Source organism: Bufo bufo, chromosome 6 (assembly GCF_905171765.1).
Source record: "Bufo bufo chromosome 6, aBufBuf1.1, whole genome shotgun sequence".
Taxonomy (NCBI): domain Eukaryota; kingdom Metazoa; phylum Chordata; class Amphibia; order Anura; family Bufonidae; genus Bufo; species Bufo bufo.
The window spans coordinates 309,472,864-309,543,948 of NC_053394.1; the positions used below are offsets into that span (position 1 = coordinate 309,472,864).

General features: G+C 45.4%; 1 protein-coding gene across 1 annotated transcript; it reads left to right on the forward strand.

The window, feature by feature from the left end:
• The first annotated feature begins 641 nt into the window (after window positions 1-641).
• On the forward strand, window positions 642-37,873 carry YWHAB (tyrosine 3-monooxygenase/tryptophan 5-monooxygenase activation protein beta). Its single transcript, XM_040438851.1, has 6 exons — window positions 642-799; window positions 18,995-19,296; window positions 26,531-26,654; window positions 31,401-31,564; window positions 32,061-32,156; window positions 35,619-37,873. The coding sequence occupies exons 2-6, from the start codon at window positions 19,003-19,005 to the stop codon at window positions 35,673-35,675; spliced, it is 735 nt and encodes a 244-aa protein (XP_040294785.1). The 5' UTR covers window positions 642-799; window positions 18,995-19,002; the 3' UTR covers window positions 35,676-37,873.
• Window positions 37,874-71,085: the final 33,212 nt, after the last annotated feature.

The window sequence follows — 71,085 nt, forward strand, 5'->3', positions numbered from 1 at the left end:
CGGACCCGCAAATTGCAGATCGCACATTGCAGGTGTCCGTGTTTTGCGGATCCGCAAAACACTTACGGACGTGTGAATGGACCCTAAGGGTATGTTCACATTATGTTGTTGTGATGGCAGCGACACCCTTCTAGGCGTGGCTCCCAGGTGACATTGCAGCCAGCGAGCTACATGGGGCCCACTGCATGTGAAAGGTCAGCCATAGGTTTCTGCGGCAGACACTCTGGCACGTTTTTCTGCCAAAAACAAATCCAGTGTGAACACATCACTATGCATTGCGTTATCCCTAATTAAAATGTGCCCCCAATACCTGGGCCATAGACTCTCCCTGCAAACCTGAAGGACACATGAGGGGCTCTGCCTTCAGAATACACTGGTGGCTGCCATTACTGACGTGAGAAATGACGCCAGTGCACACAGCAGCCGCAGTGACTTCTCCTCATGACCCTGTCATTGACACCAGGGCGCCATTATCCGGCACTCACTGACATCCTTTAGCGCTGACGCTTCTCCCCTTCCCGCCCAGACTCACTTCCTCCCCTCACCCGCACTGCTGCACCCGATGACGTCACTGGGGTTGCTAAGGCGACAATGAGCTCACCCCCTTCCCCCCTCCTTCTCCCGGCAGCCGCTGGTCCCGCGCTGAGAGACGGGTGATGAGAGGGGAGGGGCTTGTAGGAAGCGGAAGTGGCGGCTAGAACGGAAGTAGAACGGCGTTGAGTCTGCAGAAGGGACAGCGAGGAAGCAGAGCTCGCTCGGGTTAATATCAGCACGTTATCACCGGACAGCAGGTTCTCAGGTGCGGGGAGAGCTCAATGATAGGAGGGGGGATGGGCGGGGCGCGGGCTTCCGGTGAGCTCAGTCAGGGCTCTCGGGGAGTCGCTGCCTACAAGGGCGGGGATGCTAGCGGCCTGCTCCTGGTAGTCTCACCCCCTGTCACCTCCAGTCGTCTGTCGTGTCATTGTCGCGTCCACCATGGACGGGTGACACATATGGTTTCTGTCATATGTCTGCACATTTATGTGGGGAATGGCCCTCATTATTGTTACCACCCCCCAGAATGTAAAGGGTTAATTCAGTAGGAAAATGGGGCTTTGTGAAGATTTCCATTGATCCATTAGGGCGCGTTCTCACACGCAGCAGATTTTTCATTGTCCCCTCCATTCACCTGAAGGGGACTTGCAGCAATCCATGTGCTTGTTGCCAAAGCATCCCCATCCAGGTGAATGGAGCTGATCTTCAGTCGCAGTGGATTCTGCCATGTGTGAATGCGCCCTTATTGCAGGGTTCTCTGCGGTCGGAGGCATTGAGCCTCCGGTTTGCGGTTTTCTCTGTGTAGTCACGCGTGGCACGCTGATCTCTGGCGCATTAGTCCTGGGTAGCGTTATGGCCGGGAGTTGGAACCCCACAAATCCTGAGGATAGGAATCCGCCACCAGCGACCGCCCTATCCAGACACATAGCTGTGGTTCTCCTAATTAAAACACTTGATCCAATGCCATGTTACCGAGATATGTAAATTAGGCCTTTGGTGCAATAAGGGTGTTGCCATTGCTCTTGTTAGACCAAGGAGCCCCTCCTTTTTGTGGTTGACCACTCCCTCGCTGCTTTGATTGACAGGGCCAGGCATTGGCAAAGTAAAGGATGGGCTTTGGTGTAACTAGAGCAATAGTTATGTACTCCTTGCACCAAAGGCCTAATTTCCATGTAAAGAAAAGGTATATCTCGGTAACGAGGCTTTTGGTCAACAAAAGAAATAATGTTTTTCAATCAGACCCGCAGCTACGCAAGCGGTTGGATAGGGAGGTCGCTGGTGACAGATTCCCATTAGGTAAGTCTCAGGATATAGAAGCAGCCAGAGCCCAGAACGGTTGCAGAAAAGGATCCGTATGCCATAGGCTACATGTCCCGTGGCCATAGATTGCAGTATTGCAATGTGAAGTGTCCACAACACACACGTTGCCATAAATCCAGCAGCTTTGGGTCCCCCCCCCCCCCATTTCATGGCTGCAGCAGCTTGCATTCACTTTAATTAAGTTGCAATTCATTTCAGTGGGGACTGTAATGCTGCTTCTCGCCTGTGGTGGCACTGTAGGGGAATTGAATACTTTTTATAAGATTCCTCCACAGATTCCATCCAATTGCTGGGCGTCCCAGCTCCATGACGCTCTTTCATCAGTTTAGGGCCTCATTCACACGACCACGTCTGTATTTCAGTCCACAAACCACTGATTCGCAAATTATGGATACCTTCTGTGTGCACTCCACTTTCACACTTGCGGCGACGGAACTGCCTGCCGGATCCGGCAATCCGGACGCAGACTGATGGCATTTGTCAGATGGATCCGGGTGCAAATCCGTCTGACAAATGCATTGAAATACCAGATCCGTCTCTCCGGTGTCGTCTGGAAAAATTGATCCGGTATAATTTTTTTTTTTGCATTTTTTAAAGGGAGTCTGTCAGCACATTTACCCCTTTTTAACAGTTCCCATAGCACTGTAGCCGCAACACAGATGATTAAAACGGTACCTTTATATGCTTCAGTGGACTTGTAAAACTGCCAAAAATGAACTTTGATGCATATGTAAATGAGGGCTTGCAAGTGCCCAGGGGCGGCGTCCATCGCGTTGGTGCCCAGGCAGCTCTGCCTCTTTGGCTCTTATTCCCGCCCAGCCTCTTCCTGTGCCCGCCCACCTGTTTTCTCTCCCCCATCAGTGAGATCCTGCGCGCTTACTTTTTTGGCCGGGGCATGCGCACTGCGATGCCCATTGCTGGCACGGCATCGCAGTAGCTTATGCGCACTTGCGAGCCCTCATTTACATATGCATCAAAGTTAGTTTTTGGCAGTTTTACAAGTCCACTGAAGCATATAAAGGTACCGTTTTAATCATCTGTGTTGCGGCTACAGCGCTATGGGAACTGTTAAAAAGGGGTAAATGTGCTGACAGACTCCCTTTAATGCCAGATCTAATACTCTTCAATGTAAATTAAAGGGGTTCTGCACTTTGTTTTAACTGATGATCTATCCTCTGGATAGATTATCAGCTTCTGATCAACGGGGGTCCGACACCCGGGACCCCTGCCGATCAGCTGTTTGAGAAGGCAGCGGTGCTCTAGCAGCGCCACGGCCTTCTCACTGTTTACCGCCGGCTTACTGACGTCACGACTAGTATCAACTAGCGTGGGTGCGGCTAAGGTCTGTTCACTTGAATGGAGCTTAGCCCCGCCCACGCTAGTTGATACTAGTCGTGACGTCAGTAAGCCGGCGGTAAACAGTGAGAAGGCCGCGGTGCTGCTAGAGCACCGCTGCCTTCTCAAACAGCTGATCGGCGGGGGTCCCGGGTGTCGGACCCCTGCCGATCAGAAGCTAATGATCTATCCAGAGGATAGATCATCAGTTAAAACAAAGTGCAGAACCCCTTTAATGCCGGATCCGGAATTCCGGCAAGTGATCAGTATTTGTGGAAGGAGAGAAAACTGCAGCAGGCTGCAATATTTTCTGCGGCCAAAAAACGTAAGAGGGGCTGAACTGAAGACATCCTGATGCATCCTGAACGGATTGCTCTCCATTCAGAATGCATTCCGGAACTCAATACCGGAAAACAAAAACGCTAATGTGAAAGTACCCTAAGTTTTCAAATGGACATACGGATGTGACGGCATCCTTAAGGTGATCACCCATGCTTTAAAATGACATCTGTCAGCAAATTTGTACATATAAAACTGTCTGACCCGTAGTAAGTGCACTTGGCAGCTGAAGACATCAGTTTTGGTCCCATGTTCATATGTGCCCGCCATGCTGAGAAAAATGTATGTTTTAATATGCAAATCAGCCTCTAGGAGCAATGGGGGCGTTGCCGTTACACCTAGAGGCTCTGCTCTCTCTGCACTTTGATTGACAGGGCCAGGCAGAGTAAACATCACCAGGTCTGGCCCTGACTTCTAAAGTCAATGGAAGTGCAGGGGGCACAGCAGTTGCAGAGAAAGCAGAGCCTCTAGGTGTAACAGCAACGCCCCCGTTGCTCCTATAGGCTGATTTGCATATATTAAAACATAATTTTTCTCAGCAATGCGAATACATATGAACATGGGACCAACACAGATGTCTTCAGTGAGTTTCATAGGTACAGATCTGCTGACAGATGCCCTTTAAAGGGGTTGTCCTCTTTTTAATACTGATGACCTATCCTCAGGAGTGTCTCCATCTCCGAAGGTCTACATATAATATGGCCGCCCATTGACTTCAGTGAGTGCTGTAAAAATACTACATTTCCTATGCTTGTTGAGTCACTGCCAGCTTCCTTCCCCTCAGTATCGGCTGTTCTTAAAGCAGCTTTACTTTGGGGGTGCTGTCACAAGAAGAGTTCTACTTTAACCCCTTCCGGCTGCATGTAATTGGCACATCATAAAAGGAATCTGTCACCACGTACCTGCATATCAATCCAAACAAGTTGTCAGATGTGCATTGGTCTCCTGAGTAGGGATCGACCGATATTGATTTTTTAGGGCCGATACCGATACCGATAATTTGTGAACTTTCAGGCCGATAGCCGATAATTTATACCGATATTCTGGGAATTTTCATTTTTGAGAAAAAAAAAAAATTCATACACAAATCTGCTGAAAATTAATATGTTTATTGTTAATGTGTATTTTGGTTTATTGTTAATGTGTATTTTTTTTTTTTATAAATCTTTTTCATTTATACTTAATATTTTTGTATTTATTTTTTTTTTACTAACTTTTAGCCCCCTTAGGGACTAGAACCCTTGTCCTATTCCCCCTGATAGATCTCTATCAGAGTGAATAGGAGCTCACACTGTCCCTGCTGCTCTGTGCTTTGTGCACACAGCAGCATGGAGCTGAACATGGCAGCCAGGGTTTCAGTAGCATCCTGGCTGCCATGGTAACCGATCGTAGCCCCAGGCTTACACTGCTGGGGCTCCGATCGGAGGAGCAGGGGAGAGGGGATCCTGTGGCCACTGCCACCAATGAGTAATACTGGGTGGGGGGGAGGGGCGCACTGCGCCACCAATGTTTTTACTATTGGCCGGCATTGGGGTGGGGGGCGCACTGCGCCACCAATGATTAATACTGGGGGGCTCGGGGGGGGGGGGGCGCACTGCGCCACCAATGAAGAGGAGTCTTTCATTCATTCATTCATATACAGGAGGCGGGAGCTGGCTGCAGAATCACATAGCCGGCTCCCGACCTCTATGAGCGGTGGCTGCGATCCGCGGCACCTGAGGAGTTAACTACCGCGGATCGCAGCTGCCGTTCATAGAGGTCGGGAGCCGGCTATGTGATTCTGCAGCCAGCTCCCGCCTCCTGTATATGAATGAATGAAAGGCTTATCTTCATTGGTGGCGCAGCGGCCACAGCCCCTCCCCTCCTCTTGTCTCCTCTCCTGCTATTGGCGGCAGCAGCAGCATCACAGGGGGGAGGAGACACTGCTTCCTTCTCCCCTGTGCTGCGGAGGGAACACAGAACGCGCTGAGAGCAGCGCGTTCTGTGTTCCCCATACGTTATCGGTATATCGGCAAAATAGATGCCGATACCGATAACGGTCAAAATCCTCAATATCGGCCGATAATATCGGCCAAACCGATAATCGGTCGATCCCTACTCCTGAGTAAAACGCTCTTTTTCCCATCCAGATTGGTGCCTGCATTCCGGAGAAATTCTTGTTTTTATTATAAATTAATAGGGTTATCCAAGAGGTAATCAGACCTCCAGACGGCGCAGACCCTCAGTCGATGATACTCACCTGTGATTGGCTGAGGCGGTCATGTGTCCCACTGTCAATGCATGTTGATGCCGGCACAGAGGAGAGTGGAACTATCACACTTCCCCTCCATAAAGTAAACGGGACAGATCCGTTTTGCAGCCCATAGACTTCTGTTATGACGGAATGCCTCTAAAGGCATTCCGTGATATATTTGCGTTATGGTGCATGGTAACAGAATCCATAACGCAATTCACCTTTTACCAGTGAACAAATTTCTAAATCTGAAATTCGCTCATCTCTACTTATTACCCATACTGCTTACTTTGCTGGCTGGATTTATTTTTCCATCACGTTATGCACTGCTCGTTTCTATGGTTACAGACCACCCTGCAATCCATCAGTGGTGGTCGTTCTTGCACACTGTAGGAAAAAAGTCAGCCTCTCTGGTGGCCGGGACCTTGGCAGCTCACGTAGACTAGTGCTTTTTCCTAAATTGTGCAAACACGACCACCACTGATGGATTGCAGGGTGGTCTGTAACCATGGAAATGAGCAGTGCATAAAGTGATGGAAAAATGAATCCAGCCAGCAAAGGAAGCAATATGGACAATCACAATACATTAGTAAGTGGCACTTTTCCCCCGACTCCTCCCCCAACGGCACTGACAGGATGGTATTCCCCGTCCCCAGGACAGGAAACAACACGGAAGCTCACACTTTAAAAGGGCCTCCTCTCCTTACCTAATCAGTGTTGTTTCCTGTCCCGGATAGCGTGGAAGCTCCTCCTGTGTTTCTGAGTAGGTTCACTGTGAAGATGGCGCACAGCCTGGTCTCTTTCCCCACTAGTTGGGGGGGCCGTTGCAGTGGTCAGGGGCTCCGGGGACATGCAACCTCCCTTCCCTGTACCTTTGGCATGAGTCCTCATGGAATGCAGCCCAGTGCTTTATTCTGCTCGCTCCGTTTGGGGAGCGCAGCAGTTTCCTTGCGGTATCTGGTGGGTGCAGACTCCCTGGAGGGAGTCTCGTTCTGGGCAGCAGTTGCGTGTGTCGTGACATCATTCCACTGCAATGCATGTATGTATGAACGTCATGACATCACGGACGTCTCTCAGGAGGCCAGGAGATTTAAATGGAGGCCAAATTCAGGGAGCAGCGACAAGTGCTGTTCTTTTCCCTGCAATGTCGGCGCCTACTGACCCAGATACCGCCCGCAAGCCTCTGGATGTGACCGCAAGCACCATCAGCCCGGTAAGCCTCCTTTCCTGACTTGGGTAGATATGGGTGATGTTACGCCTATCCACCTTGGGTGCCTGGTGCTGGTGTCTATTCCTGAGGGAGTTCTGAACCCTATTTATTTTTGTAGTGTAGAGACACCTCCACCTCCAAGGCACCTGGGTCTGATTCTAGTCTCAAAAAATGCACCATCTGCAGGAAGTCATTTATATCTAAAGCCAAGAAATAACTTTGCCCGAAATGTGCTGAAAAAATGGTGGCTGGAGAATCTCCTTCCTCCTTAGACTCCATGCGGAGTATGATTCGTGAAGAGGTTAATGCTGCAGTGGAGTCTAGGTTACTTCTCTCTTCACCGCAATCCTCTGTCTCAAATATCCCAGAATTCCCAGTTATTCGGGTTGGATTTGGATGAAGTGAAAATTGCTTTCGACGTAGACTCTGATTCATCTGACGACGGGCAGGGGAGACCATTGTTTCTCCTTGAAGATACAGACAGTCGCTTAAAAACTATAAGCGCTACTATTCACCTGGAGGAGTCTAAAGAAAAGTCGCTCCATCCAGGATCAAATATTTCAGGGTCTAGGAGAGAGAAAAAGATGTGTGATTTTGATTCATAAAAATGTCAAGGCTTTAATTTCGAGGGAGTGGAAGGATCCCGAAAAGAGAACTCCGATTACACTTTCAAAAGAAAGTATCTGTTTTCGGACTCTGACTCCAAAGATTGATGCTCCAGTGGCACAGATATCCAAAAAAATCCTCCCTCCCGTTTGAGGACATGGGATTACGTTGTGATCTGATGGAAAAGAAGTGTGAGAACTTACTAAAAAAGGCTTGGGAAGTTAATACAGCCATGTTCAGACTAAGCATTACACCCACCTGTACTGCCAGATCCCTATCAGTATGGCTCAATCAGCTAGAGGATCATCTTGCAGCAGGAACCCCAAGGGAAGAGATTTTGGCCTCACTGCCCATGCTTAAACAGGCCTCAAATTTCCTGGCCGACGCCTCGACAGATTTGGTCAGGTTGTCAGCAAGACTGCTATTTCTAATGCCACCCGCAGGGCCGTATGGCTCCGTTATTGGTCGTGAGATGCTGGTTCAAAAAAACGGTTATGTTCCATCCCATGTGAGGGGATAGGCTTTTTGGGTAAGTGTTGAATGATGTTTTAGAGCAGACTTCCGATAAGAAAAAAGGTTTTCCCACTGACTCAAAACATTTTCATCAGAGACACTCCTTTCATAGTAAAAGGAAGCCTAAACCAGAACAAAAGAGCGAATACTCAGGAAGATGGCAATAGTCAAGAGGAAGAAACAAGGGATTCTTCTTCAATCCTGATAACCACTCAATGACGCCAGAGACCAGGTGGGAGCAAAATTAAAAAAATTAGTTCCACAATGGAGAGATATAGGATATGGATACTAGCTGACATTCAAAGGGGTTTCATGCTAGAATTCAGTACTTGCCCACCAAACCACTTTATCGTCAACAAACATTTGGCCAAGAAAAAGTAACAGTCATCCCTAGAGACAGAGATAACCAACTTGATTCAGAAAGAGGTCCTGCTTCCAGTTCCAGAAAGCCAGCAACAGCGAGGATTTTATTCCACAGTTTTTCTCATAAAAAAGCCAGGGGGATCCTTCAGGCTTATTATTATAAGTCTAAGGAGTCTGAACAAGTGCCTATCTTACAAAAAGTTCAAGATGGAGACCATCAAATCAACAATACATCTGCTTCCTCAACATTGTTACGTGGGGACAATAGATTTGCAGGACGCATACTACCATGTACCCATTTTCAAAGATCATCAAAAATTTCTCAGGGTGGCAGTATTTATGAGAGGTCGCCTCTGTCACTTTCAATTTCAAGCGCTCCCCTTTGACCTGTCATCAGCTCCTAGAATTTTAACGAAAGTAGTGGCAGAAATAACCAGTTATCTTCATCTACAGGGCGTTCTTATTGTGCCGTATTTAGACTTCCTATTAACAGAATCAGAAAATCGGCTTCTGGTACATCTAGACCTTGTTCAAAAGACCTTGACGGATTAGAGATGGATCATAAATGTCAAAAAATCCAGCCTCATTCCGGCTCAGCAAAAAGTCTTTTATGGGGTTCTTCTCGACTATTGCTTACTGATGTCCTTCCTCCCAGATGAGAAGCAGTCGCTCCTTCAACTAAAGGTAAATCAGTTTTGCAGTCTAAGATCTGCTACTATCAGAAACGTCATGACAATCCTGGGAATTCTGTCATCCTCAATCCCTGCTGTCAGATGGGCACAAAGCCACACCAGAATTCTGCAAGCCTTTCTTCTAGCATCTTGGGATGGCAACAGAAACTCTCTGGACAAAAAAGTTTCAATTCAAACGTTCGTAAAACGTTCCCTGGCTTAGTGGAGGATAAAAAGAAATCTGCAGAGAGGTGACTTCTGGCGTCAAGAAAATCTTCTAGTGGTGTCTACAGATGCCAGCAGACGAGGCTGGGGAGTAGGGTTGTTTCGGGTATCGAACTTTCGATACCCAATCGTTACTTTTAGCCCGGTATCGATACGATACCGGGATTTGTCTTTTATCGATACTAGGCTGTGCCACTGCACAGTCCACTATCGGAGAATATGGATCGCGCTGCTCTCAGCAGCACAGGGAAGAAGGAAGCAGTCTCTCTCCCTGACCCCCCCCGTGCTGCCGCTGCCTCCAATGAGAGCGCGGAGGAGGGGAGGGAGTGTGGCCACTGCACCAATAATAACTAATGTTTAATACATTACAAAGGCGGGCGGTGGCAGAAACACATTGCCGGCACCCTGCCTCTGACAGGGCGCTGTGATCCGCGGCACCTGAGGGGCTAACTGCTGCTGATCGCAGCGCCCTGTCAGAGGTCGGGTGCCGGCAATGTGTTTCTGCCGCCGGCTGTATTTGCATATTAAACGTTAATTATCATTGGTGGTGCAGTGCCGCTCATTGGTGGCAGTGGCCACAGAGTCCCCTCACCTCCTAATTGGTGACAGTGGCAGCTTCTGATCGGAGCCCTAGCAGTGTAATTGTGGGTCTCCGATCGGTTACCATGGCAGCCAGGACGCTACTGAAGCCCTGGCTGCCATGGTAATCTCCCTGCTGCTGTGTGTACCATGCACAGCGCAGCAGTGAAAGTAAAGTCCTATTCACCCTAGGAGAGCTCTATTAGGGTGAATAGACAATCCCAGGTTCTAGCCCCTAAGGGGGTGGGGGGGGGATAGTTAAATAAACAAATAAAAAAAATAAAAATCAACACACCAATATATATATATTAAGTATAAATCACAACTTCCCAATTTTATATATAAACAATAAATAAATATTACATATCGCCACGTCCAAAAAGTCCAAACTATTAAAATTATGGGTTAAACCGAAATTCCGGCAGCCGAAAATGTACCTAATCCATTTCGGCCGATATTGTTACATACCGGCCGAAAATATGGGGTGTGGGATTTGTCACCCACCATCTGCGGGCGGGCGCCGGGCGGGCGGTTTACTGCATCTTTATTTTACCTTACAATCGTGACGCTCCAGTAAGAACTCTGCAGGCAGAGCGGAGGACGGCGTAACGTCACGTGACGCGCCTGCTCCGCCTCCTTCATTCATAAAGTGGGCGGAGCAGGTGCGTCACGTGAGTAAGTGACGTTACGCCGCCCTCCGCTCTGCCTGCAGAGTTGTTACTGGAGCGTCACGATTGTAAGGTAAAATAAAGATGCAGTGATTAGTCTGCTGTGAGCAGCAGGGCCGGGGCTGTTATGGGTAGGGGGATCGGTCTATGGCACTGCTATGGGGAGGGGGGATCTGTGCACTGTTATGGAGAGGGGGATCTGTGGGTGGCTCTGTTATGGGGAAAGGGATCTGTGGGTGGCTCTGTTATGGGGAAAGGGATCTGTGGGTGGCTCTGTTATGGGGAAAGGGATCTGTGGGTGGCTCTGTTATGGGGAAAGGGATCTGTGGGTGGCTCTGTTATGGGGAAAGGGATCTGTGGGTGGCTCTGTTATGGGGAAAGGGATCTGTGGGTGGCTCTGTTATGGGGAAAGGGATCTGTGGGTGGCTCTGTTATGGGGAAAGGGATCTGTGGGTGGCTCTGTTATGGGGAAAGGGATCTGTGGGTGGCTCTGTTATGGGGAAAGGGATCTGTGGGTGGCTCTGTTATGGGGAAAGGGATCTGTGGGTGGCTCTGTTATGGGGAAAGGGATCTGTGGGTGGCTCTGTTATGGGGAAAGGGATCTGTGGGTGGCTCTGTTATGGGGAAAGGGATCTGTGGGTGGCTCTGTTATGGGGAAAGGGATCTGTGGGTGGCTCTGTTATGGGGAAAGGGATCTGTGGGTGGCTCTGTTATGGGGAAAGGGATCTGTGGGTGGCTCTGTTATGGGGAAAGGGATCTGTGGGTGGCTCTGTTATGGGGAAAGGGATCTGTGGGTGGCTCTGTTATGGGGAAAGGGATCTGTGGGTGGCTCTGTTATGGGGAAAGGGATCTGTGGGTGGCTCTGTTATGGGGAAAGGGATCTGTGCACTGTTATGGCCATAACAGTGCACATATCCCCCCCCCCCCTCCATAACAGCGCCACCCACAGATCCCCCTCTCCATAACGGCGCCACCCACAGATCCCCCTCTCCATAACAGCGCCACCCACAGATCCCCCTCTCCATAACAGCGCCACCCACAGATCCCCCTCTCCATAACAGCGCCACCCACAGATCCCCCTCTCCATAACAGAGCCATCCACAGATCCCCCTCTCCATAACAGCGCCAATCATTAAAAAAAAAAGTATTTTAAAAGTATTTGGGCAAAAAGGCAGTTTCGGTCAAGGGCATCCTGAATTTTCGGTTTCGGACCAGAATTTTCATTTCGGTGCACCCCTAATTAAAATATTTGAAAAAATCTCCTATGCGGTGAACCCCGTAAAAGAAGAAAAATTAAATAACCTGGTCTCCCCAAAAATAGGATCGGACTGTTCGATTATGGGCCAGACGTTCTATAAAACGCAGAACGCACTCTGCTTTTTTTTTTTTTTTTTTACGTAGTATCGAATGGTGTAGAGTATCGCAATACTTTTTTTTATGGTATCAAAACCGAATCAAAATTTTGGTATCGAAACAACCCTACTGGGGAGGCCATGCAGTTGGGGACCTTATGGTTCAAGGAGTCTGACGATTCCGTGTTAAATGCATCATCACACCTAAGAGAGCTCAGAGCAGTCTACGAACTTCTTCTAGCCCTTCACTCAAGAACCTTCCTCGATCATATCAAAATCTTGTCGGACAATTATTTAAACAGGCAAGCAGGTACCTGAAGCAGATCTCTGGCAGCAACATCAAGGGATATCTATCTTTTTGCAGAGAAACACCTATCCTCCCCAACAGCCGTGCATTTAAAAGGAAGCAGCAATATGGTGGCCGACCTCCTCAGCCACCAAATGCTAAAAGAGGGAGAATAGACTTTACATGCCAATGTCTTTCTTCAAATTACCAATTTTTCTTCTGGATTTATTCGCAGACCGGATGAACACAAAAGTAGAAAGATTTTGTTCCCTGTCCCCCCCCCCCCCCAAGACGGTCCGGAGATACTGGACGGCCTATCTCGCCCTTGGCCAAGGTGTCTACTTTATGCATCTCCCCCCCCCCCCCCCCCCCCCCCCCTATTCAGCTTGATTCCGAGAACCCTGATAAAGGTGGTGGAAGAAGGGTGCACAGGTCATGATGATTGCTCCATGTTGGCCAAAAAGGGCCTGGTTTCCCCTCTTACTCAGGCTATCGCAAGAAATAGCCTGGACCCTACCAGTGTTACCAGGCCGCCTTCAACAAGAGCCAGTACACCATCCAAGGGTCCCTCAGCTGAAGTTGACTGCATGGAGATTGAATGCAAAAATCTGAAAAAGAAGGGTCCTCTCTGACCCTTTAATCTCTACCTTACTAAAGAGTAGGAAAATCATAACCTCCAAGATCTATCTCAGAAGGTGGAAGGCTTTCCTTTTGTTTTCTAGTAACAGGATGCAGCAAAGTCCCTTACTCAACATACCTGTAATTTTAAGCCGTCCACCCTTAAAGTTCAGATCTCCACTTTAGCAGTTTTTCTAGACACAAATTTATCAGACCATCCTCTAATCAGGTGATTCATCAAGGAAACAATCAGAGATTCCTACATATTACACTCTACCATCCCACCTTGGGACTTGAACTTAGTCTTTACGGCGCTGATGGACTCCATTTGAGCCTATTGAAGACATTTCTCTCAAACTCCTGACCTTAATGACTACCTTTCTCCTGGCCATAAAAATGACAAGAAGGGTGGGGGAAATACAGGCCTTCTCTTGCTGTCCTCCTTATCTTAGGATCCTAGATGATAGGATAATCTTAAAGGGAGTCTTTCACCTAATCTGAGCGTTTTAGACCGCTCAGATCAGGTTATAGACTCTTTGACCCTCATTGCAATGGTACCTTTCTTTTCTGTGTCCCTAGTCCAGATCATGAAAAAAAAGAAAAAGAAAGTTTTTAAACGTATGCAAATGAGCTTCTGAAGGTGCCCAGGGGCGGCGTTACTGGGCCGTTTCAGCCCGCCCTTCTGTCCTATTACCTCCTCCAGCCGGAGGATGTCACGAGCGGCAAGAGAAGTCGTCAGGCTGGGAACTGGCCCGCACCTGCACACTGCTCTGCCCATTATGGGCAGAGGAACAGCTTTCCATATTGCGCATGCGCCGGCCAACTAAAGACAGCCGGCCCGCCGTCCTCTGGTGCCGCTCGTGACTTTCGCCGCTTGGGGGCGGAGGAGGTAATAGGACAGAAGGGCGGGCCAGAGGGCTGAAAGAGGTGTGTGGGTTTTATTTTTTTTCTGGGCACATCACCCAGTAACGCCGCCCCTGGGCACCTTCAGAAGCTCATTTGCATACGTTTAAAAACTTTCTTTTTTTTTTTTTCATGATCTGGACGAGGGACACAGAAAAGAAAGGTACCATTGTAATGTGGGTCAAAGTGTCTATAACTTGATCTGAGCAGTCTAAAATGCTCCGATTAGGTGAAAGACTCCCTTTAAGACATTGTCCATCCTTTCTCCTGAAAATAGTATCCAGATTTTACTGTAATCAGGAAATTATTTTACCATCATTCTGTCCATCACCTTGAACAGACCTGGAGAGGCGCTTTCATAACCTAGATGTGAGACGTTGTGTGCTTGCCTACTTAGGCTACTTTCACACTCGCGTTTGCGGATCCGTCTTGTATCTGCACAGACAGATCCGCACCGATAATGCAAACTCTTGTATCCGTTCATAACGGATCCGTTTGCATTATTCATTAAAAAAAAAGTCTTGACTTACATTGAAAGTCAATGGGGGACGGATCAGTTTTCAATTGCACCATAATGTCAGTGAAAAACGGATCCGTCCCCATTGACTTACATTGTAAGTCAGGACGGATCCGTTTGGCTCCGCATCATCAGGTGGACACCAAAACGCTACAAGCTGCGTTTTAGTGACTGCCTCAAAAACGCAACAGAGACCAAACGCAACCGAATTGATGCATTCTGAACGGATCCTTATCCATTCAGAATGCATTGGGGCTGAACTGATCTGTTTTGGGCCGCTTGTGAGAGCCCTGAAACGGATCTCACAAGCGGACCCAAAAACGCCAGTTTGAAAGTAGCCTTAAAAATCTGGAGAGAAGATAGAAAATCGGATCACCTCCTCCTTCAGTTTCCAGTAAAGCCACCATTGCAAGGTGGATAAAGCAGGCAATTTCTCTTTTGTTATGCTCAAAAGAACCTAGATCCTCCAAAGGGACTCAGCCAGTGTTGAATGGGCCCTATGTCGACCTCTTGGGCAGAGAATGCGGCCATCTCGATTGAACAATCTGTAAAGCAGCTGGGGGCGAATCCAATGACTTTCTTCAACCATTATAAATTAAATGTCATGCATAATCAGGATTTATCCTTTGGGCGCTGAATTCTTTCTACCGTATTCCCACCCTAGTAAAACTCCTCTGTTATTCCTCCTGTCGGTGCCGTTGGGGGAGGCATCGGGGGGGAAAAGGGTAAATTGCTCTTACCGGTAATTGGATTTTCCAATAGCCTCCCCAACGGCACTTAAAGAGGACCTTTCATTACAATAAAAAAATCTAAACTAAGTATGCTGACATGGAGAGCGCCGCCCGGAGATCTCCCTGCCGCTCCGTTCTCCCGGTATAGGCTCCGGTATCTTCATATTTTTGGCTCAACTGGGAGGAGCCTGATCTTGTTCTCCTGGGCGTCTCCTTCTCCCAGGCTGTAGCGCTGGCCAATCGCAGCACTCGGCTCATAGCCTGGGAGTAAAAAAAAAACCTCAGGCTATGAGCGGAGAGCTGTGATTGGCCAGCGCTACAGCCTGGGAGAAGGAGACGCCCAGGAGAACAAGAGCAGGCTCCTCCCAGTTGAGCCGAAAATATGAAGATACCGGAGGCTATACCGAGCGAACGTAGCGGCGCCCAGTTATAATAGTAAGTGCAGGGAGATCCCTGGGCGCCGCTCTCCATGTCAGCATACTTGGTTTAGATTTATTATCGTAATGAAAGGTCCTCTTTAATTATGGTTTTCCTTGGATTTATAATTTCATGTTCCTTCTTGTATTCCAGTTGGATTAATATCATTTTGTTCTTGCATCACTACCGTGTACTTACTGATTAGGTAAGGGGAAGAGGCCCTTTTAAAGTTTGAGCTTCCGTGTTGCTTCCTGTCCTCGGGGTGGGCAGCACCCTCCTGTCAGTGCCATTGGGGAGGCTATTGGAAAAATCCAATTACCAGTAAGCGTAATTAACGCTTTCTCTACATGATAAATGCTACTTACTGAAGTGAGACAACCCCTTTTAAGTGTTCAGGGCAACAAGGTGGTCACCATTGCACTGAAAGCCATGCACCTTACTGCCTGAGGACGGCTGTAATACACGGTCATATTCTAGACACAACAGCTGGGATTGTTCTCTAACCCTGGTAGTTAACTCTCTCAATGATGTGTTCACAGCATGAGAATATGATCTCTTCTTTCAAAGACGGTGCCACTAAACTATGGAGCTGAGCTGCAATACCAGCGACAGCCTATGAGTGGCACTGTTCTTGAGGGAAAATTGAAGCAGACCCATTTATTTTGATTTCATACAAGCCCTTCACATACACCTTGCAGCCCTACATTCTGTGCAGATCAATGCAATCAGCTACAGGAAGCCAGGGAGACAGTGACTAGATACGCTTCATGGCACTGAGCGCTGTATCGCCACACAGTCCTCTGTTAGGTTAAGTGCAATGGTGGCATGTAAGGTTTGTCTCCAGCATGCCATCCCCTATGTGGCCTTCCAGTGCCTGAGGAGCAGTGATCAGATGACAGCTAATTGTCTGCATGTCACCAGTAAATCCTCTCAGGGCAAGTCCTGCTAATTACATTTGATCCACGATTCCACACCATACAAATCCATGGCCTAACATGATCAGAGAATTGCTGCAGGGAAGAAATCTTGTGTCTCATACATTGGCTTGAAATAATTTGACTGAATCCGATTCGTTTTATTTCTTGTATCCTGGTTTACAGAATCTTTTATAAAATGGATGATCCATAATTAACCATTTCCAGATCGGTTAACCGCTTCAACCGTCTGACTGGTGCACACCTCACTCTGCAAGAGGGTTTCTGAACATCCTTGTTGAGCCTGCTGCTGCAGGGAAATTGTGCAGGGGCAGGTTCTCAGAGACAGACAGAATCCCCATAGGGAAGGCAGGGGCAGTTTAAAACAGTCCACGCCTTTCTGGTTGCTGCATGCATGGCACTCACTGAGCACAATGTATACAGATCAGTAAATGGTCATGACGCTTTCTGTGTTTGTCCCGGTGATCACTGGGTTGCTGCTGGGTCTTAGCAGGCCCTGATCAGCTCTGCAGTGCGTGTCAGGGAGCTGTATTCCTCTATAACTGGGAATACTAATAAAAAAATAAATATATATATATATATATATATATATATATTGTATTGAAGTGTAATATTAAATGGGTTCTCCAAGTTAACTGAACATTTGCCCTATGCCACTAAATCCAGGTATACTGCACGTCACCACTGCAGCCTTGCATATAGAGCTGCTGCACAGAGACAGGTAAGTATAGGATTTTTTATTTTAAAGGGAACCTGTCACCAGGATTTTGGGTATAGAGCTGAGGACATGGGTTGCTAGATGGCCGCTAGCACATCCCCAATACCCAGCCCCCATAGCTCTGTGTGCTTTTATTGTGTAAAAAAACCGATTTGATACATATGCAAATTAACCTGAGATGAGTCCTGTACGTGAGACGAGTCAGGGACAGGACTCCTCTCAGGTTAATTTGCATATGTATAAAATCGTTTTTTTACACAATAAAAGCACACAGAGCTATGGGGACTGGGTATTGCAGATGTGCTAGCGGCCATCTAGCAACCCATGTCCTCAGCTCTATACACAAAATCCTGGTGACAGGTTCCCTTTAAGGCAGTTAAGTGGCAGGGGGAACATTTTAGGTTAAAGGGGTGACCCAATATCATAAACGGGGGGATGAGCCTTCCTAGCGCCACCCGCAATGCTATAAGGCGGCCGCTATATTTTGCTTGGCTTATATAGCCTATCTCATATATGGTTAACTATAACTTCTAAAAACCATACAAACACTAATAATATACTGATAAAATATGGAAAATATTGAGTAAACATAAGAGCCTGAATGCTAATATTCGGTCTGTATATAAAGGCAACCAGGAGTGATTGATCGTCAATAAAACGCTTGTATTTATCTCCTCCCATCATCTGGCATACAGACATACTGAAATGGCTGGTAACAGAGAGCAATGCATAGTATTCACCTGAAATACAGAGTGAAATGGCTGGTAACAGAGAGCAATGCATTGTATTCACCTGAAATACAGAGTGAAATGGCTGGTAACAGAGAGCAATGCATTGTATTCACCTGAAATACAGAGTGAAATGGCTGGTAACAGAGAGCAATGCATTGTATTCACCTGAAATACAGAGTGAAATGGCTGGTAACAGAGAGCAATGCATTGTATTCACCTGAAATACAGAGTGAAATGGCTGGTAACAGAGAGCAATGCATTGTATTCACCTGAAATACAGAGTGAAATGGCTGGTAACAGAGAGCAATGCATTGTATTCACCAAAAATACAGACAGACTGGAATGAGTGATAATGGGGCATTTCCACAGGACCTATTGATGACCTATGCTCAGGGTAGGCCATCAATATCGGATCGCCGGGGGTCTGACTCTTCTGAGGACAGTGTCGGCACGTGACCTAGGCACAGCTCAGTCCTATTCAAGTTACTGGGGCTGAGCTGCAGTACCAAGCACGGCCTCTATCTGATGGACGGCGCTGTGCTCAGTAAGCTGTGAGGAGGCCACAGTGCTCACCAGAGCTTTGAGCATAGTGGTCTCTTCAGACAGCTGATCAGCGGGGGTCCCAGGTGTTGGACCCCCATCGATTTGATATTGATGACCTATCCTGAGAATAGGTCATCAATAAAAATAGGACAACCCCTTTAACTGCCTAAAATGATGTTATTCCCACCCCTTTCTCCAGCACTGATCTCTGCGGCGCTGGTCTGGTTTACAAACAGCAGTGGTGATATGGTGGTATACGGTACATGACCACTGCAGCCGATCACGTGCTGTCCACCTACATTGTCATGTGCACAGTAAAGTGCAGGTAGACTGCCGAGCACGGTGATTTGCTGCAGTGGTCACATGCTGTATACCAGCACATCACCGGAGCTGCTTTTGAAGAGAAAGCCGTTGAAGAAAGGGAGAGATTTCTAATTACCTCAGACAACCCCTTTAAGTTTATTTTTATTTTTATTTTTTATATGTGATTATTTCACCTATTGTCAGATCTTGCTGATATGTATAATATTAATTCTCTGTTTCCAACAGCACTTTTTCCTTGTGTTTTTTCCAAAGGCAGGTTTGACTACCACAATGTCTCTCCTTATAGGATATTCATTAATAATCTGGTTCTTTGTTTCCATTAGATTTCATCATGGACAAGAGTGAACTGGTACAGAAGGCCAAGCTGGCTGAGCAGGCTGAGCGCTATGACGACATGGCGGCTGCCATGAAAGCCGTGACCGAGCAGGGCGGCGAGCTCTCTAACGAGGAGAGGAACCTGCTTTCTGTCGCCTACAAAAATGTCGTAGGTGCCCGCCGATCCTCTTGGCGCGTCATCTCCAGCATCGAGACGAAGACCGAGGGGAATGAGAAGAAACAGCAGATGGCACGAGAATACCGTGAAAAGATTGAGGCCGAGCTGACAGATATCTGCACGGATGTTTTGGTAATATGCACAGCACTGACATAAAACTACACCGCACAAATGCTGTAGTGAAGGGGCACGGTATAGAGGTCTCTGACCAGCACCCAAGCATTGCTGACCCCTGCCGCCTCTTGGTTTGTCACACTGTTCAGGCCCCAGCTCATGTCTCACCACTGATTTTGTGGCAAGATCCATGAAGATGTTATAGAAAGTGCTGAAGAATATTCACTTTCTCATATAAGATGAAGGTTTGAAAAATGCAAAATGGCCACAATTGTTTATCTGTGAGTAACTTTTAGCCTCTTACAGACTTTTATCACAGGCAAGAGATCTGCAATGTTCAGGAGTGAGTCTCAGTAATGGCTGTTAATGTACCTAAATCTAGCCATACAGTGCCAGAAGTCTCCGACTCTGTAGTCTATAGCCAGACATACACTTGTTCAACCGTCGTCTATTTTCCCCCGACTCTACACATGCTGAGTGTATAGGTTTTAATTGGGAGAGGGGAATCTCAGACACCTGAGGCAGAGAATCTCTCCTGGGGGGGAGGGGGATCAGACATGTTGAAATTTGAGATGACCAAGCCTTCTGTCTGCAATGGACATAAGGGGCAGTTGAGCTGCCCTATATTAGGGATCGACCGATATAGATTTTTTAGAGCCGATAATTTATACCGATATTCTGTGAATTTCCTTTTTTTTTTTTTTTTTAATCCTACACAAATCTGCTGAAAATGAATGTTTATTGTTAACGTGTAGTTTGTTTTTTTTGTAAATCTTTCTTTTTCATTTATACTTAATATTTTGGTGTTTTTTATTTTTTGTTTTTTTACTATTAGCCCCCTTAGGGACTAGAACCCTTGTCCTATTCACCCTGCTTTGTGCACACAGCAGCAGGGAGCTGACTATGGCAGCCAGGGCTTCAATAGCGTCCTGGCTGCCATGGTAACCGATCGGAGCCCCAGGCTTACACTGCTGGGGCTCCGATCACAACTGCCACTGAGGAGGAGGGGAGAGGGGATCCTGTGGCCACTGCCACCAATGATTAATACTGGGGGGCGCACTGCGCCAGCAATGTCTTTAATACTGGGGTTGGGGGGGGGGCGCACTGCGCCACCAATGAAGATAACTCTCATTCATTCATATACAGGAGGCGGGAGCTGGCTGCAGAATCACATAGCTGGCTCCTGACCTCTATGAGCGATAGCTGCGATCCGCGGCAGTTAACACCTCAGGTGCGGCACCTGAGGGGTTAACTGCCGTGGATCGCAGCTACTTGTCATAGAGGTCGGGAGCCGGCTATGTGATTCTGCAGCCAGCTCCCGCCTCCTGTATATGAATGAATGAGAGAGTTATCTTCATTGGTGGCGCAGTGTAAGGCTCGGGCTCCAATCGGTTACCATGGCAGCCAGGACGCTATTGAAGCCCTGGCTGCCATAGTCAGCTCCCTGCTGGTTATAAGGTAAAATAATAGCATTCTTAATACAGAATGCTTAGTAAAATAGGGCTGGAGGGGTTAAAAAAAATATATATAATTAATCCACTTGTTCGCGCAGCCCGGCTTCACTTCTTTCTTCAGGACCTGGGTAAAAGACCTTTGATGACATCACTGCGCTCATCACATGACCCATTACCATGGTGATGGATCATGTGACAGACCACGTGATGAGCACAGTGACGTCACCACAGGTCCTTTTCCTACTGCACAGCAAAGATGAAGACAGAAGAGAAGCCGGCTGCGCGAACAAGTGGATTAGGCCTCATACACACGGCCGTGTTCCGCGGCCGAGATCGGTCCGTGGTAACCTGGCCGGGATTCCTTCTGACAGCAGGAGCGCACGGCGTCATTGGTTGCTATGACGCCGTGCGCTTCATGCCGCCGCTGCTGTACAGTGATACACTGGTATAGATCGTACTAGTGTATCACTGTACAGCAGCGGCGGCATGAAGCGCACGGCGTCATAGCAACCAATGACGCCGTGCGCTCCTGCTGTCAGAAGGAATCCCGGCCGGGTTACCACGGACCGCTCTCGGCCGCGGAACACGGCCGTGTGCATGAGGCCTTTAAGGTGAGTTATATTATTTTTTATTTTATTTTTAACTCGAGCCCTATTTTACTAAGCATTCTGTATTAAGAATGCTATTATTTTCCCTTTATAACCATGTTATAAGGGAAAATAATAAAGATCGGGTCTCCATCCCGATCATCTCCTAGCAACCGTGCGTGAAAATCGCACCACATCCGCACTTGCTTGCGAATGCTTGCGATTTTCACGCAACCCCATTCACTTCTATGGGGCCTGCGTTGCGTGAAAAACGCACAAAGTAGAGCATGCTGAAGTGATGCGTGACAATCACCGCTCATGTGCACAACCCCATAGAAGTGAATGGGTCCAGATTTAGTGCGGGTGCAATGCGTTCACCTCACACATTGCACCCGCGCGGAAATTTCGCCCGTGTGAAAGAGGCCTAAGTATACGAGAGAATGGTCTATTCTCATACACTTTGCTGGAATTGTATTACACTGCGATTTTTGCACATCGGAATCTACATGGAAAAAAAACTTGTGAAGGTATCCTAATGCTGCCCTTGATTTCATGGTCCATGGCTCCGTTAGAAAAAAATTAAAGTAAGTGGTTGCCGAGAACCAGCATCATAATCATTGCAGCCCAGGCCTTGCAAAGAGTCAACTCTACTTGAGAAGAGTCATGGTTATTCATAATCTCCTGCTCTCACCCACCTGCTGAAGATTGGCAGTTCTCTCCAAGAGTGAAAGGGAGAAAACTAGGTAGAAGACTGTCAATCATCAGCAGATGGGCAGGGAGAGCAGGAATTCATGAATGACCAGGACTCTTCTCGGGTCGCCGGGACTCTGTTTTATCTTCTATCTCCCCCCCCCCCCCCCAGCCTTTTCCTAAATATAATGCATTTTCTAAATCTTCTAGTTTTTTTATAAAATTAAAAAATCCAATTGAATTATTTATAGTCGCTGCCCATGGATACGGCCACCGATCGCACCGCTTACCCTGGTGATCTAGTGGCCGGCCTGTATTACATGCTATGAGCGCTCACGTCAGGCAGCCGCGCATGCGCAGATCAAGTTTACTTCGTGCCGTGGCTCCAAACAAAGGAATCTACTTATGCGCGGGCGCCCGAACACTTCGGTGGAGGAAGAGAAGAGTCGGACTTCGTTGGAACAGCCAGCGGAGGACATGGGTAAGTATTATTTGTAAATGCCCCACCAATTCCACCAACGATTTATTAATATTATCATCAATCAAGAGCATCATCAATGGGGGCATTATTCTTCTTAGGGGCACTAATGGGGGCATTATTTTTCCTGGGGGCACAACTGGAGGCATTATTCTTACTGGGGGGGCACTATTTTTCCTGGAGCACTAATGGGGCAGTATTCTTCTTGGGGGCACTAATGGGGGCATTCTTCCTGGGGGCATAACTAGAGACATTATTCTTACTGGGGGGGGCACTAATGGGGGCATTATTTTTCCTGGGGGCACAACTAGAGACATTATTCTTACTGGGGGGGGGGGGCACTAATGGGGGCATTATTTTTCTTGGGGGCAATAATGGGGCAGTATTCTATCTGGGGGCACAACTGGAGGCATTATCCTTACTGGGGGGGCATTATTTTTCCTGGGGGCACTAATGGGGACATTAATCTTCCTGGGGACACTAATGGGGGCATTATTTTTCCTGGGGGCACAACTGGAGGCATTATTCTTACTGGGGGGGCACTATTTTTCCTGGAGCACTAATGGGGCAGTATTCTTCTTGGGGGCGCTAATGGGGGCATTCTTCCTGGGGGCACAACTAGAGACATTATTCTTACTGGGGGGGCACTAATGGGGGCATTATTTTTCCTGGGGGCACTAATGGGGCAGTATTCTATCTGGGGGCACAACTGGAGGCATTATTCTTACTGGGGGGGCACTAATGGCATTATTTTTCCTGGGGGCACTAATGGGGGCATTATTCTTCCTGGGGGCACAACTAGAGGCATTATTCTTACTGGGGGGGCACTAATGGCATTATTTTTCCTGGGGGCACTAATGGGGGCATTATTCTTCCTGGGGGCACTAATGGGGGCATTCTTCTTCCTGGGGGCACAACTAGAGGCATTATTCTTACTGGGGGGGCATTATTTTTCCTGGGGGCAATAATGGGGCAGTATTCTTCCTGGGGACACTAATGGGGGCATTATTCTTACTGCAACAGTGCAAGTGTGGAATTGACTGACTATATATATATATATATATATATATAATGTAGCAGAGCTGTATAAGCGGATGGTCAGCCTCAGTGATGGTGGAATAAAGAGTTGTAGCAGAGCTTTATATGCGGACTGTCAACCTCAAGGATGGTGGGAGAGTATAATAAAGATGTATATGAAGCCCTTGAGCCAAACTTATGATAGGAGACTGGAGAAGAAACCTGTTCCTGAGCTATATATGCATCTATACATATACATAGTGTAAGGTTTATACACAATTGTAGTACAGCTGTAATAGAAAGAAATCTGCATCAGTGCTGGGGGGTGGGGGATGGTCATGTTTTATGGGAATCAAATGCACAGATTATAAGTCTACTGGCTGACAATCTTTAGCGCTAATGTATAATATGGAATTATAGTGTTTGCTGCACAGAATAGGTTTGTAAAAGATCAGACTGAGATTGTGTGTAAAACTGTGCAGGACAGCCACATGTTACTGTACACTGAGCTCACTTATCACCGCTCTCTGAGAGAGGATTCCACAGCAGGGGGGAGGGGCCTCACACACTGCAGGCTGCCAGACTGATGACTCATTCTCTTCACATGAACTAGCAGATAAGAACTAGGTGCTCAGTGTGATGTCATAGGGAGGTGTGGCCGGCCTTCACTCTAGCTGCCTAAGCCCGCCGAGCCTTAGCTGCAGAAAACCAGGAAGTGAACAGCAGAGTGACTGCAGGTGAGGATGAATAAGCAAGATGAGAATACCCCTTTAACTTATAAATGACAGACCCCTAAAATCAACTCACCTGTCTTCACTTTATGCTGCTGTTAGTATGGGCAGCACAAAGTTGATGATAGGTTTCCTATCCTATCCTATCCTATAGGAATGGAAGAAAGCTCTCTGGCAAGAGAGTGGTTAAAGGGAGTCTGTCACAAGATTTTGACCTTATAGACCTCTTACATAGCGCTCTAGCATAGCAGTCTATGATTCTAATGGTACCTTTTGATGTTTTCTTGTGAAGTTCTCCCAAGACAAAAACAGACTTTTATTCATATGTAAATTAGGGCTTGCAAGTGCCCAGGGACGGCGTTCAGCTCGTTGGTGCCCAGGCTGTTCTGCCTCTTTTCGTCATATCCCCGCCCCAGCCTCTTCCTCTGCCCGCCCCGCTCTTCCTTTGCGTCCTCCTTCTCTGCAGCTAGATCCGGCGCCTGCGCTATCCATTGCTTGGCCGGGGGATGCGCACTGCGATCCCCATTGTGGGTGTCTCTGGTCCGCCTCCTCGTCGATGTTTCTCACCGTTGGCCGGTGCATGCGCAGTAGCTACTGCGATGCCGTGCCCACAATGGGCATCACAGTGCGCATGCCCCGGGCAAGCTATGGATAGCGCAGGTACTGGATCTAGCTGCAGAGAAGGAGGACGCAAAGGAAGAGCAGGGCGGGCAGAGGAAAAGGCTGGGGCGGGGATATGACGAAAAGAGGCAGAACAGCCTGGGCACTTGCGAGCCCTAATTTACATATGAATAAAAATCTGTTTTTGCCTTGGGGGAACTTCACAAGAAAACATCAAAGGTACCATTAGAATCATAGACTGCTATGCTAGAGCGCTATGTAAGCGGTCTATAAGGTCAAAATCTGGTGACATACTCACTTTAATCTGTGCATATTTTGGTTGCTATAGAAATGCTCGTTTTCTGCATCTTTTAATAGCAGCTTTCAATTGGTTGCATTTGCTGCTGTGATGGCGGAGCCATTTCTGTTATTCTCAATGGACACTTCACGGTGTCCCCCTTTATTTGGTCCAGTCCACCTTTTAATTTATAATTGACTGCTGATAATTAGCCCTTTATTTGGTTTCCCCACCACCACCCCTGTCTAATCCTGGAGGGGGTTTTGTACTTGTGCATACAGTAGATAATCTTTCATCTTTTACTTTAATAGTTTTATTATTTTGCAGATACACATGTGGTAGTTTCTTGGTCTGATTCTTCCTTTTGTTCTTCTGTGCCAGCTGCAGAGAAGCGCTGCATTTCTCTGTGTGGCAGAGTTGGCGGAGACTACTAGTCTGCGTGCCGCCATATGGTACACTGTACAGGAATGTATTGCTTACTCCACTAGAAGTTATACCTCCTCTGTAATGCATCATCTGGTGTGATGTGGTCTCTTTTCTGTAGGAATATGGAGGTACAGTAAGGCCCTATGGGCTATATGCAGTATATATAATGTAGCCATGTGCTTAAAGTGGTCGTGCAAAAAGGGTGGGTTGGCAAACTTTTTCCCCCAACCTTGCTGGACTTGTGAAGGTAACATTACCTACCTGCTTCCCGGCGCTGGCTCCCTGCTCCCTCTCCCGGCCTGTGATGTTCCACTGGGCTCCATTGCTGTATGCATCCAGTTTGACATCGCCACAGCCAATCAGTGGCCACAGCGGAGATTGAAGTCCCTTGCAACATGTGACCATTTGTCATGACATAAGGGGAGCCGGTCACCGCTGCAGTGATGTCAAACCAGATGTTGACATCAAGGGAGCCCAGCAGAACATTGCAGACATGAAGGAGAAAGACAGCGTAGTAACTTCCCTTTACAGGTCTGGCCAAGTGGGGGGGAACGTTACCAAACCTCTGCCTCCATTCTTGCACAGCCCCTTTCTGAGGAATATTTTATGCAAGTTGCAATGCTTCTAGTTTAGGGAAAGCAGTGAATAAATGTCAGAGGAAAACTATAAGGCTTTGGGGGGATGGGGGGGTGGTATTTGTTCTCTGAAACTAAAGGGGATAAAAAAAATAAAAAAACAAACATGTACCATCTGCATTGTGTGTAATCAGCCTAATTTTTACTGCCGCCGATTCCCACTTGTGTGGCCTCTTAATAACTGCAGTGCCACTTAGTGGTCTGATAGTGTTACTGCAGCTCAAAACATTTTTATTTTTTTGCAAACAAATCTTAGTGTAAATTTTTCCCTCTCTTGACTTTATTCATTGGGCATGGACACTGAATTACTCATGGACACTGAATTTCTTTCTGCAGGACCTGCTGGACAAGCATCTGATTGCAAATGCAACATCACCGGAAAGCAAGGTTTTCTATCTGAAAATGAAAGGGGATTATTATCGGTACCTTTCAGAAGTAGCCAGTGGAGATCAGAAACAAGGTAAGGCTCTGCTGGTAATGTGTATTAGGCTAGGGCTACACAAGTTGTGTGCAACTTTGTGTCATGCAACTGTTTTAGAACTGTGATTTTGCGGTAAAACACACAGCCATGGAGACTTACATTAAAGTCAATGAAGTAAAAGTTGTACGTGACTACACAAAATCAATCAGATCTGGATTTTTTTACGACTGTCAGGTGTTGGACTGCGACACACTTGACAATGATTAGATCAAGTGTTGCGCGACTTTCTTGTCGCCGTGTAACCCCAGCCTTGCATCAATGGAGGATTGCAGCCCTTTTCACAACGGTTGTACATGCAACGTTTTATGGTTTTTCAGAACTCAAGTAGTTTGAAGTATTTAGTTTGAATGTGACCAGCATTTGCCTGTTAAAGTACTGTTACACCAGCAGATGTCATACAGATCACAATAAACGATCGAAGATGTAGCGACTCGTTAACAACGAAAATTCTGCTTATTATACACATAGATAATCGTTCGTACTTGTGGTCGTTACTCATTCGCTTTTAAATCCTTCCTTGTTATTACATGTAGAGATGGGGGACAGATGCTTGGTCAAAAGTCATGTATGAGGCCGTTAGCGAGTAGACGTCTCCATATTATATAAACGGATCTATTAATGAGGAGCGATAATTTTTTAGCATGCTGAAAGATCATGGACAAGAAACGAGCGCTTTGTCGCTGGTCTTTGAATCGTTCATACTTATTACATGACATAAATCTCGTTCATTTTCACTCGCATGCATGAGAATCTGCACGATATTCGGTCCGTGTAATAGGGCCTTTACTGTCCTCTGTCAAATCAGTGTTTGGTCAGCGATTTCCATCAGTGATTGTGAGCCAGATACAGATTTAGAGAAAGGTTAAATGGCGATCATAGGGTAGAGTTATGATATTGAGAGTTACGAGATAGAGCTGGAAATACTAAACTTGTACCTTTGTGTAATGAATGGCTTTGACTAGCGCAGTGTGTGGTCATTATTTTTCATCATTATTAGTAAGCCAAAACCAAGAATGAAACCTGCAGAGAAAAGGTATGATGGAAAGATCTTGTGCCTTCTCTTTATGTTGGACCCACTCCTGGCTTTAGCTTACAAGTAATGATACAAAATACTGACTACATTTCCTCACACAGTTTTCCAGGCCAAATAAATAAAAACAAAAACAAAAATCTAGCTATTACACATATAAGAAGTAGAAAAGGCTCATACTTTTTAGATCTCCCTCCAGCCTGTACTGACATGACCGATGCAGATAATGATTGCCTGGGTTGGTCATGTCCCTTTAGGAAGGTGAATTGTGAGTGGTGGTGGATGTGAGTATAGGGTTTAAGTCTCTGCACAATCTGCAGCAGGTTACAGTACAATATGTGGGTGGGGTTTTGGAAAAGCAAGCATGCTACAGATTTTCCCCATGGATTTCACCCCTTCAATATATAGTGGTGAAATTTGCCACAGAATCCACATGTAGAACATTTGGAAAATGCCATGAATGTGCGGTAGGCTTGCACGATATATATCCCCAAAGCAATCGTATCGTGATAATCGCTGATTGCGATTTGGCCGACCCAAAAATGCTGCGATTATTTTTCGCTTTATAAGACACACTGTGCGTCTCATAAAGCAATGGTTGACTTTTTACGTGGCTGACACTGATGTATCGCCGGCCGCTATGCTGCACAGCGTGGCCGGCGATACATCAGTTACAGGGAGGGGCAGGAGGCAAGTCACGGCGGGCCCCGCACGCATAACTTTCTTTGTATGTAAAGTCTTTCTTTATTGCTGAAACAATCGCTCTCCTATTAATAAAATCACCAGCCTCTGTACTCGCTATGAATGCACTGCAACGAGTGGGCCGGCCGGCGCATGACTTCAGTCAGTCACGCTCCTGCTTCATTAAACCCCATAACAGTGCGTCATCCACAGGTCCCCCATAACAGTGCCATCCAAACAATCCCTGATAAAAGTGTCATCCACAGATCCTTCACAACAATGTCATACCCAGACCACCATTAGTTCAAAATCCACCAAAAGCACACCTTCTGGTTCAAAATCTTTTTTTTTTCGTATTTTCCTCCTCAAAAACCTAGATGCGTCTTATAAAGCAAAAAATACGGTACCTGGGTGACGGGTCACGGCAGGGGCTCCTGTGGCGGCATCAGCGGCTCATACGGGAAAATCCAAGCAAATAGACCTCTAGCACAATTCCCTTAAAATATTGCATCGCATATCGTTATCGCAATTTTTAGGGCCCTAATCGCAATTGCACAAAATTCCCATATCGTGCAGCCCTAATGTGCGGCTTCACCTCCAGAAAAGTCAATGCTAGATGCGTTTAAGTATTAAGGTATGTTCACATGCAACATATTTGTTGCAGTCTTTCTACAACTGAAATTGCCTTCCCTAAATATGGAGTTGTTTGAGAACGGGGTATGATGGAGGGAGAACAGCTGAGCTCTGATGTATACAGTCCGCTTTACTGGGAATCTTGTCACTAGCCTTTTGTACCTTTAAAACCACAAGCATTTTGTCCTGCTAGTGAGCAAAATCTTTACATGTCCCTGTACAATCGCTCTATACGTGTCCCTGTCACGTCACACTGTAGCACTCAGTATAAAAAGAAGTTATAATCCAGAGTGTGCAGTATGTAAAGTAGAAGAGAAGACTCCTGTTCCATCCATCACATCTCTGGACAAGCCATTCGTGTTTCATCCACGGACACTGCTAGGCTGAAAATGAAAAGGGTTTTCCAGGATTTTACTACTGATGACCTATCCTCCTGATTTGTGAGGGTCGAACACCCGGGACCTCTGCCGATCAGCAGTAGTGCTGCATCCTTCTCTCTGCTCATCAATGTCGCAGTACATTGTATAGTGTCTGTGCGTGGTGTCGCAGCTCAGCCCCATTGACTTCAATGAGACCAAGCGTCACCTAGGCCATGTGACCTACAGTCGTGATGTCACTGGCCTGCAGGAAGCGGCGAGAAGCCCGCAACGCTACTGTGAGCTCCGCTGCCTTCTCAAACAGCTCCAAAGGATAGATCTTCAGTTAGAAAAAGGCAGACGGTGGCTTTAATGGTGTTAGATGACCGTACCCCTAGCATGGTGTTTAGTCTCATATCTAAATCCCAATTCTAAAAGTCCTATGGGACTTTTAATATATTTAAATGTTTACTAAATGCTCCCCCTAGTGGCTGCTGAGAGCTGGGATGAACTGTGTCAAGGTGCCCTGGATTAAAGTGGGTTCACACATGGGTTTTTAGTGGTGTTTTTGTGCACTTTTGCGGTTTTAGTGATATTCTTTGCATCTATGTTTTTATTTAAAATCAGATCCTTTTTTATTAACATCGCCAATAACCGCAATGATATAATCTTACAGCGTAGTATAGCAATGACATATTTTCTTAATATCACATACAGACTTGATCTGAACTCAGACCTTAGCATATAGAATGATACAACTTATAACCCCTCCCTCCCCTGCCCCCCATCCCACCCCCATGGTGTTGGTGATCTTTACCAAATATTATTGTTCAAACTCCTAAACAAAAGCCAAGAGTCCCAAAGCTTTTCAAACTTTCTGGGACACCCCCTCTTCTGAAATATAGCCTTCTCATAAACCAGCATTGTGTCAACTTTGCGTATGAATTCTCTAAGGGTTGGAGGATCCGCCTCCAGATGTTGGCTAAAAGTTATGGGAAATATGAAATGCAGCCCTTTTTTTTTTTTTTTTTTTTTTTAAATAAACACAGCATGTTAAAGTTATTGGCATTCACACAGTTTTTTGGTGGTGGAAAATGCCCTACCAGTTTCATATGTGTAGTGGCCCTTATAGCTTTAATTTAGAGGCTTTTTACTTTGTCAGTGGGCTGAGGGAGGAGTGAAGCCAGTGTTTTGGGTTAAAGGGCTTATCTGACTCTTTGTAACTGATGACCTATCCTCTGCATAGGTCCCCAGCATCTGATTGGTTGGGATTAGCTGTTAGCTGAGAATGCCGCTGCCTTTTCTCAGGCCAGCGAAGTCGCAGTTGGCCCCTCTACGATCAGATGCTGATGACCTATGCAGAGGACAAAGAGTCGGGTAACCCCTTTAAGGAGGTTGTACCATTAGCTCTGCATCCGCTTAAAGAATTAGTTTCTCAGGACCTGAAAAAAATGAAAATACATTGTTATTTGTTTCCTTTAGTTCTGTATATCCATAGTAATATTTCATCCTGGATTACAAGAGTGACTTGTGGTGCCATTGATTGAGGCCAGTAAGTAGCATCTTCTGAGGGAGCAGAACAAGCTGTTTATGGCAAGATGGTGAACAAAGGTGAAAGATGGGGTCCGAAGATTTGATCTGGACCCCATTTCCACATGCTGTAGATGAGATCATCTAGGGTATTAGTCGCAGGCGTTACTGCCTCTGCAAATGATCAACTACTGTGCTCAGTAGAGAGTTGACAAAGGAGGTCTGAGAGATAGCAATGGGAGCAAATCAACCTGCCAGACCATAAAATACAATGTGAGAAGCATTATGACTATTACCTTTAATTTACCAGATGTAGACCTAGTCCCTGTTGAATTGTCAATGATCCTAAAGGTTGGCAAAACTTCACTTTCTCGTCTCTACTCTCAAGTCATGACCAGGCATCGAGTTGTCCTGCTTTAACCAGTCACTTACGGTGACAGATGTACCAGACAATACACTGTACAGGCTAATGCTTTCTTTTTCCTCATTTTCTAGGTACTGTAGGCAACTCTCAGCAGGCCTACCAAGAAGCTTTTGAAATTAGCAAGAGTGAGATGCAGCCGACACATCCTATTCGACTTGGACTGGCCCTAAACTTCTCAGTCTTCTACTATGAAATCCTTAATTCTCCAGAAAAAGCTTGCAGTCTAGCAAAATCGGTAACTGCATCCCAGTGTTGAATCTCCTGTGGTTTCATTTAGCTTTCTACTGTTTTACTTCCGTAGCACTTTGGCCACTGGCACTGTGAGGCCAATTTAAAGGGTTTCTGTTAGCAGAAAAATGGGTATTAACCTGGCTGACATTAGTGATGTACTAATGTCAGCTGAACATAACTATATTAGTGCAATCTCACTGCGTGCCGCCGTTATTGAGAAAAAATAACTTTTATAATTTGCAAATGAGCCCCTGCTTCTAGAGGCTCTGTTCTCCCACCTCTGGCCGCGCCCTGCTACACTTGATTGACAGGGCCAGGCAGCGTTGGTCTCCGCCTGCCGGCCCTGTCTCCTGTGGGAATCTCGCGCCTGCGCTGTCCCGTTCAGTATTCGGCGAAGTAAGTGAAGGACGCTCGCCGGCTTCACTCACTGCGCCTGCGCCAAATACTGTGCTTCCTTTGTGGCCAACACATGCGTAATAGTGAATAATTATGTCTTCCAGGCATTTGATGAGGCGATAGCTGAACTGGACACGTTGAATGAAGAGTCCTATAAAGACAGCACTCTTATCATGCAGCTACTAAGGGACAATCTTACAGTAAGTATAATCCTGCCAAGAGGCTCTCAAGTAAAGCGAGATATATGAATGCCATTAATAAAAGGGAATATTAACCTCTTGGTGCCTCTGACCTACTATGCCAGCAAGGTGTATGGAGCAGGATCATGAGCTGGTTGCGCTCCACATGCGGCCAGTGCCGACTGTGTAATAACACAGTTGGCACCCGGCTGCAGTGACCAGCGACTATGCCCATCCTATGCCCAGTCATTTAGGGGGTCATTTATTAACCTGAAATACACATAGTCTGCAACTTTTCGCTGCTCACACCAGGTTTTAAAAAAAAAATGTGGGCGGGGGACGGGCCGGCAGGCCTGCCTCATTCATCATTTTCTACGCCTGTTTTAGGTGTAGAAAATGGTCTTAATGTAAGACAGCAAGGAAGCTAGCTTACATTTAGACTGGCGCTGGATGCGCTGAAGTTATGTAGAGGTCAACTCCTCTCCGTAACTTCTGTCGATCCACCACCAGAGCAGTGGTTTTATTAAGACCAGAGTCCAGAACGCCGGTCTTAATAAATGACCCACTTAGTCCTCAGATGCTGCGGTCAATATCAATAACGACCATGGCATCAGATGGTTAGACATGGAGCCCCCATGGCAAAATTGCGGGGTTGCAATTACAGCCTGGGGCCTTGTGAAGGCTGCCTGCAGAGCTGGGCTTGAGGCACAGCCTGACAGGCAGCCTGGTAGAATCCTACAGACTGGAATAGTATACTATTGTAGTTTATGGCGCTAGTGATCAGACGATCATATTTTCAAGTCCCCTGATGGGAACAGAAATTAAAAATTCGAATAAACCCCCCCCCCCCTCTCCGAATTTTTTATAGAATAAAAAATAAACATAATGAGTATCGCAGCTTCAGAGAGTATCTAAACTATTAAAATATAAAAATATAACTAAATGGTGCCATAACAAAAAATATATAAATTACAACCTCTAAAAAAACAAACCTCATATGGCTATGTGAACGGAAAAGTAAAAAAAAGTCATTGGTCTTGGAAGACGGGGAGGAAAAAATGAAAGGACAAAAATGAAAATAAGCTGGTTCCTTAAGGGGTTGATATATACTTTGTCATGGACGGATCCGTTCAGATAATACAACAGTCTGTATCCGTTCAGAACGGATCCGTTTGTGTTATGTTTAACATAGCCAAGACGGATCCGTCTAGAACACCATTGAAAGTCAATGGAGGATGAATCCGTTTTCTATTTTGCCAGATTGTGTCAGTAAAAACGGATCTGTCCCTATTGACTTACATTGTGTGCGAGGACGGATCCGTTTGGCTCAGTTTAATCAGGCGCTGCAAGCAGCGTTTTGGTGTCCGTCTCCAAAGCGGAATGGTAACTGAACTGATGCATTCTGAGCGGATCCTTTTCCATTCAGAATGCATTACAATGCAAACTGATCTGTTTTGGACCGCTTGTGAGAGCCCTGAACGGATCTCAAAAACGGAAAGCCAAAACGCGAGTGGGAAAGTAGTCTTATTTGGAGGTGAGAGCTGCCTTGCAGAATAACTAGCTGGATTTAAAAGGTGTTTTTCGAGATTTTTATTTACTGACAACCTTTTCTCTGTATAGGTCAGTATCTGATCGGTGGGGGTCAGACACCCGGGACTCCAGCCGATCAGCCGTTTTAGAAGGCAGCAGCGCTCCTGTGAGCCCCGTGGCCTTCTCTCAACTTTTCCTGTGCCAGTGATGTAGTTCATAGTTCACGTGGCCTAGGTGCAGCTCTACCCCATTTAAGAGAATAGGCCTGGTCTGCGACACCATGCACTGACTCTATACAATGCACTGCGATGTGTTTGGTGAGCTGCCTTCTCAAAACAGCTGATTGGTGGAGGTCCTGGGTGTCAGACCCCCACCGATCTGATACTGATGACCTATCCAAAAGAGAAGTCGTCAGTAAAAATAAAAATCTCAGAAAACCCTTTTAACATTCAGGAGTGTAGGAAAGCTTGGTGCTGACACATCTGTTCATGCCCAGAAAACTGTAAGGTAAATAACAAACGGCTGAAGAGAGCGGAGAACAAGGATTTTACTGGTGATTTATTTTTTTAAATATTTTTTTTCTCCAGCAAATAGCATTTATTTTATTATATTAATGCAGCAAAAGTTCCAACACATTAGGCGTTATCAATACACCAAATATAAGAGTATACAGTCCAATCAATATGTCAAGATGTACATTAGGCTCCATTCACACGTCTGCAAATGGGTCCGCATCCGTTCTGCATTCATTCTCTATGGGGACACACAGTGTGCTATCCGCATTTGCGGAGCGCGGCACCGATCTTCGCAGGCATTTCTATAGGGGTGCCGGGCGGGTGTGTTGCGCATCCGCAATTTGCGGGTCCGCAACACACCACGGACGTGTGAATGGAGCCTTACAGTGGATTGATATGTCTAAAGTTAAATAGGCGAGCTAACAGGGTGTTGCATTTACTAATAAACATCATTTTATACAATTTTATGACTGGAGAACCTTCATCTGAACACAAAACCAAACCTTACATAAACGAAGCCTGATTCAGCCTGGAGGAAAGAGAGCGGGGTCATGTGTATATAGAGCCGTGTGTATATAGCATACAGCTAGTGTCTAATTTCTAGCACTGACAGGGTTATGGTGAAATGCAATAAATTGTTGAAGTTGAAAGATCGCTTCTTGTACAGCTGTAAATATATCTCTCCCTGTGATTGTCGGCGGCTGTTCCCAGCCCAGCGGGTGGCTTTTAATAACTCTAAAGAACAAGAAAATACGGCTCCAAAGGAAAGGCAATGTGTACATCATTATTATATTAAGGCAATTGCCCAGGTAATGCCGGTGTGCTCATGCATTTACTGGCAGGAGGACAGCTGTGATACACAGCTACATGCCCACTGCAAGGATCAGCAGCGAGCCACCTAAGACCCCCTTGTAGCTATAGTCATTGACACACACACACACACCGCCACCACCAGAAGGCCCTGAGCTAGGAAGACAGGTTGGTGCAGCCAATAGTAGATGAGGATGAGACTACCTAGCATCACGGGTGAACAGGGTTCAGCAAACTCAGGACTAACCCAGAAGTGAATGGAGCATGCTGGGAGTCGTAGTTTCACCACAGCTGTGGCGCACTGAAGGCTGCTGACCCTTGGTGTAGAGAATACAACTTGTCCCAAAATTTTTGTGTCTTTTGTAAAAATAATTTTGTTTGGGATGGCGTCGTGAAAATTCCCCAAAAATTGTGTGGACCTGGAAGACCAATAATGGAGGGGATAAAGTTCCACTTTAATGTAAAATTTGCAGTTTTGAATTGTCCCTTCTGCTAATGGAAGTGATTCTGTTCATATATGTCAAGTCATTTCTAATGACCCGATTAAAGTAACCCACATTGCAGTCATTGGCTGAGAAGGCAAGATCACGCCATTGTAACGTGCACTAACAGGCGGTTTGTTTTCCAGTTATGGACTTCAGAACACCAGAGCGAGGAGGCCGACAACGTAGAGGGAGACAACTAACAACTGCCACGCATCCAGTTTTTGTTTTTTGTTTTTTTTCCCCCACTATCACTCTGTATTGTATACTCCCATCGTGCGACCAGTAAATAGAATAGTACATCGACTTTCACAACCTCCGTGTAGCAGAATAATTTGTGGATGTAAGGAAAAATTTCAGGTGTTTTACCGAACAAATCCATTCTAATACTTCTGTATATATGATATATTTGTACTTGTATATCATATATATAACTTAAATATGTAATTATGTCTTTTTTTAACTGAACACTGTGATTACGGGGTTTTGTAACATTCTAAGTGAGGTTTTTTCTCCCCTCCCCCGTCGCCCCCCTCACTTTCAACATTACAATCTATTTTAGGACAAAAAGTCGAAGTACAATTCTGCTGTACCTGTTTTACAGGATGTTGGTGGTGACCATACTTGTAACCCCCGGGGTGAGTTGGGTCCATACCATGATGTTTGGTTCCTGTATCAATGATCTCGTTTGATTTGAGTTTAACTATGACAGATGGAACTTAATTTGAAAGCCTGGATATAATAATCAAATTATTATTATTTTTTTTTTATATTTAGTCATATTGCATTTTTCTATTAGTGTGATGCGCACTATTTTGCCACTATGTGTTAAAGGAAAACATACATGTTATTACATCAGGGGCTCAAACAGAATATACTTACTGTAAAGTACAACTATATTGGTAACTATTGTTCGTAGTTAAAAAAAAACAAAAAAACGACTGTCAGATTCTAAAAGGAGAAAATCAAGCGTATGTGTAAGGTCTTCCCATCATTTCTGTTGTGGAGTATCTTAGAAACCTGGTCATTTTCTTTCTTCTTTGCCATAGTATTTTAACTGTTTACATTTTGTTTATTTTAATGAATTCAACACATTGTCTTTCTCAGAACTCCTTCCTGGTGGCTTTTGGATCTCCTGTTCTTCATTTCTTAAAGAGGTCCTCCTCCTAAAGATATTAAAATCTGATTAATAACACTGACTTGTTTGAAAATTAGCCACATGCAGCCCTTCCATAGCCCAACCTGCAGCCCTCCAGCTGTTGTAAAACTACAACTCCCACAATGCCCTGCTGTAGGCAGTCCAGGCATGCTAGGAGTTGTAGTTTTGCAACAGCTGGAGGGCCGCAGGTTGGGCATCTCTGCCTTAGATCATTATCGATCAGGTTTGTTTCAGTTGAACCTTAGGGGGTCCGAGTGTTTACAGATGCCTGAAACGAGCCTTAGGTGTGGATTTGACATTGCTCGGCTGCTACAAAGCTGCTCTGATCCTTCTGTGCTGTCAGCACAGTGCCAATCCATTGCTGAATATAGTAGAAAGACTTGTTGCTAGGGAATCACAACCCTTAGTAACCGATTTGTCCGATTTCTCAGATCTTCAGCTCAACACCCTAATGCTACTAGAATAAGGACAGAGAAGGAGCAAGGGAGCTTGGCAGTAATGAAGTTTAGTTTGTGTCTCCTACTGCCTTATTAATCAGATTTTTCTTGAAAAGGTGCTGAACCTCTTTAGTCCAGTCCCTTCAATGCATGGCCCAGTTTGAGACACTTTCACACCCCACATCTTGTTTTTCGTTCACCTGATTTGGATGTCAGTCTGTTATCTTTCACCAATATTCTAGGCATTTTTGCAGTAAGACGTCTGTATATCTATGACATCGGTTGTAAACGCGCAGAGTACTGTATTTAGTTAGTCACTGTTCAGGCTGTCACAGCATCATTCCGACTTTTTACATTCCACCCGGCTGTATCTTTTTCTCGGTGTCTGTCCGTCTGTCTGCTTCAAGACAAAAATAAATAAATAAAAAATATCCATGCACTGATCTTTCAGTCTCCGAACAAGACGTACCGTTAATACTTGCGCTTTCTAAATGCAGTAGTGAATGTGGAACTGAGCCTGTCTGTATATCTGGTAGCTCTTTATTTTTTTATTATTATTGTTTTGGCTTTGTTTTTACTGACCAGTATTCTGCCTAAAGGTTTGCTTCTGTGTTGGATTGATTACCTAGCACACATGTGGTTGTGAAAAATTTAGTCTAGCGCAAAAAAAAAAAATTCTAAAAAAAAAAATAATGGTTATTGATGTACTCAAATTTGTGTATGTATTTTCAACAGTTCTAGTTTCACCCTACACAGAATAATCAGGAACATGTAACAATTCGAGCAAAATAAATAATCCGTGTTACCTGCGTGTCCTGTTGTATTCATTGGTGGATGTATATGCTGCAAGTTCACCAAAAAAAGGAGGGGGGGGGGGGGGGTTTACTGACTAAGGTCTCATGCACACGACCGTTGTTGTGTTCCGTTCTGCAAAATGGGTTTCCGTGATGTTTCCATTTTTGTTTCCGTGTGTCTTCCTTTATTTTTGGAGCACCACCAGTCATAAAGGAAGGTAAAAAAAAGTCTAAGACAGGTTTGCCATGCAAATGATAGGAATAAAACAGACGCGCGGGCGCGGATGACAATCTTGTGTGCCTCCGCGTTTTTTAGCGGTCCCATTGACTTGAATGGGTCCGCGAGCCGTTTTCCGCGGACAAGAATAGGACAGGTTATAATTTTTTTTACGGACTGGAACCACGGACGCGGATGGCAAACGGTGCACTATCCGCATTTTCAACGGCTCCATAGAAATGAATGGGTCCGCATCTGAAACGCTAAAATTGGCAGGACGGATGCGGAGACCAACAACGGTCGTGTGCTTGAGGCCTAAATGCAATATTTCTGAATGCCTGCAGAGACTTTTACTATAGTAGTTTGCATTGCTCAGACCTCTTTCACACGAATGATACGGATTGTGTCAGGGTCTGTTCAGGAAAAAACTGATTTGTTTTGCATGCAAGTTCAATCAGTTTTTTTCTGCGATTGTGTTGTGTTTTTTTTTTTTTTCCTTCTTCCTGTCCCGATTGTATCCAGATTGAATGCATTTTCATACACGCGAAGAATAATCTACATCTCCTAGCAATCATCAGCAAAAAATGCATACAGATGAGCCCTATTCACTTCTATGGAACCGGAGCTGTGTGAAAACGCACAATATAGAACATGCTGTGATTTATTTTAATTTTTTTTCCTGAACACAAAGATGTCGAATATCTTGTATATAAAAAGAATCTTCATATAAAAAAAGAGGATAAAAAAATTATACACTGCTCAAAAAAATAAAGGGAACACTTAAACAACACAATGTAACTCCAAGTCAATCACACTTCTGTGAAATCAAACTGTCCACTTAGGAAGCAACACTGAGTGACAATCAATTTCACATGCTGTTGTGCAAATGGGATAGACAACAGGTGGAAATTATAGGCAATTAGCAAGACACCCCCAATAAAGGAGTGGTTCTGCAGGTGGTGACCACATGCCACTTCTCAGTTCCTATGCTTCCTGGCTGATGTTTTAGTCACTTTTGAATGCTGGCGGTGCTTTCACTCTAGTGGTAGCATCAGACGGAGTCTACAACCCACACAAGTGGCTCAGGTAGTGCAGCTTATCCAGGATGGCACATCAATGCGAGCTGTGGCAAGAAGGTTTGCTGTGTCTGTCAGCGTAGTGTCCAGAGCATGGAGGCGCTACCAGGAGACAGGCCAGTACATCAGGAGACGTGGAGGAGGCCAACAACCCAGCAGCAGGACCGCTACCTCCGCCTTTGTGCAAGGAGGAACAGGAGGAGCACTGCCAGAGCCCTGCAAAATGACCTCCAGCAGACCACAAATGTGCATGTGTCTGCTCAAACGGTCAGAAACAGACTCTATGAGGGCCCGACGTCCACAGGTGGGGGTTGTGCTTACAGCCCAACACCGTGCAGGATGTTTGGCATTTGACAGAGAACACCAAGATTGGCAAATTCGCCACTGGCGCCCTGTGCTCTTCACAGATGAAAGCAGGTTCACACTGAGCACATGTGACAGAGTCTTGAGATGCCGTGGAGAACGTTCTGCTGCCTGCAACATCCTCCAGCATGACCGGTTTGGCATTGGGTCAGTAATGGTGTGGGGTGGCATTTCTTTGGAGGGCCGCACAGCCCTCCATGTGCTCGCCAGAGGTAGCCTGACTGCCATTAGGTACCGAGATGAGATCCTCAGACCCCTTGTGAGACCATATGCTGGTGCGGTTGGCCCTGGGTTCCTCCTAATGCAAGACAATGCTAGACCTCATGTGGCTGGAGTGTGTCAGCAGTTCCTGCAAGACGAAGGCATTGATGCTATGGACTGGCCCGTCCGTTCCCCAGACCTGAATCCAATTGAGCACATCTGGGACATCATGTCTCGCTCTATCCACCAACGTGCACCACAGACTGTCCAGGAGTTGGCAGATGCTTTAGTCCAGGTCTGGGAGGAGATCCCTCAGGAGACCGTCCGCCACCTCATCAGGAGCATGCACAGGCGTTGTAGGGAGGTCATACAGGCACATGGAGGCCACACACACTACTGAGCCTCATTTTGACTTGTTTTAAGGACATTACATCAAAGTTGGATCAGCCTGTAGTGGGTTTTTCCACTTTAATTTTGAGTGTGACTCCAAATCCAGACCTCCATGGGTTGAAAAATTTGATTTCCATTTTTTTATTTTTGTGTGATTTTGTTAACACATTCAACTATGTAAAGAACAAAGTATTTCAGAAGAATATTTAATTAATTCAGATCTAGGATGTGTTATTTTTGTGTTCCCTTTATTTTTTTGAGCAGTGTATATATAAAAATTATATGATCCTACAGGCAGACAGAATCGCCTCTAATTTCTTTTATCGAGTATCTTAATTTGATTTGTGCAAGCAGTGAAACAGAAGGGACAATTGTCTATGCAAAAATGTATATGTAATTTATTATACACAATATAAACCAAGAATATAAAATCAATACAATTGCAAAGACAAACAATGAAGCTGTAAAATAATACCCAAAATATACAAAAGAATGGCGAGCTCACAAGAAGTTAATTACATACAATTTAATACCAACCTATAAAATTAAGCCAAGTGTTGGCTAATCATACATATACGTACAGTACAGACCAAAAGTTTGGACACACCTTCAAAGAGTTTTCTTTATTTTCATGATTATGAAAATTGTAGATTCACACTGAAGGCATCAAAACTATGAATTAACACGTGGAATTATATACATAACAAACAAGTGTAAAACAACTGAAAATATGTCATATTCTAGGTTCTTCAAAGTAGCCACCTTTTGCTTTGATTACTGCTTTGCACACTCTTGGCATTCTCTTGATGAGCTTCAAGAGGTAGACCCCTGAAATGGTTTTCACTTCACAGGTGTGCCCTGTCAGGTTTAATAAGTGGGATTTCTTGCCTTATAAATGGGGTTGGGACCATCAGTGGCGTTGAGGAGAAGTCAGGTGGATACACAGCTGATAGTCCTACTGAATAGACTGTTAGAATTTGTATTATGGCAAGAAAAAAGCAGCTAAGTAAAGAAAAACGAGTGGCCATCATTACTTTAAGAAATGAAGGTCAGTCAGCCGAAAAATTGGGAAAACTTTGAAAGTAAGGGCTATTTGACCATAAAGGAGAGTGATGGGGTGCTGCGCCAGATGACCTGGCCTCCACAGTCAATCGAGATGGTTTGGGGTGAGCTGGACCGCAGAGTGAAGGCAAAAGGGCCAACAAGTGCTAAGCATCTCTGGGAACTCCTTCAAGACTGTTGGAAGACCATTTCAGGGGACTACCTCTTGAAGCTCATCAAGAGTGTGCAAAGCAGTAATCAAAGCAAAAGGTGGCTACTTTGAAGAACCTAGAATATTACATTTTCAATTGTTTCACACTTGTTTGTTATGTATATAATTTCACATGTGTTAATTCATAGTTTTGATGCCTTCATAGTCATGAAAATAAAGAAAACTCTTTGAGAAGGTGTGTCCAAACTTTTGGTCTGTACTGTATGTATATGTATGATTAGCCAACACTTGGCTTAATTTTATAGGTTGGGATTAAATTGTATGTTATTACCTTCTTGTGAGCTGGCCATTCTTTTGTATATTTATTGTTTGGCTATTGGGTGGTAGCAGGCCGTGCTCTATTTTGGTGAGCTTCCCACAATTAGTCTTTTGTACATTTATTTTTTAATACCCAAAATATGCCACACGATGGTGCTAACACACCACTAGCACAGTACAACTTAAAGTTATTTATGAAAAATTGCCAATGATATACTTTTAACAAGAAGACTAATAATTTATATACCAGGAGAAACTTAGGATCTTCTGTTTACCAAACAGGCTATAACAATAAAACACGGATTAATATAAATGTTATCCCTTGACTCTGTTTCCCTATGACCAATCAAAAATATATGATATTAATATGACAAAATATCCAGCTCGGCAATCAGACTACGGAATATAACTTCCCAAGGTTTTAGTCCTCTTTTCAAATAATGTCAGATCTTCCATTAGCAATATGCATCTTTGCTAAGAGCATAATCAGCATTATGGAGGCGCCTAACACTATATATTCCCACAGTATAGGGACTTTTGGCTATATACCGAGAGAAATATCTTATTAATATCACGAGCAATAAGTACAGTATACGCTACCGGGTCAAAGGTAGACAGATTCAGATGGGACCAGTTCTCAAGAACTTTTCTAGTAGTCAAAAATAATTCAAGTTTCTTTTGGTATATTTTTCTTGCAGTCAGTTTCCTTTGTGAGTTTGTGTGATGATGCACTGCACACGAGTAATTATTCCCCACCTTATCTAAGAATCCTCCCCTTCTGGATTAGGGATTTCCAATCAGGTAAGGTGGGTGTATTTGTATGCTAATAACACAATGATGTCATATTAACCCTTGACATGGTATAAAACAAATGGTAAAATAATATAACCTTGTCCATCTACCTCCAGATGGCACTGTTGTAACATCAGACTTTTAAGGCCTCTTTCACCTTTGCGTTGTTGGGATCCGGCATGCACTTCCGTTGCCGGAGGTGCCCGCCGGATCCGGAAAAACGCAAGTGTACTGAAAGCATTTGAAGACGGAACCGTCTTCCAAATGCTTTCAGTGTTACTATGGCACCCAGGACGCTATTAAAGTCCTGGTTGCCATAGGGGGAGCGGTATACTTACAGTCCGTGCGGCTCCCCGGGCGCTCCAGAATGACGTCGGAGCGCCCCATGCGCATGGATGACGTGATCCATGCGCTTGGGGCGCCCTGACGTCACTCTGGAGCGCCCGGGGAGCCGCACGGAAGGTAAGTACACTGCTCCCCCGCTCCCCGCTACACTTTACCATGGCTGCCAGGACTTTAGCGTCCCGGCAGCCATGGTAACCATTCAGAAAAAGCTAAAGGTCGGCTCCGGCAATGCGCCGAAACGACGTTTAGCTTAAGGCCGGATCCAGATCAATGCCTTCCAATGGGCATTCATTCCGGATCCGGCCTTGCGGCAAGTGTTCCGGATTTTTGGCCGGAGCAAAAAGCGCAGCATGCTGCGGTATTTTCTCCGGCCAAAAAACGTTCCGTTCCGGAACTGAAGACATCCTGATGCATCCTGAACGGATTTCTCTCCATTCAGAATGCATTAGGATAATCCTGATCAGGATTCTTCCGGCATAGAGCCCCGACGACGGAACTCTATGCCGGAAGACAAGAACGCAGGTGTGAAAGAGCCCTAAGTGAAAACTTAGATAACGTGGCTTTATTTTATTAGGTACCTTTTAACCTTTCTCAACGTAAATCAAAGAGGAGGGATATTTCTTTGACACTCTGAAGTAATCATTTTCAGACTTAGGCCTCATGCACACGACAGTTGTTTTTCTCGGCCTCCGTTACGTTTTTTTTTTGCGGATAGGATGGGGACCCATTCATATCAATGGGTCAGCAAAAAAATGCTGATAGTTCATGTCCTACTTTTTTCACATTTGCGAACAAGGATAGGCATTTATTACAAGGGATCTGTGGAGAAAAACTGATCCTCCCAAAAAAACGGATGCCGCATCCGGTTTTTTTGGCGGACGCACAATTTGTGGACGCAAAAAACAACTGACTTGTGCATGAGGCCTTAGTGGAACCAATTTGATGGTTCCCATACCATCTTATTTATGGTCCGATAAGAAATACAATGGGCCTTACACTCGCACTGTGGGCTTGTGTAATCTAACTGTCCAAGCTAGTGAGTAACAACGCCTGGAATAACATTAGCTTTTCTGAGAAACTTGCATTAGCAGAAAACCTTAATGCTTTATATACCTTCTAAGGCCTCTTTCACACGGGCGTTGCGAGAAAAGATGCGGGTGCGTTGCGGGAACATGCGCGATTTTTCCACGCGAGTGCAAAACATTGTAATGCGTTTTGCACTCGCGTGAGAAAAATCGGCATGTTTGGTACCCAGACCCGAACTTCTTCACAGAAGTTCGGGCTTGGGATCGGTGTTCTGTAGATTGTATTATTTTCCCTTATAACATGGTTATAAGGGAAAATAATAGCATTCTGAATACAGAATGCATAGTAAAATAGCGCTGGAGGGGTTAAAAAATAATAATAATTTAACTCGCCTTAATCCACTTGATCGTGCAGCCGGCATCTCTTCTGACTTCTTTCTTTGCTGTGTGCAGCAACAGGACCTGTGGTGACGTCACTCTGGTCATCATCACATAGTCCATCACATGATCCATCACCATGGTAAAAGATCATGTGATGGACCATGTGATGACCGGAGTGACGTCACCACAGGTCCTTTTCCTGCACACAGCAAAGAAGGAGACAGAAGAGAAGCCGGGCTGTGCGAGCAAGTGGATTAAGGTGAGTTAAATTATTTTTTATTTTATTTTTTAACCCCTCCAGCACTATTGTACTATGCATTCTGTATTCAGAATGCTATTATTTTGCCTTATAACTATGTTATAAGGGAAAATAATAATGATCGAGTCTCCATCCCGATCGTCTCCTAGCAACCGTGCGTGAAAATCGCACCACATCCGCATTTGCTTGCGGATGCTTGTGATTTTCACGCAACCCCATTCATTTCTATGGGGCCTGCGTTACGTGAAAAACGCACAAAATAGAGCATGCTGCGATTTTCACGCAACGCACAAGTAATGTGTGAAAATCACCGCTCATGTGCACAGCCCCATAGAAATGAATGGGTCAACTCACGCATCGCATCCGCGCGGAATACTCGCCCCGTGTGAAAGGGGCCTAAGGCTACTTTCACACTGCTGTTTCTGGGTCCGCCTGTGAGATCCGTTTCAAGGCTCTCACAAGCCTGCCCAAAACGGATCTGTTCAGCCCCAATGTATTCTGAATGGAAAAGGATCCACTCAGAATACATCAGTTTGCCTCCGTTCAGCCTCCATTCCGCTCTGGAGGCAGACACCAAAACGCTGCCTGCATCGTTTTGGTGTCAGTCTGACAAAACTGAGCCAAACGGATCCGTCCTGACTTACAATGTAAGTCAATGGGGTCGGATCCGTTTTTACTGACACAATATGGTGCAATTGAAAACGGATCCGCCTCCCATTGACTTTCAATGTAAGTCAAAACGGATCAGTTTGCATTATCATGAACAAAAAAAAGATATTTTTTTTGTTCATGGTAATGCAAACAGTTCCGTTCTGAACGGATACAAGCGTTTGCATTATAGGTGCGGATCAGTCTGTGCAGATACCAGACGGATCCGCACCTAAACGCAGGTGTGAAAGTAGCCTAAGACTATATCCTCTCAGTGAGACACACACACGACAGAAAGTATACCTTAATACTTGGTTATAATATATATCAGTATTGCATATTATACATGAATTATTGATATGTTCATACTAAAAAGCTAAATAATTGCACACATGAATATATATAATACTTATGAATAGACATCACACACCAGATGTGTCTTAGGCCTTATTCACACGTCCGTTGTTTCTTACCTGATCTGTTCCGTTTTTTGCGGAACAGATCTGGACCAGATCTGGACCCATTCATTTTCAATGGGTCCTGAAAAAAAATCTGACATTGAGCTGTCCGTTTTTTTTCAGGACCCATTGAAAATGAATGGGTCCAGATCTGGTCCAGATCTGTTCCGCAAAAAACGGAACAGATCAGGAAAGAAACAACGGACGTGTGAATGGACCCTTAAGGATAAAAATTCTTATCTTATCTTGTCATGGCTTAGCCATGAAAAAAAACATTGTTCCCTTCAGACAGACATGTCTGGAGAAGCCAGTATACTCCCCATAGATAAACCCATATCTTTTAGCAATAACCTTTTAAAATACAATGTCCGTTCATATTTATGATGACTCTTATATAAACTGAACTTGCCATGAACTCATCTTGGCCTCTTCAGCCACATAAGGCCTCTTTCACACGGGTATCATGGATTTGGGCCGGATAAAATGCAGGTGCGTCACGGGAAAATGCTAGATTTTTCCACGCGAGTGCAAAACATTTTAATGCGTTTTGCACGCGCATGAGAAAAATCTGCATGTTTGGTACCCAAACCCGAACTTCTTCACAGAAGTTCGGGTTTGGGTTAGGTGTTGTGTAGATTTTATTATTTTCCCTTAAACATGGTTATAAGGGAAAATAATAGCATTCTGAATACAGAATGCATAGTACAATAGGGCTGGAGGGGTTAAAAAAATAAAAAATGTAACTTACCTTAATCCACTTGTTCGCGCAGCCCGGCCTGAAGAGAAGCCGTTTTTTTTTGTTGTTTTTTTTAACCCCTCCAGACCTATTTTACTAAGCATTCTGTATTAAGAATGCTATTATTTTCCCTTATAACCATGTTATAAGGGAAAATAATAATGATCGGGTCCCCATCCTTATCATCTCCTAGCAACCATGCGGGAAAATCGCATCAGGGCGGAAAACTCGCTTGTGTGAAAGAGGCCTTAGGCCCCTTTCACACGGGCGTTGCGGGAAAATGTGCGGGTGCGTTGCGGGAACACCCGCGATTTTTCCGCGCGAGTGCAAAACATTGTAATGCGTTTTGCACTCGCGTGAGAAAAATCGCACATGTTTGGTACCCAAACCCGAACTTCTTCACAGAAGTTCGGGCTTGGGATCGGTGTTCTGTAGATTGTATTATTTTCCCTTATAACGTGGTTATAAGGGAAAATAATAGCATTCTGAATACAGAATGCATAGTAAAACAGCGCTGGAGGGGTTAAAAAATAAATAAAAAATCATTTAACTCACCTTAGTCCAATTGATCGCGGCCCGGCATCTCGTTCTGTCCCCTTTACTGAATAGGACCTGTGGTAAGCATTAATTATAGGTCAAGGACCTTTGATGACGTCACTCCGGTCATCACATGGTACGTCACATGATCTTTTACCATGGTGAATCACCATGGTAAAAGATCATGTGACGTACCATGTGATGACCGGAGTGACGTCATCAAAGGTCCTTGACCTATAATTAATGCTCACCACAGGTCCTATTCAGTAAAGGGGACAGAAGGAGATGCCGGCATCGCGATCAAGTGGATTAAGGTGAGTTAAATGATTTTTATTTATTTTTTTAACCCCTCCAGCGCTGTTTTACTATGCATTCTGTATTCAGAATGCTATTATTTTCCCTTATAACCATGTTATAAGGGAAAATAATAATGATCGGGTCTCCATCCCGATCGTCTCCTAGCAACCATGCGTGAAAATCGCACCGCATTCGCACTTGCTTGCGGATGCTTGCGATTTTCACGCAACCCCATTCATTTCTATGGGGCTTGCGTTACGTGAAAAACGCACAAAGAGGAGCATGCTGCGATTTTCACGCAACGCACAAGTGATGCGTGAAAATCACCGCTCATGTGAACAGCCCCATAGAAATGAATGGGTCAGGATTCCGTGCGGATGCAATGCGTTCACCTCCCGCAACGCATCCGCGCGGAAATCTCGCTCGTGTGAAAGGGGCCTTAGGCTAGGGTCACACTGAGGTTTTGAGGCAGATTTGCCTGTGGGATTGTCAGCCAACTCCAGAAATGGATCCAGCAGGAAGGAGAAGTATAAGTCCTTTTATATTCCCAATTCCTTCTGAATCCACTTTTGGCTTTGGCAGAAAAAATCTGCAGGCTAATCTGCCTCAAAACCTCCAAAAAACTCAAGTGTGAACCTACCCTAAAAGGGGCATAGCTCTCTGTTCAAGTGATTTATGATCATCGTTAAAGATATGGTATATGCCATCCTGGACATACATTAGTGTATTATGGAGCAGTGGTGGCAAACCTATGACATGGGTACCAGAGGCGGCACTCAGAGCCCTCTATGTGGGTACCCACACCCTGGAAAAAGTCTATGGTGTACCAATATGCCTTTTCCTCCTATTCACATCAGTGCAGGGCGCACTATGAACAGCACAGGCAGCGCATTGAATGCAGGCAGGATATTATAGCTAATGATATAGTACATGGAAGATATACTACATTGGAATGTATCTCCCAATAATGTAAACCAACAAAGCTACATATACTGCTCAAAAAAATAAAGGGAACACTTAAACGACACAATGTAACTCCAAGTCAATCACACTTCTGCGAAATCAAACTGTCCACTTAGGAAGCAACACTGAGTGACAATCAATTTCACATGCTGTTGTGCAAATGGGATAGACAACAGGTGGAAATTATAGGCAATTAGCAAGACACCCCCAATAAAGGAGTGGTTCTGCAGGTGGTGACCACAGACCACGTCTCGGTTCTTATGCTTCCTGGCTGATGTTTTGGTCACTTTTGAATGCTGGCGGTGCTTTCACTCTAGTGGTAGCATGAGACGGAGTCTACAACCCACACAAGTGGCTCAGGTAGTGCAGCTTATCCAGGATGGCACATCAATGCGAGCTGTGGCAAGAAGGTTTGCTGTGTCTGTCAGTGTAGTGTCCAGAGCATGGAGGCGCTACCAGGAGGAAGGCCAGTACATCAGGAGACGTGGAGGAGGCCGTAGGAGGGCAACAACCCAGCAGCAGTACCGCTACCTCCGCCTTTGTGCAAGGAGGAACAGGAGGAGCACTGCCAGAGCCCTGCAAAATGACCTCCAGCAGGCCACAAATGTGCATGTGTCTGCTCAAACGGTCAGAAACAGACTCCATGAGGGTGATATGAGGGCCCGACATCCACAGGTGGGTGTTGTGCTTACAGCCCAACACCGTGCAGGACGTTTGGCATTTGCCAGAGAACACCAAGATTGGCAAATTCGCCACCGGCGCCCTGTGCTCTTCACAGATGAAAGCAGGTTCACACTGAGCACATGTGACAGAGTCTTGAGACGCCGTGGAGAACGTTCTGCTGCCTGCAACATCCTCCAGCATGACCGGTTTGGCATTGGGTCAGTAATGGTGTGGGGTGGCATTTCTTTGGAGGGCCGCACAGCCCTCCATGTGCTCGCCAGAGGTAGCCTGACTGCCATTAGGTACCGAGATGAGATCCTCAGACCCCTTGTGAGACCATATGCTGGTGGGGTTGGCCCTGGGTTCCTCCTAATGCAAGACAATGCTAGACCTCATGTGGCTGGAGTGTGTCAGCAGTTCCTGCAAGACGAAGGCATTGATGCTATGGACTGGCACCGCCCGTTCCCCAGACCTGAATCCAATTGAGCACATCTGGGACATCATGTCTCGCTCTGTCCACCAACGTCACGTTGCACCACAGACTGTCCAGGAGTTGGCAGATGCTTTAGTCCAGGTCTGGGAGGAGATCCCTCAGGAGACCGTCCGCCACCTCATCAGGAGCATGCACAGGCGTTGTAGGGAGGTCATACAGGCACGTGGAGGCCACACACACTACTGAGCCTCATTTTGACTTGTTTTAAGGACATTACATCAAAGTTGGATCAGCCTGTAGTGTGTTTTTCCACTTTCATTTTGAGTGTGACTCCAAATCCAGACCTCCATGGGTTGAAAAATTTGATTTCCATTTTTAAAATTTTGTGTGATTTTGTTGTCAGCACATTCAACTATGTAAAGAACAAAGTATTTCAGAAGAATATTTAATTAACTCAGATCTAGGATGTGTTATTTTTGTGTTCCCTTTATTATTTTGAGCAGTGTATATAATGAGCACCAATGCTCGTACATACAGACACCATGTAGTAAAAAAGGTATGCCTATGTTAAACGCAATCCAATAAAGAACTAGACCTCATACTAAATAAATTCACTTTATTAATAAATGGAATAATGCACACAAAGAAAATAGTGCAGGGAAAGGCGGCATCCACAGGAGGAAGACACAGGGGAAATGAGTGTAAATTATAATGCCCATGTATAAACAGTTTAAAGTGCAAGTGCAAAGAATACATAACAATTACAGCAGAAGAAAACCATTGCCCATACTGTGCTTCCTCCGAACCTTCTTCTGGGGGTGGCGTCATCACAGAGGAGCACACACTATATATCCTCATTGGCCAATCCCGAACTCCAGCTAGTAACAGCGTGATTGCAAACACCCGTGTCCCAGGCGCCATTAGCGGATTAGTTGCTGCTGACGTGTACAGTCACGCGACGATCGCGGAAGTACCAATGACATCCTATGCAAATGAGCGCGGGCCCAACACATCGCTGTAGGGACATAATCCCATGCATAATGAAAGAACAGCAAAAGAGGAAAGGAAAGAGAAGGGACGGGAGCGGAGCAGGAGGGAAGAGAAACTAAAGAAAGACCTAAAAAAGAATGAATAATGGTTAGTGAGTGCAAGTGACTTATTGCATACATATTAGAACGTGAAGACATGATTTATAAGCACACATAATTAAATGAGTGAAAATGTATATGAAAAATATATATAAAAATAAATAAGTCTATATAAGTAAAAAATTAATGTGATAATATGTAAAAAAATATTAAGTGACAATTACATCAACAAGTGGTGGAAAACAACCATATGATGGAAAATAAATCGTATATGAAGCGTATTCAATAAATTCCACCATAATTGTGATTCCTCAGGCCTAAAAGTATGGGCTATTGACTGTATACCAAAGAATATCCAAGGTGGGGATACCTCTAGTAGACTTGCTCAATTAGAATGCAGATGGATCTGGAAGCTAGACACACTATGTTTAAAGGGCCTCAATGAATCTTCTGGTTTCTCGTCTTTTCTTTAGATTGTTTCCCGGGTCTGCATACTCTGTGTTTTTAATTTTTTGATCATTTTAACTGTGTATATATATATATATATATTACAGTGGATATAAAAAGTCTACACACCCCTGTTAAATGTCAGGATTCTGTGATGTAAAAAATTAGACAAAGATACGGTAAATCATTTCAGAACTTTTTCCACCTTTAATGTGACCTATAAACTGTACAACTCAATTGAAAAACAATCTGAAATCTTTTAGGTAGAGGGAAGAAAAAATATAAAAATAAAATAATATGGTTGCATAAGTGTGCACACCCTTAAACTAATACTTTGTTGACGCACCTTTTGATTTTATTACAGCACTCAGTCTTTTTGGGTATGAGTCTATCAGCATGGCACATTTTGACTTGGCAAGATTTGCCCACTTTGCAAAAACACTCCAAATCTGTCAGATTGCGAGGGCATCTCCTGTGCACAGCACTCTTCAGATCACCCCACAGATTTAGTCTGGGCTCTAGCTGGGCTATTCCAAAACTTTAATCTTCTTCTGGTGAAGCCATTCCTTTGTTGATTTGGATGTAGGCTTTGGGTCGTTGTCATGCTGAAAGATGAAGTTCCTCTTCATGTTCAGCTTTCTAGCAGAAGCCTGAGGGTTTTATGCCAATATTGACTGGTATTTGGAACTGTTCATAATTCCCTCTAGCTTAACGAAGGCCCCAGTTCCAGCTGAAGAAAAACAGCCCCAAAGCATGATGCTGCCACCACCATGCTTCACTGGTGGTATGGTGTTCTTTTGGTGATGTGCAGTGTTGTTTTTGCGCCAAACATATCTTTTGGAATTATGGCCAAAAAGTTCAACCTTGGTTTCATCAGACCATAACACCTTTTCCCACATGCTTTTGAGAGACTTCAGATGTGTTTTTGCAAAATGTAGCCTGGCTTGGATGTTTTTCTCCATAAGAGAAGGCTTTCGTCTTGCCACTCTACCCCATAGCCCAGACATATGAAGAATACGGGAGATTGTTGTCACATGTACCACACAGCCAGTACTTGCCAGATCATTTATCTACTCCTATCCACAACCGTACCCAGTGGAACGCATACAAAGACCACTTCCGCCCATGTGACAGTTCATGGAACGCACACGTGCGCTCCACACACCACATCACGTCCGGTCATGTGACCGGAACCATTGCCCTCAGTATAGTGCTAACTGGGACTTCCGCTCGATGGAACGCACACGTGCGCTCCACTCATCACGTAACTTCCAGTCACATGACTGGAACCACTATCGAGCACACTATTTAAACGGCAGTAAACACCGCCGATAATCCTGCATCCAGCGCCCCAGGAATGCCTCTACCCACCCCACAGGTAGATAATCGATTCTAATCTTTTTCCACAGACAGTGTATGAAGCTCCATCCTCAAGTTACTCTGACCGATTATGAGAATTTATCGCAGGTCTTCCTGTGGCCATCCCTTCATGTCTGACCCTAATCAGGGCTCCAGACTAAAAAAAAATATCAAGGAGCCATTGGCTCCTAACCTGAAAAATTTAGGAGCCAAATTTAAATTTTTAGTCGCCAAATTTAAAATACATATAATTACGGTATAATAATAAAATAAAAAAATAAAAAAATACAGGTCTTACCTAGGGTTGTCACGATACCATAAAAAAGTATTGCGATACTTGATACCACGTAAAAAAAATAAAAACACCAAAAAAGCCGCGTACATTCCAGATTTTATGGAACGTCTGGACCTTAATAGAACAGTCCTAACCTAATTTTTGTCGGGACAAGGTGACTAAAAAATGGCAAATTGCACCTTTTGTTTTTTTTTCTGTTACGGTGTTCTCCGCATAGGAGATATTTTAAAATATTTTAATAGTTCGCACTTTTTTCGGGCGTGGCGATATGTAATTTTTTGTATTGTTTATATATTTTAGATGTAAAATTGGGCAAGGGGGTGATTTAAACTTATTATTTTTTTTTATTTATTTTTATTTATTTTTTACCTTTTATTTTTACTTTTTATTTAATAACTATTTCCCCCCTTAGGGGCTAGAACCTGGGATCTTTCATCCCTTGTCCTATTCACCCTAATATAGCTCTATCAGGGCGAATAGGACTTTTCACTCTCCCTGCAGCTCTGTGCATAGTACACACGGCACAGTAGGGGCCATCCCTTGCGGCTCTTCAGCGTACGGGGCCCCAGTGAACACTGAACAGACGCGTCCACTCTGGGGTTCACATGAACCCCTACTTCTTTGATGTAAGAGCGGCTGAGTCATCCCCAACTCCGGCCCCAGCTGGCTGAGCAAGACCTACAGCTGAGCCCACCAGTAGTTATCCAGGCAGTCAAAGGGAAGGGCAGACTTCATGGGCCCTGGGGCCCCCTTGTAGGGCGGCTTCCAGTAGGGCCCCTTGGGTTTGTAGTAGGGGGGCTGTAGCCGGTAAGTGGGCCCATAGTTTGGTAAGGGCGGATAGGGAGGGTGCATGATCAGAGTCCTGCAAGGAGTAGGTGGGCTGCGTGGCTGCTCCTTATATCAGCCTGTTATACCAGGCTCGTTACTTTAACGACCGGCAGCCCTGCGGCCTTAACACCTTCATTGCCAGCCACACTTGAGCCTCCCCAGCGTGGTGGCATCTCTGCATCGTAGGCTGTACAAATGGCGGAGTGCTCCCTTATACCGCCGCACGTGCGCCAACCGATGGAACTGGTCACAATCGCACTTATCGGGCTCACACCAGAAAAGCCCCATTCCCCCCCACACTTCAGCATAAAATAGGAAACTCGCAGAGAGAGTTAGGTAGGCGGGGGGATACTGGGCATTGGCAGCCATTAGCAAGTGGTGAGGTGATCATCAGTTATCTCGCCACTGGCTAATGTTAAGTATGTAAAGGGTTAATAGGAGCCCCGCGCTGGTCAAGACACTAAAAAGCCAGTGAACCATATATCTCTCAATAGTCCGTGCTTCGTAGGAGGGGAGGTTATCTCCTCCTACTAAGCACTGACTATTGAAAGAGATATGGTTCACTGGCTTTTTAGTGTCTTGACCAGCGCGGGGCTCCTATTAACCCTTTTCTTCCCTTATTAAGATAATTTTTGTGAGCCCAGGCAGGGAGCTCACACGGAGCACCAGCAGTGGCCCCCTGAGTGTTATCAGGGTCGTAAAGACATAAGGAGTATCCTTTAGCACCGGCAGCGCAGGGGTGATGGTAAATGTTTGTGGAATGTTAAGTATGCGCTGAAACTTCTCAAGCTAACCTGTTCTGTGGAGCAGTCGGCATGGAGAGGGCTCCCTGTCTTCATGACTGAAGAGCAAGCTGCTACTGTGTTCAGCGCGGGAGAATGGGGGTGTGAGAGGAGCAGCCAATGGCAGGGCAGCCCGGGGATACTATGACCAATCAGCAGCCTCCTCACTAATAACAGAGCTCTGTACTGTGCGGAGCTCTGTTATTGGATTGCCGTCTGCCTGCTGTATGAAATCCTGTTCTTCTTAAAGCGGCAGAGCAGCGGAGGGTCTAGGCGCAAATGGGCGACAAGACTACAACGTCTTGTCGCCATTTTGCAATTCTAGGTCGCATTTGCGACCATTTTGGTCGCCATCTGGAGCCCTGCTAATGCCTCCATATTTATGCACAAGATATCCTTTGTATGACTAGCATTTTTGAGTTAATCCAATGTGTTTTTCTGTATTTGGTACAGATGATATGACCATGTGGCCATCCCTCTATGCCTGACCCCAGTGCTTCTGCATTTATGCACATGAGCTATTCTTATTGTGGCGAAACCAACCTCGCCACTGGGTTTTGGAGGGGCCTGGCTGCTGGCCTCTTGCCCCAGGATTATGGGCCCTCTCATCAGCCAGGCCTCATTTGTTCACAAAGGACTTGAACTAACTTGAACTCCTGGCATTGTGGGATGTTAAATGTCTGTGTATTGAAAAGGGTTGTGACATTTTATGTTTAAATGGTGATTTCTGTTCTGTTGTCCCCACATGTGTATTGGTGATTTCCCTTTGTCTTGAGAGATAATTGGATTACTCGGGTGTCAGACATAGACATAGACATAGAATGTGTCGGCAGATAAGAACCATTTGGCCCATCTAGTCTGCCCAATATACTAAATACTATGGATAGCCCCTGGCCCTATCTTATATGAAGGATGGCCTTATGCCTATCCCATGCATGCTTAAACTCCTTCACTGTATTTGCAGCTACCACTTCTGCAGGAAGGCTATTCCATGCATCCACTACTCTCTCAGTAAAGTAATACTTCCTGATATTACTTTTAAACCTTTGCCCCTCTAATTTAAAACGATGTCCTCTTGTAGCAGTTTTTCTTCTTTTAAATATTCTCTCCTCTTTTACCTTGTTGATTCCCTTTATGTATTTAAAAGTTTCTATCATATCCCCTCTGTCTCGTCTTTCTTCCAAGCTATACATGTTAAGGTCCTTTAATCTTTCCTGGTAAGTTTTATCCTGCAATCCATGTACTAGTTTAGTAGCTCTTCTCTGAACTCTCTCCAAAGTATCAATATCCTTCTGGAGATATGATCTCCAGTACTGAGCACAATACTCCAAATGAGGTCTCACTAGTGCTCTGTAGAGCGGCATGACACCTCCCTCTTTCTACTGGTAATTCCTCTCCCTATACACCCAAGCATTCTGCTAGCATTTCCTGCTGCTCTATGACATTGTCTGCCTACCTTTAAGTCTTCTGAAATAATGACCCCTAAATCTCTTTCCTCAGATACTGAGGTTAGGACTGTATCACTGATTGTATATTCTGCTCTTGGGTTTTTACGCCCCAGGTCCATTATCTTGCACTTATCAACATTAAATTTTAGTTGCCAGATTTTTGACCATTCCTCTAGTTTTCCTAAATCCTTTTCCATTTGGTGTATCCCTCCAGGAACATCAACCCTGTTACAAATCTTTGTGTCATCAGCAAAAAGACACACCTTACCATCGAGGCCTTCTGCAATTTCGCTGATAAAGATATTAAACAATATGGGTCCCAGAACAGATCCCTGAGGTACCCCACTGGTAACAAGACCTTGGTCTGAATATACTCCATTGACTACAACCCTCTGTTGCCTGTCCCTCAGCCACTGCCTAATCCATTCAACAATATGGGAGTCCAAGCCCAAAGACTGCAATTTATTGATAAGCCTTCTGTGTGGGACAGTATCGAAAGCCTTACTGAAGTCTAGATAAGCGATGTCTACTGCACCTCCGCCATCTATTATTTTAGTCACCCAATCAAAAAAATCAATAAGATTAGTTTGACATGATCTCCCTGAAGTAAACCCATGCTGTTTTTCATCTTTCAATCCATGGGATTTTAGATGTCTCCAGGGGTGTCTCCAGGGCAGAGAGGAGGAAACCATGATGCATTGTGGGGATGTATTTTCCCTGTGTATCCTGCAGTGCTGCATATCTGTCCTGTGTCCCAGTCTTCCTTCTGGTCCCCTAGGGGCGTGTACACCAGATGGGCTTGGTTGTTTTATACCTCCCTGTGGGCGGACCTGTATTTGCAACAACTGTAATAAAAACCAGGCTGGGTGTGCCAGCACCTCAGACCACTGCTTGACCCTCAACACGGAGCCTTGTCTCGTTATTGGGGGGATCCACTGTATGCTGTTAGAGACTGATTGCCAGGAGTGTAAGCTGATTCCTGTTCGTCTGCTAGCAGCTATTCGTGAGGTTCCAGTTTGGAGTGCTATCTTGTATCCAGTTCGGGAGTTGGTGTTCTGCAGTAGCTGTGCCTGTCTCTCAAGAAGGGGCATGTCGCCTAAACGGATTTTAACCCCTTGTCTGCTGAAACGGTCCATTACACTTATGTTCCAATATTTGACACAGATGATATGACCATGTGGCCATCTCTTCATGTCTGACCCTAAGGCCTTTGCATTTATGCACATGATATCCTTGGTAGGACCAGCATCTTGAGCTATTCTAGTATGGGTTTTTGTATGTGACACAGATGATATGACTATGTTTTAAATGATCAGGCTCCAAATCAATTCCCTTATAATCATGTTTACTATGTCTACCACACCCCCTGCCTTTCGCTTTCCACAGTACGCTTATATCTAGATCTGAATAATCATGCTCCTTGAACAATCATGTTGTTTTACCACAATAAGTATATAAATCATGTTCCACGGATCCTATGAATTTACATACATGTATTTGCCAGCCTCTGGACACCATCTCACTTTGCTGCTATAGCTATATCAAATTTTGCTTGTAGATTATTTATTGTTAGATTAGAATTATGATACTTTACTTCATGCTCTGCCATCTGAAAATGACCCATCCAAAACATTTATTTAATATTATTCCAGATAATATGACCGCTGATGAAGGTCCATCGTGACCGAAACGTCCGGTCAGAAATATTCTGTCATTGTTATGTACCCCTGGGCAAATGGATGATGCAGAAAATATGAAATAAAGCTATACTTGAATTGCAAAATTTTCAACCTGAGTGCCTCAATACTTCATTACTTGGATAACGACCTAACAGCCCTTGATTGGCACCGGTGACATCTTTTTGAACTGAGTGCGCTTCCTCACTTTACTACACAGTACTTGCCAGATATTCCTGCAGCTCCTTTAATGTTGCTATAGGCCTTTTGGTAGCCTCCCAGACCAGTTTTCTTCTCGTCTTTTCATCAATTTTGGAGGGATGTCCAGTTCTTGGTAATGTCACTGTTGTGCCATATTTTCTCCACTTGATGATGACTATCTTCACTGTGTTCCATGGCATATCTAATGCCTTGGAAATTCTTTTGTACCCTTCTCCTGACTGATACCTTTTAACAATGAGATCCCTCTGATGCTTTGGAAGCTCTCTGTGGACCATGGCTTTTGCTGTGGGATGCGACTAAGAAAATTTCAGGAAAGACCAACTAGAGCAGCTGAACTTTATTTGGGGCTAATCAGAGGCACTTTAAATGATGGCAGGTGTATGCTGACTCCTATTTACCGTATATGCCGGCGTATAAGACGACTTTCTAACACTAAAAATTATTTTCAAAAGTCAGGGGTCGTCTTATACGCCGGGTATACTCAGATCCGATGGTATATTCTAACCCCCAGGCGTTCCCATGGTGACGGGGACGCTTGCCTGGGGGTTAGAATATACAGGGCCCCGCCGCTCACAGGAGTATACTTTTTTTTTTTTTTTTTAAACATATTTTTTTTATTTGAAATGCATCATCTTTACATGCCATTATCTCATCATGTCACAAAGGTATATAGATAATACATCACTTTTTCCTGTTATAAGTATATCAGAAAACAATCCAATAAAGTAATGACAATGACATTTACAAAACTCCCCCCCCCCCTCCCTAGCCCCCCCCTTCCCAACTTCCAGGATGTCTAATCCCACAAACTCCCTCCCATATCCTAATTTCAAGCACTAGTTGTTTGATTGTAATCCTCTGTTGTCTACTCTCAAAGTCGATATGCTCCCATTTAGTACTGCATTTGAGTACCATTCTGTATATCTGAAGGATGTCATCAGCCCATCGATATCTCCCCGCGGAATATGTTTTTCAATAAAGGTTTGCCGTTTGCGGAAGAAATTTTTGGTCTTCTTTTCTTTTTGGTGTTCTGTGTCTAATTTGTCTATGTACATAAATTGAGACATCTGAGAAATTAGCTCTTTAATTTGAGGTGTGTTAGGCTTCAACCAATTATTTAGAAGACCACGGAGAGACACCAATAGGGCTACATCAATTATCATTCGAGGTTTAGATGTATCATCAAAAACATGGAAAAGCAATACAGTAGGGCTTTGTACCAGCGTTACCCCCCAAGTATCCCTAATCCAAACAACCACCGCCTTCCAAAATGTTTGAACAGAAACACCCTCCCACACACAATGTCGTAGATCTGCTCGTTCAACCCCACATTTTGGGCATGCTGTCAAGTACCCAATTTTATGTGAACGCCCAGTAATATTGAAAGCATATATTGCCGAATGTATGAGGCGAAAATGGGACTCCCTCCACTTTTCGCAGGGTACCGCTTTGCATACTCTCTCCCACCCCATCAGAACCTCCTCCACCGATAAAGATACCTGCAACTTCCTTCCCCACTTCTTGAAGAGTCCGGCCTTCACATTTTTATCAACTGATTCTCTCATGACATAATATAATTGGGAAATAGAGTATCTCGTTCCCCCGTATCCCAGTGAAAATGCCAAGTATTGGCTTGTACATTCACTGGAGACATCTAGTAGCCTCTGTTTACAAAAGTAAATAACCTGTTGGTAAGCTAAGAACTGAGAATTGTCTAGACCGAACTTCTCACATAGTTCCGGAAATGTCATGTATCTCTTCCCGGTAATGTGGAGCATATCTAGAAATGTATGAATTCCTTTGGCCCTCCAGGCCCCAAACATCTTGTTTTGAGCCCCTAAAGGGAACTCCGGATGTTTCCAAAGTTCCATGTTTCTGGACGCTAAGAATGGTCTTTTGGCTAATTTGCGCACCTCTTTCCATGTGACAATAGTGTCCCTTAAAATCAGCGAGTGTTTCAAATGGGGTGGAAGCAATTGCCTCTTAGTATGCAGTAAATTCACCAACGGCCAATTGGCAGAGAGCTGCTGCTCCAAAATGGGATCCGAACAACAATGTGTATTATGTATCCAGTCTAGACAATGTCTAAATAGACATGCCAGATTATAAATTCTCATATTTGGGATATTTATACCTCCTTGATGTCTAGGCAGCATTAACTTAGACAGTGACACTCTAGATTTTTTCCCTGACCACAAGAAATTTGAGAACATGGACTGAACACTCTTAACATCCGAATGCTTTAGAAGCAGTGGCAATGTCTGCATGGGATACAATAACTTTGGGAAGCATATCATCTTGATGAGGTTACCTCTGCCCGTTAGAGATAATGGAAGGTTTTTCCATCTCTCAAGGTCATTTCTAATTGTTTTAAACAATGGGACATAATTCAGGGTGTAAAGAGACTCAGGGGTTCTCCCTATTTTAATTCCCAAATATTTGATGTACTTTTCAGCTACTACAATCTGACTACATGACTCCGGCAGTTTAAGTTTAGACGCAGATGCACGCAATGTGAGTAGCATACATTTGTCTACATTTATCTTGAACCCCGAGACCGGTCCAAATGAGGACAGGAGCTGTAGCACCTTCTCCAAGTCTGCCATCGGGTCAGCTAAGAAGATGAGTAAATCGTCAGCAAAAAGTGACGTCCTCACCTCTTGATTCCCCACTTTAATACCCTGGAAAATATCCCCCTCCTCTAGCAACCTAATGAAGGGCTCTAATGCTAAATTAAATAATAATGGCGATAAGGGGCATCCCTGACGTGTTCCCCTTGCTAACTGGAAAGGTGCTGACAAGAATCCTGGTAACGAGATTCTAGCCTTGGGGTCTCGATACAGCGCTGATAAGAAAATCCTAAAAGGGCCTAAGATCCGCATCTTATCTAACACCCTGTTCAACCAGTCCCATCTCACGTTATCAAATGCCTTTTCCGCATCAAATGCCACTAGAGAAGGCATTATAGTTCTATCTGATTCCCACCGTACTGCATCCAATACCGCAAGAACTTTGCGTATATTAGTAACTGCAGCTCTGTTCCTGATGAAGCCCGACTGAGATGGGGACACCAAATCCGGCATCATTAGTGACAGTCTATCAGACATTATTTTAGCTGCAATCTTCAGGTCGACATTGATAAGTGAGATGGGACGGTACGAAGAAGGGAGTGTGGCGTCTCTCCCCGGCTTGGGAATCAGTTTAACATAGGCTACATTATCAGAGGGTGATAAGGAAGATCCCGTAAGGACACTATTGAAAACTTTCGTGAGGGGTTCTGTTATTTCCCCGCCCAACATCTTATAGAATTCTATTGAGTACCCGTCAGGGCCTGGAGCTTTATGTAGTTTCGATTTTTTTATGATCCCTAGTACCTCTGACTCAGTGATTGGTAAATTTAAGGTATCTAGCTGAGCCCTCGACGGCGAGGGTAGACTGGTGCACTTCAAAAAGAACTCGGACATGGGGTCAACTGGGCCAGGATCCTCATAAAGCTGTGCGTAAAAATCTCTCAAGATAGAAACTATTTTCTCAGGGTTTGTGTGTATCCCCCCCTTGGAATCAGCAATAGATGTTATGTGATTCTGTTTTCTGGAGTTCCTTACTAAAGATGCCAATAGTCTACCTGCCTTGTTTCCTTCCCTGAAGAATTTAGCAGTGCTATTTGACATATCCATCTTCGCCTTTCTCTCGTACCATAGCTCATAATTAATTCTAGCCTCTTTCCATTTTAATCTGGATTGCTCTGTTGGCGCAGTCATATATTCAGTATAAGCCAAACGTAGGAGCTCACTATAACTCCGCAATGCTGATGTTACTTTTTTCTTTAACCCCCATGTGTAAGCTATTATGCGGCCTCTCAACACCGCCTTCGCTGCGTCCCAATAAAGAGATGATGAATTTTGACATGCCTTGTTATCTCCCTTATATTCCTAAAACCAGCCCCTAAGGAGATCAGCGAAATTCTCATCCTGATATAGGAATGACGGGAAGCGCCACAAAATGTCAGAGCCCTTAGGCTGCAGCTCTGCTATGTTTATAGAGATGGGGGCGTGATCAGATATAATTAGATCGTGAATCCTGGTGTCTGAGATCCTATTTGTCAAGCTACTAGAAACCAGAAGATAGTCAATTCTCGACCATGAGTCATGAGGATTTGAATAAAATGAGTATTCCCTACTATCAGGGTTTAAAAGTCGCCAGGAGTCTATCAATGCCGTATCCTCCATAAGTTTTGCCAGGGCCCCTTCAGTAACAGGAGGGCGCTCACTGGAATTCCATACCGGTTTCCTATCCTCCCTTAATGAGGCCACGGCATTGATGTCTCCCCCCACCAATTTGTTAACTGACGTATCTCTTTCAATGACCCCAGCCAGATCATTCAAAAAAAATCTACTGTCCCCATTTGGGCCATAAACATTGTATATCTGAAGCTCATCTGTTCCCAGAGAAATCTTCGCTGTGCACCTTCTCCCCTCGTCATCGTTTGACTGATCTATGATGGTACATGACAGATTTTTGTGGAACAAAATCATCACTCCTGCTTTGCGGTTAACTGCTGCAGAACCCAGCACCTTACCCACCCACATCTTTTTCATCCTAGCATAATCCTCCTCTATCAAGTGAGTCTCCTGTAGGAGGGCTATATCAGCACGAAGATTTTTCAGGTGCCGAAGTATCTTGTTGCGCTTTTGAGGTGAGCGCAAACCTTTTACGTTCCAGGAAACTACTCTCATGGAGGGTTCCACTGGACGTCAAAACTTATTAGAAAGCGATTGTAGGCAGACATCCCAGCAATAGGTATAAACAAAAACACTCCCCTAATCCCTCCAAAACGACAATAAAGAAAACAACAATAAGCAAAAAACATTAGGACGATAGGCCCTGAAGGTAACCTTAAAGGCCACAATTGTTTGCTTAGAACCTTCACTTTTTTCCCCATGTGAAAATGAGCGATAATAGTGTTTTGATCGCTCTACTCCCCAACTCCCCTGCCCTTTAAAACATCATCTTAAATGCCACCCAGCACGATATGTAATACTTTAGGAACTCAACATATATTGCCTCACCAAACTAATCCACTTCTTGGACCCGGGAGACCATGGCCCCAGGGACGACGACTACACCTAAGGACCCTGTAGGAGCAAACCGCCCACAGTCTCCCCAGCCCGGGAAGCCGCCCCAGGCGAACTTGTAAATCGATCGGAGCATATTCCGCTCGTCACCTTGCTAGTGACAGACATATAACATGGCGGGATATGCTAATGGGTCTATCCCCCAGATCTGGAAAACCGGGGCCCCAGGGTCAAAATATCACCAAGGGAGCGAAATCGCCCCCAGCCTCCCCTATCTAGGAGATCCGTCCCAAAACATACCAGCTCCCGCTTTACAGTCAGTTCCAGATTCTTCCAAGTCCACACGATGAAGCAGCCGGAGGAGGAAAATCATCTCGCCCCGTGATGTTGGCTCGGGCTGATTCGATCCACCAGGGGTCGCTCATGGAAGTTTGATCCCGACGTATCCTCAGCGAAACCCTGAGATCCCCCGTCTCGATGTCGTGGCGATGTCTGTGACCCTCGGATATTTGGTGAATACCCCTCCATGGAGGTAAGCGCTTCACTTGGTGAATGGTACAATGTAGACGAACCATCCGAGCGATAGATCCGGAGCGAGGCCGGATAGATCAAAGTGAATCTTACATTCTTATTGTGCAGTTGCGTGCAAATTGGAGAAAAAGCTTTTCGTCTCTTTGCCACCTCAGCAGAGTAATCTCCAAATAACAGGATTTTTGCCCCTCTCAACATTGTAGGGCTTTTGAGCGCTTTGAAGGCTCTGAGAATAGCCTCCTTGTCAGAGTAGTCCAGGTAGCGCATTATGACCTGTCTTGGTCTGAGAGATTGGCGGTCATCGCCCCTATTATTTGGGCCCACTCTGTGCGCTCGTTCTACTTTACAGAGGCGCGGAATTCCCAGGGCCTTAGGTAGCTCGGTTTCACAAATAGCAACCAATTCACTTGCCGGGATTGCCTCTCTCAGCCCCACTATTCTCAAATTATTGCGCCTGGATCTATTTTCCAAGTCCTCCATCTTTTCACACAGTCTCTTATTTTCTGTAAGGACTTTCTGTAATTTGTGAAGGACAGACTCTGTGGTATCCTCCATCACTTGTATCCTGGATTCTGCGGCATCTAGCCTGGTGTCATGCTCCTGGACAACTTCCTGTAATTGCTGCATCACATGAGTGACGGATGAGGCCAAAGTCTCCTTAAGGTCAGGAGCAAGATGAGCCGCCACCTCAATTGCAAGCACTTTATAATCAATGTGCCTAATTAGGGAGTCCGGCATGAGATTTCGTATCTCGTTTCCTTCACCGGGCTGTTGCGGCATTGCCTGAGCCTGAGCCTCGTTGTTAACCGCCTTCTCTGGGCTCGGCGTCATACTGGCGGGAACTGCGTCTTCTTGTAGCGGTGAAGAAAGCACTCTGCTTTTTAGTTTCTTGCCCATATTAACAAGATATCGATCCATGCAACGTGAGCGGACCGTGTGTTCTCTCTTACCGCACCGTTGTAGAGGGTGTATGGGCAATTTGTCTCGGTTTGTGGCAGGTTTATGGGGAGCTCACTTTCCAAGCGACTTCACATGGCGGCGCCGGAACCGGAAGTTTCAGTATACATTTTTTAACTGTAATCTGTAACTTTAACTTTAAATGAGCGCTCATGTCTTTACTAGGGTACCTTACTCTCAGCTCCGGTAACAGGCAGTGCGGACGGCGCTCACTCACTGACGTCACGTGCCTGCTCCTCCCACTAGGTGGCGCAGGCGTGTGACGTCAGTGAGTGAGCGCCGCCCGCACTGCCTATTACCAGAGCTGAGAGTAAGGTACCCTAGTAAAGACATGAGCGCTCATTTAAAGTTAAAGTTACAGATTACAGTTAATAAATGTATACTCCTCTGAGCGTCGGGGAGGGGGATCTGTGGATGGCACTGTCATGGGGGGGGGGATCTGTGGATGGCACTGTTATGGGGAGGGAGATCTGTGGATGGCAGTGTTTAGGGGGGGATCTGTGGATGACACTGTTATGGGGAGGGGGATCTGTGGATGGCACTGTTATGGGGAGGGAGATCTGTGGATGGCACTATTTAGGGGAGGGGGATCTGTGGATGGCACTGTTATGGGGAGGGGGATCTGTGGATGGCACTATTTAGGGGAGGGGGATCTGTGGATGGCACTGTTTAGGGGGGGATCTGTGGATGGCACTATTTGGAGGGGGATCTGTGGATGGCACTGTTATGGGGAGGGGGATCTGTGGATGACACTGTCATGGGGTGGATCTGTGGATGACACATATAGCATAAGATGCTATATAGTGTCATCCATAGATCCCCCCATAGCAGTGTCATCCACTGATCCCCCTCCCCATAGCAGTGTCATCCACTGATCCCCCTCCCCATAGCAGTGTCATCCACTGATCCCCCTCCCCATAACAGTGCCATCCACAGATCCCAGTCAGTTCCCTGGACTGGAGAAGATCGTCTTGAAGACAGGGAGGGCTGGGCATTCAGGGGTAGTCTTATACGGCGAGTACAGCCCAAACCCTATATTTTAAATGGAAAAGTTGGGGGTCGTCTTATACGCCCAGTCGTCTTATACGCCGGCATATACGGTAACATGATTTTGAATGTGATTGCTTAATTCTGAACACAGCTACATCCCCAGTTATAAGAGGGTGTGCACACTTATGCAACCACATTATTTTAGTATTTTTTGTTTTCTTCCCTTCACCTAAAAGATTTCAGTTTGTTTTTCAATTGAGTGGTACAGTTTATAGGTCACATTAAAGGTGGATTTATCTTTGTCTCATTTTCTTACAGCACAGAAACCTGACATTTTAACAGGAGTGTGTAGACTTTTTATATCCACTGTATATATATGTCACATTTTTGTATCACATTGGGGTGCAAGTCCCCGTTTGGCTGATCCCATGTTGGTGGAAACATTTTGCTTTCCCTGTCCAGATACATTTGTATTATTATAAGATATTTTGTGCGTATCGAGTGTCAATTGATAGTGCCCTGCGATAATTTATTGGGCCTCACTGTCGGATAGTTTTTTATGTCAGAGAGATTATGTCTTTGTACTAAAATACATAATGATATCACAATATATGGTTAGTATTGAATCATTATCACTTGTTGATCTAATTGTCACTTAATATTTTTTCACATATTGTCACATAGATTTTTTACTTCTATATAGACATTTATTTTTATATAGATTTATTTATTTTTATATAAATTATTTTTATATATATTTTTCATATACATTTTCACTCATTTAATGATGTGTGCTTATAAATCATGTCTTCACGTTCTAATATGTATGCAATAAGTCACTTGCACTCATTAACCATTAGTCATTCTTTTTTAGGTCTTTCTTTAGTTTCTCTTCCCTCCTGCTCCGCTCCCGTCCCTTCTCTTTCCTTTCCTCTTTTGCTGTTCTTTCATTATGCATGGGATGTCATCAGTACTCCCATGATCATCTGACAGACTATGTGTGGTCACATGACTTTCGTCACGTGACTGTACACGTCAGCAGCAACTAATCTGCTAATGGCGCCTGGGATACAGGTGTTTTCAATCACGCTGTTACTAGCTGGAGTTCGGGATTGGCCAATGGGGATATATAGTGTGTGCCCCTCTGTGATGATGCCACCCCCAGACGAAGGTTTGCCGAAACGCGCGTCGGGGCTGGGACCATCCTGGAGGAAGCACAGTATTGCGCCTTTCACACGGGCGAGATTTCCGTGCGGGTGAAATGCGTGAGGTGAACGCATTGCACCCGCACTGAATCCGGACCCATTCATTTCTATGGGGCTGTGCAGATGAGCGGTGATTTTCACGCATCACTTGTGCCTCTTTGTGCATTTTCCACGCAACGCAGGCCCCATAGAAGTGAATGGGGCTGCGTGAAAATCGCAAGCATCCGCAACCAAGTGCGGATGCAATTTTCACGCACGGTTGCTAGGAGACGATCAGGATGGAGACCCAATCATTATTATTTTCCCTTATAAAATGGTTATAAGGGAAAATAATAGCATTCTTAATACAGAATGCATAGTAAAATAGGGCTGGAGGGGTTAAAAAAATAAAATAAAAATTTAACTCACCTTAATCCACTTGTTCGCGCAGCCGGCATCTCTTCTGTCTTCATCTTTGCTGTGCACAGGAAAAGGACCTGTGGTGACGTCACTACGCTCATCACATGGTCGGTCACATGATCTATCATCATGGTAAAAGATCATGTGATGCACCATGTGATGAGCGCAGTGACGTCATCAAAGTTCCCATTCCTCAAAGAAGAAGACAGAAGAGATGCCAGGCTGCGCGAACAAGTGGATTAAGGTGAGTTAAATAATGAAAAAATTTTTTTTAACCCCTCCAGCCCTATTTTACTATGCATTCTGTATTAAGAATGCTATTATGTTCCCTTATAACCATGTTATAAGGGAAAATAATACAATATACACAACACCTAACCCAAACCCGAACTCCTGTGAAGAAGTTCGGGTTTGGGTACCAAACATGACGATTTTTCTTACGTGCAAAACGCATTACAATGTTTTGCACTCGCTCTGAAAAATTGCGCAGGGCGGAAAAATTGCGCAAGGCGGAAAAATTAACCTTTTTTTTTTTTCGCACTTGTGAGTTGCGCCGCTGCAGAGTGGCACGGGTCCGACAGCATGGTCATGGGGTCAGGCCAGGGGGGTGTGACTGGCGAGTGGCGCAGCGGCGGCGGGCGGCAGAAGGGACTGGAGCTGACTGTATTTGTGAGTCTGACTCACACACAGCCAGATTGCCGTAGCAGCAGAACAGGTGGGTAGGTGATCACTGATGAGCGCACTAGCGCCAGAGCGCACGGCATAAATGTGTTCTAAAAAAAATTATTACACAAACAACAATCATAAATGGAGGGAGGGTGACCGTGACATGATGGGAGGAGGGACAATGTCCGTAGTCTGTGACATGGGGATGGGGCCAGGGCCGGCCGGGGGGGGGGGGGAATGATGGTCCATGGGGGGGAACTGAAATGTGACACAATAGGGGGTAATGATGTGATCATGATGTGACACGAAAGGGGTGATGTGACATGGTTTGAAGGGGGAGAAGTGTGACATGGAAGGCTGATGTGACATAGGTAATTTGACATGGGGGGGAGAAATGTGACATTGAGGGGGTGAAATCTGACATGGGGGAGAAATCTGACATGGGGGTGATGTGACAGAGGATTATGTAAAAAGGAGGGGGGGGGGGGAATGTGACATAGGGGGGTGATTTGACATGGAGGGGGAGAAATGTGACATGGGGAGCTGATGGCTTACATGGGGGCATGATGGCTTACATGGGGGCATGATGGCTTACATGGAGGGCATGATGGCTGACATGGGGGGCTGACATGGGGGCATGATGGCTGGCTGACATAGGGGCTGATGCCTGACATGGGGGTCTGATCTGAGGTCTGATTAACATTGGGGGTCTGATTGCTGGTCTGACCTGAGGTGTAATGGAAAATATTTTTTTCTTATTATCCTCCTCTAAAACCTAGGTGCGTCTTATGGGCCGGTGCGTCTTAGAGGGTGAAAAATACGGTCCTCAAACCAGCAATTGTCTGAAGCAGATAGAAGATACCAAGACCACACAGAGGAGAAGCCAGTTGCTGTAGATGGGACCAGGGCCAGGTGAGCTGCGAGGTGGGGGGGTGGGGGTGGGGGGGGGATCAAAATGTGGCTTAGATTGTGTTGGCAAAAATCCTTGCACCGGCCCTGCTGCACAGCAACGTGTCACTTCATTGATGCGGCGACCCCAGATGGCTATTTTTACGTGCAGTTCTGGATCTACGGTTGCAGCAGTCTGGTTAGGCTATATGGTGGACAGATGGAGAAGACGTGTCCTGCAGCTCTGTGCCAACAACACCGCCAGGGTCCCCAACGCAGTAGAGATGGGAAGTTCGAATCTTTTACATGAATCGGTTCATTTGAATCAGTTCATTCAAAAGAACCGATTCATGAATCAAATCTTCGTTTCACTTGCTGAGTCGGCTTACAAGCAAGTGAACCAAAGCTCAGGTGGTGCTCAATGCGCATGCGCAGTTGACTGAATCTTCGATTCACTTGCTGAGTCGGCTCTCGGCTGACTCGGGCTGACAAGCAAGTGAACCGAAGTTCAGGAGCCGGATAGGTAATAAGTGTTACATCAGTGGTGACCTGACTGACGGCTAGAACAGGAAGGGAAAGCTGGGGGCACTGATTTGGGCATTATACTGAGTAGGGAGCACTTCTGGAGGCGTTCTATTATTTGTATAACGTGCTTAGGGGCATTATACTGAGTGGAGGGCATCTCTGGAGGCGTTCTATTATATGGAGCGGTTCTTAGGGGCATTATACTGAGTAGGGGGCACTTCTGGAGGCGTTCTATTATATCTAGGGGTGCTTAGGGGCATTATACTGAGTGAAGGGGAATTCTGGAGGCGTTCTATTATATGGAGGGGTGCTTAGGGGCATTATACTGAGTAGGGGGGCACTTCTGGAGGCGTTCTATTATATCTAGGGGTGCTTAGGGGCATTATACTGAGTGAAGGGGAATTCTGGAGGCGTTCTATTATATGGAGGGGTGCTTAGGGGCATTATACTGAGTAGGGGGGCACTTCTGGAGGCGTTCTATTATATCTAGGGGTGCTTAGGGCCATTATACTGAGTGAAGGGCACTTCTGGAGACGTTCTATTATATGGAGGGGTTCTTAGGGGCATTATACTGAGTAGGGGGGCACTTCTGGAGGTGTTCCATTATATGGAGGGGTGCTTAGGGGCATTATATTGAGTGAAGGGCACTTCTGGAGACGTTCTATTATATGGAGGGGTTCTTAGGGGCATTATACTGAGTAGGGGGCACTTCTGGAGGTGTTCTATTATATCTAGGGGTGCTTAGGGGCATTATACTGAGTGAAGGGCACTTCTGGAGACGTTCTATTATATCTAGGGGTGCTTAGGGGCATTATACTGAGTAGGGGGCACTTCTGGAGGTGTTGTATTATATGGAGGGGTGCTTAGGGGCATTATACTGAGTGAAGGGGAATTCTGGAGGCGTTCTATTATATGGAGGGGTGCTTAGGGGCATTATACTGAGTAGGGGGCACTTCTGGAGGCGTTCTATTATATCTAGGGGTGCTTAGGGGCATTATACTGAGTAGGGGGCACTTCTGGAGGCGTTCTATTATATCTAGGGGTGCTTAGGGGCATTATACTGAGTGAAGGGCCCTTCTAGAGACGTTCTATTATATCTAGGGGTGCTTAGGGGCATTATACTGAGTAGGGGGCACTTCTGGAGGTGTTGTATTATATGGAGGGGTGCTTAGGGGCATTATACTGAGTGAAGGGGAATTCTGGAGGCGTTCTATTATATGGAGGGGTGCTTAGGGGCATTATACTGAGTAGGGGGCACTTCTGGAGGCGTTCTATTATATCTAGGGGTGCTTAGGGGCATTATACTGAGTAGGGGGCACTTCTGGAGGCGTTCTATTATATCTAGGGGTGCTTAGGGGCATTATACTGAGTGAAGGGCACTTCTGGAGACGTTCTATTATATCTAGGAGTGCTTAGGGGCATTATACTGAGTAGGGGGCACTTCTGGAGGTGTTGTATTATATGGAGGGGTGCTTAGGGGCATTATACTGAGTGAAGGGGAATTCTGGAGGCGTTCTATTATATGGAGGGGTGCTTAGGGGCATTATACTGAGTAGGGGGCACTTCTGGAGGCGTTCTATTATATCTAGGGGTGCTTAGGGGCATTATACTGAGTAGGGGGGCACTTCTGGAGGCGTTCTATTATATCTAGGGGTGCTTAGGGCCATTATACTGAGTGAAGGGCACTTCTGGAGACGTTCTATTATATGGAGGGGTTCTTAGGGGCATTATACTGAGTAGGGGGGCACTTCTGGAGGCGTTCTATTATATCTAGGGGTGCTTAGGGGCATTATACTGAGTGAAGGGGAATTCTGGAGGCGTTCTATTATATGGAGGGGTGCTTAGGGGCATTATACTGAGTAGGGGGGCACTTCTGGAGGCGTTCTATTATATCTAGGGGTGCTTAGGGGCATTATACTGAGTGAAGGGGAATTCTGGAGGCGTTCTATTATATGGAGGGGTGCTTAGGGGCATTATACTGAGTAGGGGGGCACTTCTGGAGGCGTTCTATTATATCTAGGGGTGCTTAGGGCCATTATACTGAGTGAAGGGCACTTCTGGAGACGTTCTATTATATGGAGGGGTTCTTAGGGGCATTATACTGAGTAGGGGGGCACTTCTGGAGGTGTTCCATTATATGGAGGGGTGCTTAGGGGCATTATATTGAGTGAAGGGCACTTCTGGAGACGTTCTATTATATGGAGGGGTTCTTAGGGGCATTATACTGAGTAGGGGGCACTTCTGGAGGTGTTCTATTATATCTAGGGGTGCTTAGGGGCATTATACTGAGTAAAGGGCACTTCTGGAGACGTTCTATTATATCTAGGGGTGCTTAGGGGCATTATACTGAGTAGGGGGCACTTCTGGAGGTGTTGTATTATATGGAGGGGTGCTTAGGGGCATTATACTGAGTGAAGGGGAATTCTGGAGGCGTTCTATTATATGGAGGGGTGCTTAGGGGCATTATACTGAGTAGGGGGCACTTCTGGAGGCGTTCTATTATATCTAGGGGTGCTTAGGGGCATTA

Coding starts and splice junctions, on each gene's coding strand:
- YWHAB (XM_040438851.1), top strand. CDS start 19,003: ATGGACAAGAGTGAACTGGTACAGAAGGCCAAGCTGGCTGAGCAGGCT. Junction 19,297..26,530: donor ATATCTGCACGGATGTTTTG/GTAATATGCACA, acceptor TTCTTTCTGCAG/GACCTGCTGGACAAGCATCT. Junction 26,655..31,400: donor CAGTGGAGATCAGAAACAAG/GTAAGGCTCTGC, acceptor CTCATTTTCTAG/GTACTGTAGGCAACTCTCAG.